This window comes from Diospyros lotus, chromosome 2 (assembly GCF_014633365.1).
Source record: "Diospyros lotus cultivar Yz01 chromosome 2, ASM1463336v1, whole genome shotgun sequence".
In the NCBI taxonomy this organism is placed as follows: domain Eukaryota; kingdom Viridiplantae; phylum Streptophyta; class Magnoliopsida; order Ericales; family Ebenaceae; genus Diospyros; species Diospyros lotus.
Window position 1 is genome coordinate 31,250,595 of NC_068339.1, and position 72,089 is coordinate 31,322,683.

Here is a 72,089-nt window from a genome sequence, read left to right on the forward strand (position 1 = left end):
AAAGCTAAAGAACACTTTGCACACAAGATATATAGTGGTTCGGCACCCGCCTACTCCACTACCTTCAAGCTTACCCACTTGAAGAATTTGCAATCCCAATAACTTTTACTAGTGATCACCACAACAAGCGTTTTACCATGGTTCACCCCAAAACCTTACAAAGTGAGTTTTTACGGGCTCAACTCAAACCTAGCACCAAGTGAGTTTTAGGCTCAACTCAAACCTTACACCAAGTGAGTTTTAAGGCTAAACTCGAACCTTCGACACAATGAGTTTTAGGCTCAACTCAAACCTTTACAACATAATGAGTTTTAGGCTAAATTCAAACCTTTACAACATTTACAAGATAATAAACGTTTTATCTTTTACAACCCAATGAGTAATAAATGCCTTACCAAATGGTTGTACAAACCTCTTAACTTGAGGTGAGGAAAGCTGGAGGATGATACTCGTTGTTTGCACTTGCTTCTTCTTTTTCACATCACATTGCACATATAGGAATTGATGAATGGATCCTCTTTGAAAGCTTGTCAAACGGATTTAGATCACATGTGCTTGTGTGTGTGTCTTTAGTGTGTGTTCACTTGTTGTCTCTCAATCTATCTCTATCCATCTCTTCTTGTCTTCAAATACCTGCTGTTTATACCAAGATATAGAAATCTGGCCGTTTATAGCCGTTAGAGACAAGACAGGAAAGTAGGTTTTGAAACATACATAAGAGGTTTCGAAACATCACATAAATGCACTAAGGTTTCGAAACATAAACAACAGGTTTCGAAACATACAAGCTTCCAGCTAGATAAAGCACTTAGAGACAACAGATAGTGGGAGACAAAGCCTTATGCCCACTTTGAGTATTTAATAAGCACTCACATTCAAATTCAAATTTGAATCTCTTAAGCATGGAGAATGCATTAAAAAAATACTTTGAGAAGCATTTAGATAAATACAAAAATGCAGAACAAATGCATCTCGATTTTCAAATGAATCTGCTGACAGAATGTCAGAGGTTTCGAAACATGACATGATAGGTTTCGAAACATACCTCTCTAGAAATGAGGTTTCGAAACATGATATATATAGGTTTCGAAATATACCTCTCTGGAAATGAGGTTTCGAAACATGATATGGAGGTTTCGAAACATAGTTCAAAACCTGAATTGAAAACACATACAATGCAGAGATGTTTCGAAATAGCATACACTGAAAACATTGAAAACCTTTTCAAAGGGGTTTCAAAAAATGCATGGAAACATGACAGAGTTTCAGAAACATTTGCTTGAAAGCACAATCCACAGCATGCATACATCACAACATGTCCTCATTTTATTTTATTTTATTTATATTTTATCTCCATTTACTTTAATACATAAATGTAAATAACGAAGTACCCCCTATTTGGATTCAATAAAAATATCTAGAAAATCAAAATCCAAAACACTAAGAAAGTAGATTTTGGGTTTTAGTACAAACTTACGATTTTGCGATTTAACCACCTCTAAAATATATACTTTCTATTTAATGAAAAAATCATTAAAAATCGTTTTAGAACTAATGAATGTTAGATATCAAAATACCGGGAGTTAGTTTTCTAAAAAGAAAACATTATCTTATACCTCTCCTTATAAGGTGCTAACCTTCCAGACTTAGTCAAAAACAGGGTTTTCATTTTCACAAAGTAATACATGATATTGAAATTGATATATATTGAAAACCACATACTTGACTCATGACTTAGGGATTAAACCAATATATGTTTTTCATCATTAAAACTATTGTACAAAAAGTACAACAACAATTGCCCTTTTTCACAAGAATACAAAAAGGGATATATTCTTTTATTCATTTTGAAAATGATACAGTGTATGACAAAACTTTAAAAAGAGAATACAATTCGTCCCAAAATTGGGAGGTACTCCCCGAGATGTACCGCCCCTGACATTCTACTTGTTGCCTCTCTTAGCAACGTCTGTAACATGCATGTTTTAGGTCCCAACACTTCATGACTCTGTAAGGTCTTTTTGATTGATGTTAAAAAAATGCAATATTTGTTATGTTTTTATTACCTCCTAATCCATTTGATCGACTTAAAATCTCCAAAATTGCTTGTTGCAGCCCAAAAGAAGGAAAAGAGATGAAAGAATGACTCATACTCTCCAAAAGCATGATTGAAAGAGGAATAAAAAGTCAAGAAATAAAGGTGTCCTAATGAAAGTCAAAGCCATTCGAATGAGTCTTCAAAGGTATTCAAATATGAAGCAAAACAGAAGAGAGCTACTCAAACATTCGAATAAATTATTCAGACATTCGAATATGCAAGATATCGGGTATGTATTCAGATGAGCTTGGCCTAATTCGAATAAGAAGTAACAAAAATCAAGATCTCCAGATAAGATTGTGCATATTCGAATGAAATCCAAGTCATTCGAATGAGCCGAGCATGAGAAGAAATTCGGATGAACACATCGTTTGGAAGCAGTGAAGACATATTCGAATGAAATCCAAGTCATTCGAATGAGCCGAGCATGAGAAGAAATTCGGATGAACACATCGTTTGGAAGCAGTGAAGACATATTCGAATAAAAGCCAAGTCATTCGAATGAGCCGAGCATGAGAAGAAATTCGGATGAACACATCGTTTGGAAGCAGTGAAGACATATTCGAATAAAAGCCAAGTCATTCGAATGAAGTTGAAGAAGAAAGGAAATCTATTCGAATGAAGGCTGAGTAATTTGAATAAGAAGCAACCCAAGGAATTCCATATTCGAATGCTCTCCAAGTCATCCGAATGCAATGAAGAAGTCAAGAGAAAAATTAGAAATTCATTCGAATAAAAGTACTGTTGCATTCGAATGACCGAGAAAATCGCCGTGTAAGGAACAGTAAAGCATGAAATTCATTCGAATAGGACTAAAATTCATTCGAATGAGCCAATAAGCCAAAAGAAACTCAGCAAGCATTCGAATGTCTCTGCTAGTCATTCGAATGAGCAGCCGAACAAAAATTCTAACATGCGCAAATACACGCGGTGGCTCTAAGGTAAATTCAACCAACTTTTTGAACAACTTTTCAACAAATGGTCCCCACTTCCATGCGCCATAAGCTTAAAAAGGGACCAACATTCTTTGGAATCAGAGGTTGGCGAGTGCAGAAGATACTAAGAAAAACAATACAAGAAAGAAGAAGATCATTTTGAAAGCGGAGATTTTTCCTTTCCTTTTGTCTGTTTCTCCTATTTTTGTTCTTGTCTGTATTTCTTTCTTTGCGAATAGCACTTCAGTTACACTAGTTGTTCTTGCTAATTCTGAGCTCTGTATTACAAGTCCATTTTAATTTCTGCTTCAAGTTGTAGTTCGTTTCAGTAATCAATACAGCAGTAGTTTACCAAGTTCTTATCTGTTGTCTCAGTTTATTTCCTTTACGAATCGTGTATTCATCTGTAGAGATTAGTTTTAGTCGTGCACTTCCTATGAAGATGTGTGGCTAATTCGATTCTTGGGTTAAGGCAAAGATGGTGCCCAAAGCCACTGATGAATCAATATAACAGAACTCCATATGTCAAAGTAACAAAAGCAAAAGCAGTTTGGGAAATATTATTAACGAAAACCTCAGGCTTGGATTGGTTCATACGCCTAACTTAGAGTCTCCATGCCATGTATGGGGGCTGCTTGACCTGGAAACGTTCTCATACCCAAGCCCCGAGCAATTATTTTGTCAAAACATTATTTATACACTGATTTATGATAGCTTCTTACCATAGAGTCTCCATGTCATGTATGGAGGTTGCTTGAACAAAGAGTTATCATCATCTCAGTAGTACATTTAATGGTTGAAAACCCAAGCTATTTGAGCTGCTAGTTACATCACAAAAAGCTATATGGTGAATCAGTTGGGTTTGGCACCAGATTTGTCTTGACCCAAGATCTCTCCATTTCCAGATTACAATTATATCACATTTAGTTTGACCTCATTTCATTATTCCGTTAATCAAAAGAACTGGTGTGGTTATCTCCTTCCATGAGTAATCTCCCTGTGAGTCGACCCGGTCTTGCCCGGAAAAATTACATATAAATTTTCTGCTACAATCACACTCGTGCACTGGCGAGTCTAAACGCCTCATCCTATCTGTCAACATAATTAGTTGCTAAATCAGCTGAATTAGTGAAAGAAAAATACAAAAAGTGACAAATGCAGGGTGAGTGATGCAGCAAATTTTGGCGCCGTTGCCGGGGAGATTAAGGTAAGCCAAATAATCATCCCTAGTCCTTTTTCTTTTTACTTCTGTTCTTTAATTTCTCTTCTCTGTCTGTTTGGTTTGGTGTATGAGACTTAGATCCGGTAGAGTGGTTGAATAAGTGTTACATTCAGAAAGTACTCCATCTGATTTTGAGTTTTCATTGCCACACTCATTTATGGCTCAACCAAACAACATGTCTGAACATGGGAGTGACCATGGCGATCCTGATCCTGTTGATCAGGAATTGATTAGACCTCTTAGAGAGTACCTTCACCCTCCAAGACAGACAACACCCTCGTGTATCATCCTTCCCATAAATCACCATAGGTTCAATTTCAAACCTGGCACAATCCAATTGTTGCCCACATTCCATGGTATGGATTCTGAAAATCCATACACTCATATGAAGGAATTCGAGGAAGTGTGTAGCACTTGCATGGATCATACAGTAAATGAGGATGTTGTAAGGTTAAAACTTTTCCCATTCTCACTAAAAGATAAGGCAAAAATGTGGTTAGGCACTCTCCTACCTAGATCTATAGGAACTTGGAGAGAAATGCAAGCAACTTTTTTGAAAAAATATTTTCCTGCCAACAGAACCGCTACTCTTCAAAGACAAATCATGAACTTCGCCTGTAAATCAAGTGAAAATTTTGCCCAAGCATGGGAAAGATTCAAAGATCTTCTCCACACTTGTCCGCACCATGCCTTTGAGCAATGGCGAGTGGTCAGTTTCTTTTATGACTCACTCACGCCCCAATTAAAAATGTTGGTTTCTACAATGTGTAATGGAGAATTCTATGAGAAAACTCCAGAAGAAGCGTTTCACTTCTTTGACACATTGGCTGAAAATACAAGAAATTGGGAAGCTGGCCCAACATCTTCATTTGATCTAAGGGAAAATCCACAACCGAGAGGTAGATACTAGTTGAGTGAGAATGATGATCTAAATGCAAGACTAACTGCCTTAACAAAAAAGGTTGAAAATCTGGAGCCCAAAAAGGTACAATCTGTTAAACAAGTGGAAGTGAAATGTGTTGTGTGTGAAACAATGGATCATGCAACTGAAGAATGCCCTACTCTACCTGCTTTCAAGGAGGTATTGTATGGGCAGACTAACAACAATAATTCACACAATTTTGAGGGAAGACAGAATCAAAATCAAAGTGGAACCTATTACGAGAACAATCAAAACTACAACTCCTACCATCCCAATAATAGGAATCACCCCAATTTTTCATGGAGACATGATGCTGGGAGTCATTCTCAAAACTCCTTCCCTGCACATCAACAATCCTTCCAACAGAATCAAGGTTCTTCATCCAATACCTACCAACCTCCTCATAGGAGATCTTTTGAAGACACCTTGCATCAGTTCATTCAAAATCAAACGGGCATCAACAATCAGGTTGCCCAGCTTACAAAGAATCAAGAGCAAACAAATAGAGCCGTGGAGGATATGAGAAGCCAAATAACAAAGTTGACCCAAACACTAAGTGTAAGAGAACCTGGAAGATTCCCTTCACAAACCAACCCTAACCCAGTTAGGCAAACAAATCAGGTGGAATCTTCTAGTGGTGAAAGTAATGCACATGAACAAGTCCAATCTGTAACTATCCTAAGAAGTGGAAAGGTGATTGAAAAACCAAATGATCTTAGGATAAGCCAAACTATTGTTGAGAAAGAGAAAGCAGAAGGACAGGAGCCAACCTTAGAAAAAAATGAAAACAATGAAGAAAAAAACAAGCAAAAACAAAAAGAAGATGGAAAAGGTAAGAACATTGAAAGAGAAATTCAATATCATCCTAAACCTCCTTTTCCTCAAAGACTGAGTGTTACAAAAAAAGAACAACAAAATGCTGACATATATGAGGTGTTTAAACAAGTAAGGATTAATATTCCACTCTTGGATGCGATCAAACAAACACCCTCATATGCAAAATTCCTAAAAGATCTTTGCACTGTAAAGAGAAAAGTGAACGTGCATGGAAAAGCATTTCTGACTGAGCAAGTGAGCTCCATTTTGCAATTTAAGACTCCTCCCAAATACAAGGACCCAGGCTGTCCAACCATCTCATGCATAATAGGAAGCCAGAAGGTTGACCAGGCACTCTTAGATTTAGGAGCAAGTGTCAACCTATTGCCTTATAGTGTCTATCAACAGTTGGGTTTGGGAGAACTTAAGCCTACCAGAGTCACTCTGCAGCTGGCAGACAGATCAGTCAAAGTTCCTAGGGGTATTGTGGAAGATGTCTTAGTTCAGGTGGATAAATTCTACTTCCCAGTAGACTTCATAGTTCTAGACACTCAACCCCATCATGGTCCACAACCACCAGTTCCAGTCATCTTGGGAAGACCATTCCTAGCAACTTCCAATGCAATGATTAACTGTAGGAATGGAGTTTTGAAACTGTCATTTGGAAACATGAATGTGGAGATGAATATCTTCAGAATTTCCAAACAACAAAGCACTGAAAGTGAGATAGAAGAGGTGGATTTAATTCAAACTCTGTCTGAGGAGTATTTTGAGAAAGAATTTGTCACTCAAACTGTGAAAGGAGATAATCGTTTGGAAGATATCAAAAAGGAAAGTGAGATGCCTTTGACTCAATGGATTCCTAAGCTAGAACCTGTAGAACCTTTGCATAAACCATCAACCTCTGTGAGTTATCCACTCATTCCTGAAAAGAAGCCACTGCCGAATGAGTTGAAGTATGCTTTTCTAGGAGAAGGAGAGACATACCCAGTAGTCATTTCTTCCAGCCTAACTACCCAACAAGAAGTGCAGTTGATGGAAGTACTGAGAGCACACAAGAAGGCTTTAGGATGGACCATATCAGACTTACATGGAATTAGCCCTCTAATTTGCACCCATAGGATCTTCTTAGAAGAAAATTCAAAACCAGTGAGGCAAATGCAGAGAAGGCTAAATCCCAATATGAAAGAAGTGGTTCGAAAAGAGGTGCTCAAATTGCTGGATGCAGGTATTATTTATCCAATATCTGATTCAAAATGGGTTAGTCCAACTCAGGTCGTTCCTAAACGGTCCGGAGTTACTGTGGTGAAAAATGAGAAGAATGAGTTAGTCCCAATCCGCCTCCAAACAGGTTGGCGTGTGTGCATAGACTATAGAAAACTCAACTCCATGACTAGAAAGGACCATTTTCCCCTCCCGTTTCTAGATCAAACACTTGAAAGGATAGCAGGTCAAGCATTCTACTGCTTTTTGGATGGATATTCAGGATATAACCAGATTGATGTAGCACTAGAAGATCAAGAGAAAACAACCTTCACCTGCCCTTTTGGGACATTTGCATATAAACGTATGCCATTTGGGTTGTGTAATGCTCCTGCCACCTTTCAAAGGTGTATGATGAGTATCTTCAGTGAAATGGCTGAACATATTGTGGAGGTGTTTATGGATGACTTCTCTGTTTATGGAAGTAGTTTTGACTTGTGTTTAAAGAATCTGGAGAAGGTTTTGATTCGTTGTGAGGAGACTCATCTTGTGCTCAATTGGGAAAAATGCCACTTTATGGTTAACCAAGGCATTGTCCTAGGACACATAGTCTCATCTAGGGGTCTAGAAGTAGACAAGGCCAAAGTTGAAGCCATTCAGAAGCTTCCAGCCCCTAGAAATGTCAAGGACATTAGATCTTTTCTTGGTCACGCTGGCTTTTACAGGAGATTTATTGCCTCATTTAGCACAATAGCAAGACCTTTGTGTTGTCTATTGTCTCAGGACGTTCCATTCGAGTGGACCCCAAATTGTCAAAGTGCCTTTGAGAAGCTGAAACATGCACTTATCACTGCACCCATCATACAACCTCCTGACTGGACTTTACCTTTTGAGCTAATGTGTGATGCGAGTGATTATGTCGTAGGGGCCGTGTTAGGACAAAGCAAAGAGAAGAAGCCCCATGTCATTTACTATGCTAGCAGAACCTTAAATGAAGCCCAGAGAAATTACACTACCACGGAAAAAGAATTGTTGGCTGTGGTGTTTGCATTGGATAAATTTAGATCATACCTGATAGATTCAAAGGTGATTGTGTACACAGATCACACTGCTTTGAAATATCTGCTCACTAAGCAAAACACCAAGCCACGCCTCATTAGGTGGATTCTGCTCCTCCAAGAGTTCCACATAGAAATTAAGGATAAAAAGGGAGTAGAAAATGTTGTAGCTGACCATTTGTCTAGAATCCCAGGTCAGGATCTTACTGAGGGTTCCATTCCTAATAACTTTCCTGATGAACATCTTCTTCATGTGAGTACATTGACTTCTGCCCCTTGGTACGCTGACATAGCTAATTATTTAGCTGTAGGTACAGTTCCCAGTCATTGGACTAAGCCAGATAGACAAAAGTTTTTCAGGAAGGTCAGAACATTTTTCTGGGATGAACCATATCTGTTTAAATATTGTGCTGATCAAATTGTGAGAAGATGCATTCCAGAACATGAGCAACATAGTGTTATGAACTTCTGTCACACCCTTGCTTGTGGAGGTCATTTCTCTACCCGGAAAACCATAGCAAAAATCCTACAAAGTGGATTTTACTGGCCTACCATGTTTAGAGAAGTACACCAGTTTTGCTTGTCATGTGATAGATGCCAGAGGTTAGGAAGTCTGACAAAAAAGAGTATGATGCCTTTGCAGCCCATTCTGGTTCTTGAAATTTTTTATTGTTGGGGAATAGATTTTATGGGCCCTTTTGTTAACTCGCTTGGTCATGAATACATCCTTCTTGCTATAGACTATGTTTCCAAGTGGGTTGAGGCAATTCTAACAAGGACAAATGATCACAGGATAGTGGTAAAATTTTTCAAAGAAAACATTTTCAGTAGGTTTGGAATGCCTCGTGCCATCATCAGTGATGGGGGTTCTCATTTCTGTAATAAGCCAGTGGCAGAACTAATGAAAAAATATGGGGTAGTTCATAAAGTCTCAACCCCATACCACCCTCAGACAAATGGCCAGGCAGAATTGGCAAATAGGGAGATCAAGCGCATTTTAGAAAAAACTGTCAATACCAACCGAAAGGATTGGTCTTTGAGGTTGATTGATGCTCTTTGGGCCTATAGGACTGCACATAAAACCATATTGGGCATGTCTCCCTATCGACTGGTTTATGGAAAACCATGTCATCTGCCAGTAGAGGTTGAGCACAAAGCTTACTGGGCCATCAGGAAGATGAATGAAAGTTTAGAAGAGGTGGAACTCAACAGAAAGTTGCAACTGAATGAGCTTGAGGAACTTAGAAACGAGGCATTTGAGAATGCCAAGTTTTCTAAGATGCACATGAAGAAATTACATGACCAGCATATTAACAGGAAAATTCTTTGTATAGGTCAACATGTGTTACTTTACGATTCAAGGCTCCATCTGTTTCTTGGAAAACTCAAGTCAAGGTGGACAGGGCCCTTCAAAATTCGTTCCATCTCAGCTCATGGTGTATGTGATATTGAAAATCTTCAATCTGGTCAAATTCTCAAAGTGAATGGACAACGCCTGAAACCATACTATGAATTTTTGAATAAACAGGAAGAGAGCATGGATCTTACAGATCCACCCATTGGGTAGTGGTCAGTAATAATAAAAAATATATATATATATATAATAATTTAATTAGTGTTCTGCTTTCATAAACTGTTATCACCCTTTATTTTGATTTAAAGTACTGAAGCAAGCTCATGGATCCACCCATGCAATGAAGGCTACCAGCAACATCCAAGTAAGCAATTGGACCTTTGTGTTCAAAGTCATTTCTGAAGATCTCCAGGTATTCCTTATATCCTCGTTTTTAAGAATTGTTCAAAGCAAGTTGGGTGGGATAAAGGTATGCCTGAACTGTTGTGTTGATCCTTGCTCATTTAATGACATTCTGTGTGGGTTTGAATTTTGTGTTTAGGTGTTTGGAAATGTAAAAAAAAAAAAATTTCTTTGCTGTTATTCGAATTCTCTATTCGGATGGAGCTTAGTCATTCGAATGAGTTGTAAACCATTCGAATGACCGGTGAGCTGTTAAAAGAAAGCAAGAAAGCATTCGAATAGCCTCTGTTGTATTCTAATATGTTCAAAATTCATTCGAATGAAAGTACTGTTGCATTCGAATGACCGGCCAAATTCCTTCACAAATGAAATTACTGTTTAAAATTCATTCGAATGAATTTCTCCATACTCAAAATTCATTCGAATGAATCTGCTATTTCTTAAAAAAATTGAAGCCAGCATTCGAATATCCTCAAGTTCATTCGAATAACCTACCCTTCATCCGAATCCATTTCTAACATCCGAATATAGTTTCAATTAGTTAATTTGCATAAAATAAAAAAAATAAAAAAATAAAAAAATAAAAAAAAAAATAAAAAAAAAATAATAATAATAATAATAAAGAGGTGTGTTCAAGGTTATTCGAATGAAGATTTTTGCATTCGAATGATCATTCTGTTCAATGCCCTCTTTGAGAGTGTGCTGCCAGATTCATTCGAATGACACTCATAGTCATTCGAATGAACAAGAAATCCATTCGAATGAAAGTACTGTTGCATTCGAATGAGTGGCTCAAATCCTTCGATAAGCCAAGTCACTGTTTAAAATTCATTCGAATGAATTTTTTCCACATTCGAATGAGGCGTCTGGCCCTTTAAAAGCTTTCAGCGAACATTCGCATTCTCTCTCTCTCATTCGAATCCTCTTCTACCCATTGTTCTAAGACCCGAGCTATCATTCGAATTGCTTAACCTCCATTCGAATCTTCCTCTATCATTCGTATAACCCCAGTATCATTCGAATGATGCTCCTGTTAACCGCATAACCGTCCCTGAAATCCGAATCGACGCCCCCCCCCCTTTAAAGATCAAAACCCCTCCTTAAGCGGTGCGATTATTCATTCATCCACCCTAACCCTTCCTATATATCTTGTTACCTTGTTCTAACCACCCTCATTCATCATCCATTTCATCCGCCCGAAAATCAATCCGGTTTCGTACAAGGAAGAACAGTCCGCTCGCATTCGAATAGGGGGCCGCTTCATTCGAATATTCTGGGAAGAGAACAGCCGAGAGGTAAGAGTTGTTCCCATTGTTTAAATTCGAATTTAATTGATTGGATGAAGGAGTTGTTGTGAAGAGGGGGTAAAGGAGTTCAGTGTGTCAAAGAGAGGATTGGTTGGGAAGTTGAAAGAAGAAGAAAAGAGAGGAACCTGTTTGTGCCTACCAACTGTTCGATAAAATCCCCGAACCAACTCCCTAGACCAAACACTCCTCAAATCAACATGTCTCCAAAGCAAAAACGCCCCAAGGTCGTAGGAGAAAGCTCTAGGGCCTCGAAGAGGCAGAAAGGAAAAGAACCCGCTACCATCCCAACCATTGATTTGAACCCTCCCTATTCCAATATCAGGTTCATTAGACCCGCGGCTGAAAAGAACTATGTTGAGGGGTATGCTAAGAGGCCAGTACTTTGTGAGAGGGGAATTATGCTTGAACGATTTGAAGAACCACCATGTGATTTGTTGTCATTGATTACTGCCAAAGGATAGCAAACTTGGGTTAAGTTTCAACACAAGGCCATAGTTCCCTTAGTCAAAGAATTTTACTCAAATATAACCAGTGACAAAGATGACTCGGGGAATAGGTGCTTGATCACTGAAGTGAGAAAGGTGAAAATAGAGTTGAAGCCCTCTGATATTGCTGAAACATTCCAAATCCCAAGAGAGGCATCACCAAGAGACATTGAGGAGGCAAGTGCAGACTTAGGAAAAGAAAACTTGGCTAGGTTGTTGACAGAGGCAGATGATGTTTTGTGGTTAGCTCCTACCCTCCCAAAGAAGAATTTGTCCCCTAAATGCATCATCTTACATAGGCTTCTTTGTTCTCATTTCATGCCCCACGCATTCACTGGCAGTGTCTCGGTTAAGCAAGCCACATTCATGGGAAAGATGATCCTGGGAGTACACATAGACTTGGCCAAGCACATTTTTGATACCATCGACTTAGTGGCCAAGCATGCACAAGGGAGCGGAGGACTACCCTTTGGAGGGTTGATTACCTATTTTGTACTAAGGCACGGGGTAAAAGAAAAGGCAACTTTTGAAGTCATCAAGCCAATGGAAAGGATCAGCCCAGCATCTACACGAAGGAGCAGTGGGCAGTTAAAGAGGCTTGAAGCAACAACACCTGAGAAGAGAGAGACATCAGGCAGGCAGGTTGAAGCACAAGAAGAACCAACTCAAGAACTGCCACTACATGAAGATCAGGAAGAGAGACAAGAGGAGGGTCATACTATCAGAGGCTTATATGAGATAGTCAAGGAAATGCACGATAGGCAAGTAAAACATGAAGCCCTAGTGGAGCAATCACTGAAGAAGATCCAAGAGAGACAGGAGGCCATTTATGAAGATCTACATTGGAGGCAGAGAGTCATCTATTCAGGAATAATGACCATGAATGAACGTTACACTGCGATGGACAAGAGAGTAGGTCAGCTTCTGAGCACACCCATAGAAGAGCTTCCACAAAAGTCTTCAAAGGACAAGTTGGCCGATGCTGAGACTTGCATACAGAAGACCATTGACATGTGGCGAGAGGAAGAGGGTGCACCTTCTACATCAGGGGCACAGCCGCAACCAGAGCATGCAGCACCTTCTCACCCTACCATTCCATCTTCTACCTCTATTCCTCCTGCTGATCCTTCATCAAAGACCCCCTCTGGAAACTCCACTGAGGAGAACTCTACTTCTGACGATGCCACGGATGGCACTGAGTAGTCATAGGATTTGATGCTTCATATTTAATTTCTGTACCTATGAACTACAAAGTTTAATCACATTTTCATTTGTCAATAAAAATGACTTTGCTTACTCTATGCTTCAAATTATTGTGCTCGATGCTTTAGATTCACAACTGGTTACTTGAATGATAATCTTTTATTTGAGAACAGAACTGTATGAGCTTTAGAACCAGGACCAGGACTACTTAGGGTGCTTTATTTCTGTTCATTTGTTTGGATGGCATACAAAACATGTGAAATGATCAGCAAATTGCCCAAATTCTCAAATTAAGTGGAGATTTGTTACCAAAGTAAGTGTTAGAGCTTCATAACATTTTATTCTGAGTGAAATAACACCTATTCATGCAATAAAATATTTTGTTGATTCTCTTGTCTTTCAATAGCTTCAAAACAACATTTTGCCTTGAATGTCTTTAATGATCGCGGCTAATTTTAACTGACTCTAAGCTTGAAACCAGTTGAATGAATAACGCTGATTTATGGAACATCATAGAGGGATCATTTTCCTACTACTTGAGCCAATCAACCTATTGTTTTGATCAGTTTCCACTTATAGCCCATTAAAACTCTTCATGACCAGTTGCATCATTTCCTCTGTCCAGGTCATAGCCTTGACATTTTTTTTATCCATTGATTAGGTCTCGGGAATTACTCAGTAGTTTACCAAGTTCTAAAAAAAAAAAAAGAAAAATCTTCAGTTCTTAGTAGAAAATTCCCGAGACCTAATAACTCTTTTGATTTCCATAATCCCCTTTGCTATACCACATTACCATATGGCCCCATTTCTTCCCAGAAAGATCCCTCTTTGTTTTATCAATCATGCAATTTCAGGATATAATTTCAAGAGTAAGGAGACTTGGTTAATTTTAAATGCTATTCATTGAGATGCTATTCTAATCATGAAGCTATGTCAGGTCCTTTCCTTCCTTAATAGCATTTTTGATGATTGATGATACCTCTTCAAACTTGATTTACATCCACTCCAAATTGAGGTACATCCTTGAGAGCAACTTTGAGTGAACATTTTATTGAAGAGAAACATATCCAGTGAAACTTGCAATCAAAGCTTAGAGAATTGAATGCAATATGCTGATTGATTTAACTTAATATGCCTGAGACAAAAGTTCAAATAATAAACATTCCTTTGATTGTCCGAAGTCCCTATGCTACTGACCATACATTTTTGCTTCACATACGAGATTTGCACTATCAATGAATTTGTGAATGTTGAAGCATTCGTGCATTTAATTTGATTGCTAAGGGACTAGCAATGTTTAAGTTGGGGGGTGTGATTGATGTTAAAAAAATGCAATATTTGTTATGTTTTTATTACCTCCTAATCCATTTGATCGACTTAAAATCTCCAGAATTGCTTGTTGCAGCCCAAAAGAAGGAAAAGAGATGAAAGAATGACTCATACTCTCCAAAAGCATGATTGAAAGAGGAATAAAAAGTCAAGAAATAAAGGTGTCCTAATGAAAGTCAAAGCCATTCGAATGAGTCTTCAAAGGTATTCAAATATGAAGCAAAACAGAAGAGAGCTACTCAAACATTCGAATAAATTATTCAGACATTCGAATATGCAAGATATCGGGTATGTATTCAGATGAGCTTGGCCTAATTCGAATAAGAAGTAACAAAAATCAAGATCTCCAGATAAGATTGTGCATATTCGAATGAAATCCAAGTCATTCAAATGAGCCGAGCATGAGAAGAAATTCGGATGAACACATCGTTTGGAAGCAGTGAAGACATATTCGAATGAAATCCAAGTCATTCGAATGAGCCGAGCATGAGAAGAAATTCGGATGAACACATCGTTTGGAAGCAGTGAAGACATATTCGAATAAAAGCCAAGTCATTCGAATGAGCCGAGCATGAGAAGAAATTCGGATGAACACATCGTTTGGAAGCAGTGAAGACATATTCGAATAAAAGCCAAGTCATTCGAATGAAGTTGAAGAAGAAAGGAAATCTATTCGAATGAAGGCTGAGTAATTCCAATAAGAAGCAACCCAAGGAATTCCATATTCGAATGCTCTCCAAGTCATCCGAATGCAATGAAGAAGTCAAGAGAAAAATTAGAAATTCATTCGAATAAAAGTACTGTTGCATTCGAATGACCGAGAAAATCGCCGTGTAAGGAACAGTAAAGCATGAAATTCATTCGAATAGGACTAAAATTCATTCGAATGAGCCGATCAGCCAAAAGAAACTCAGCAAGCATTCGAATGTCTCTGCTAGTCATTCGAATGAGCAGCCGAACAAAAATTCTAACATGCGCAAATACACGCGGTGGCTCTAAGGTAAATTCAACCAACTTTTTGAACAATTTTTCAACAAATGGTCCCCACTTCCATGCGCCATAAGCTTAAAAAGGGACCAACATTCTTTGGAATCAGAGGTTGGCGAGTGCAGAAGATACTAAGAAAAACAATACAAGAAAGAAGAAGATCATTTTGAAAGCGGAGATTTTTCCTTTCCTTTTGTCTGTTTCTCCTATTTTTGTTCTTGTCTGTATTTCTTTCTTTGCGAATAGCACTTCAGTTACACTAGTTGTTCTTGCTAATTTTGAGCTCTGTATTACAAGTCCATTTTAATTTCTGCTTCAAGTTGTAGTTTGTTTCAGTAATCAATACAGCAGTAGTTTACCAAGTTCTTATCTGTTGTCTCAGTTTATTTCCTTTACGAATCGTGTATTCATCTGTAGAGATTAGTTTTAGTCGTGCACTTCCTATGAAGATGTGTGGCTAATTCGATTCTTGGGTTAAGGCAAAGATGGTGCCCAAAGCCACTGATGAATCAATATAACAGAACTCCATATGTCAAAGTAACAAAAGCAAAAGCAGTTTGGGAAATATTATTAACGAAAACCTCAGGCTTGGATTGGTTCATACGCCTAACTTAGAGTCTCTATGCCATGTATGGGGGCTGCTTGACCTGGAAACGTTCTCATACCCAAGCCCCGAGCAATTATTTTGTCAAAACATTATTTATACACTGATTTATGATAGCTTCTTACCATAGAGTCTCCATGTCATGTATGGAGGTTGCTTGAACAAAGAGTTATCATCATCTCAGTAGTACATTTAATGGTTGAAAACCCAAGCTATTTGAGCTGCTAGTTACATCACAGAAAGCTATATGGTGAATCAGTTGGGTTTGGCACCAGATTTGTCTTGACCCAAGATCTCTCCATTTCCAGATTACAATTATATCACATTTAGTTTGACCTCATTTCATTATTCCGTTAATCAAAAGAACTGGTGTGGTTATCTCCTTCCATGAGTAATCTCCCTGTGAGTCGACCCGGTCTTGCCCGAAAAAATTACATATAAATTTTCTGCTACAATCACACTCGTGCACTGGCGAGTCTAAACGCCTCATCCTATCTGTCAACATAATTAGTTGCTAAATCAGCTGAATTAGTGAAAGAAAAATACAAAAAGTGACAAATGCAGGGTGAGTGATGCAGCACTTTTGCGGCTCGATCAAAACTTATCTTCTTTCTTTCTTAATGTGCCTGCGATAATCATTTTTCAAAGCACTAAGTCTTGCCCTTGGAATGCTTGAAGGTGAACTTCCTCATTGCAAAGATCGCCTCCTTAGTGGGATTTAGTGAACGAGACCCTTGATGATTTCAGTGGGAATGGCGAAGGAGCAATCCTGAGGCACCAACAAATTGCTCTTGTTTCTTCAAAGAAGATCTGATTGGGTGTCCCAATAGCCTACTCTTCCACGGGTGGCTCCGAGTAACTTCTCTTTTCAGCTTGGACTTGCCTCTTTCTTTTCTCACTAAGAGAATTACATATCTTTATCTGTGCAACACATTTATTGTCTTGGGCAAACATGTTTGCGAGGAAGGGAATTGGTGAGCAAGTAGGGATGCTTCTCACGAGATGCTTGAGAATTATGATAAGGATGGCGAAGAGATCACCATATTCCATCTTGCGATGCTAACACACTGTCCCCTTAAAACCTGTTGTGAACTTCCTCTCCACATTTTTGCTTACCAAGATTGCACGGGTTCATTCCCGAGTGGTTCGACTATTCTTTTCTTGGGATCGTCTGACACTTCATCCTTCCTTAGGCGGTCCTTACTTCAATCACTTTTATCACCATAGCCATACCGAAGTGGTTGCTCTCTATGCACTTGCGTTTGCCCAAATCATTAGTTAGACTGTGGCCTTGGCTTGCCAAATTCAGACTAATCTGATTTCCTTCGCCTGGTCAATTGCTCAATTTGATTTCACTTTTCTCATGGCATGCCTTAGATATCTCTTATCTATTTCTCATTGCTTGGACTCAAGGCGATCAGAGGGTTGAGAACGCTCGAAGTCTCCATTTGCTCAAAGCGTCTGTTGGCCCGAACAATCAAATTTATTTGGAAGATCGTCAGCCAAGAATGAGCTTTTAAGGTTTACCCGTAAGTTGGGAGCTTCTGTAGTAACGTTCTTGGAGTGATTAAAATATTGTATCTGGTAAAGAAGCTCTTCTTGAAACTGCCTTCGTGACTTCTGTCAAGAACCATGGTTATGCTACAATCTGCGATGGCACCGACAATCTGATTTGGAGCTTGACAAGTAGCAGTATGGTTGCTAAAGCAAATAGTCATGAACGACTGAGACTTAACACCGATTGATGCAGTGGTACTATAATGTTTCATCGCCTCTTCATGTCTTCCATCCTGAAAGGCTTCGTTTCCTTTATCCTTGCGGTGTAAAAGTTCGCGACTTATTACAGCAAATAGAATCGATGACTCCTCATTACTACTTCCGTACTTTGCCTTAGGGGATCTCAATAGCTTTTGCTTCTTCAAAAAATCTTGAACCACCTTAGGCCTTCCCAACTAGAGGTAGGGCTTGGATATCCAACGCCACCACCGCAGCCCTATGGTGGATTTATCGTATTTGGGTCCATAATCAACTTTGTTGTTATCACCAACTGCCATAGAGGAATTCTCTTTGGCCTAAACGAGGGTCCACTCGTAGAGACGAATTACCTCTTCTATCTCTAAAAGGTGAGACAATCTCCTCCCTATAAAGGTTCTATACCGGGCTGCCCATGCTGTCTAGCAACCGACAATTATATGTCGCGGACCTTAAGTCGACTCCCTATTCCTTCTTAGAGTCGTATCTTTGACATGTCCTTCTTTAACTGATGATTTTTCATGCCTTCTTGAGCTTCTCGAGTATCTCGTCCTTAGTTGCATACTCATAGGGGAACACTCAAATGACTCTAACTCGGGGTTCTTAAAGACCCTCAATGTGCCTAATCAGCGATCACTAGAGAACCTTGTCCTGGAACCGCTAAAGGTTTCTGGAGGCCCACATGCGATCTCTGACAGCTTCATACTAGGGAGCCCAATCAGTGAGCAAGTCCCCCAGCCCTTCGGACGGGGTGTGTTGGCTCTTCTTGTATTACCTAACTGATATCTGACGCTTGGCAGACTTGGCTATCTTCCTCGTAGATTTTAGCTTCTTATCTGTTTCCCACAGATGGCGCCAATTATAGTGGCCAGGAAAAAAACCATGACAATAGAATTTGTAGAGAGGGAAAGTTGGAGCCGAGGTAGAGCGAGGTTGACAGTTGGCAGGAGTCTACTTGGGGAGACAGGCATTGGGTAGCTTTGGATCTTGATGTACTGACAGGGGTCGTAGGCGAACCTCTAAAGGCACATTCGGTATCGCTCGAGATTGGTCTCTTGTGTGCTCAGGACATATCTGCGCTCGAAGACACAAGTTAGAAGGCACGCGGGGATTCGTCACCCGCGTATGCCTTCCGATGCTTAAGTCAGTATGGATAGGATAATAGTGCAATAGATAAGGAAATGATGATATCATTAAGTATAGAACAATTATACCTTTCCCAACAAGAGATGGTTGATCTTGGTACTGTTACATGGAACAGGGTGTTGGGGATAGACATGCACGTCAATACCAGCAGGACGGGCTTAAGAGGAATCCTTCTCGGAGTGCCAGACAGCCTAGGGGGTTCTTTGGGAGAAATTGAGCCTCACGGTGGGCTGCCAAATCAGGGTCTCGACCCCTAAGAGATCTTCCTGGGCATAGCCCCGAGCTTGGCGAGAGGTGCCTTTTGGATTCGCTTAGTTCTATACATGGGTATACGGCAAGGTAAGGTGCTCTCCATAAGGAAGTTTAATGGGAAGCTAGGGGAGACAAAACAATACAAAAGGAGGGCCCACTGGGCACTAGGAGACTATAAGAGCCTTAGACCATTCTAATAACAAACCACACCCTTAAGCCATCCCTCTGGTCTTCCCATTGGCACGCACACATTCATATACATATATATGCCTTGCACACAGAAAGTCCATGAGAGCATACATGCCATACGTATATAAATATATGACATAAGGGTTGGGCCCACAATACACTTGGGAGACATACTTTGCTATTTATAAGGCTTAGAATATTATAGACTATAGGTTGCTCATAACTCTCTGGCTACCACACCTACACAGACTCTATATATATATAAATTTATATATGCTAGTTATAGGTTGCTAGAAGAAGAACCAGCTAGTTGGAAGGGCTGAATCGAAGCTCGGAGGAAGGAACCTCTTAGGGTCGAGCTACTCTCCGAGAGGCTTTTGTAACGACCCGCTCCCACTTACGGGCGCCACCGGTAAATAATCGACCGGATTACTCACCCGATGAACCACGACTGAAGGGTTGGACTATGTTTCAACAGGAAATGCCCTAGGTGGGAACTAGGCTTCGTCCTTCCCTTCGCTCCACTCAGGAATCGATCCCAACTCAAATAAGAAAAACTCAACGGACCGAGACCTGAAACCCGAGTGAGCTTCACCTCTCTTCAACTTGCCTCATAGCAAGCCAGAGGTGACCCAGGCACAAAGCTAGCATAACAAACACTTCGCTGATTATTGGGGATTTATATATGAGAACGTACCTCGCTGATCTTTACTCAGTCCGAAACTCAGCTTCTCCAACTAAGCCATATACAACGAACAATCTCACAATCATTCATCACACTAAGATGATTTCAATAATTAAATACATTTAACACTCAACAACACATACATTTACTCGCGAGGGTATACATACATAACACTACATGGCTATGTACAAGAGATAAATAAAATACACAACTCGGGCAACACCACTAGTTGCCACAATAGACTCCCGGTGCCTTCCCTGCTTGCATCTGGAATTGCATCATCTACAACATGAGATAAAACCTCATGAGTCATAAAGACTCAGTAAGGGTGTAATGCATGTAAATATTAATATAACCATGTTTATGTATGCCAATGCATGCAAATGAGGCTAGGCCATCTCATCCTCACAACCCTCCAAGGTTTGAGGCATTAACCTATCAGCCCTCACAACACTAGTCCTCCTTATGGCCACAAGTCCACTAGCTCTCGCATCACGCAAGTGTTAACCACTACATGCAAATGCAACATAAAAACATTATCAAACACATTTACCAACTTGCAAGGCCACCTCCACATAGGGCCATCCCTTACCTAGCTCGAAGTCTCATCTCTACCTCGACACGAATTCCAGCTTGAATCTCGAGTTCCTCTAGGATCACGGCCTTCCCGGTTGAACCTAGAGGCAAACACCCAAAAACCAACCATACATCAGACATTAACCGATATCTTTGCTTTTGCTTACATTGCAAAATCACTCATCAACACTATCTCCAAACAACACCAACCAGGGCATAAACCAGCCGTCAATAATTTCCAAACAACCCCGACCCAAGGGTTTAATCCAACAAATAATTATTCTACTTTAACTCGCTTAATACAAATAATTTGGGAAGGAAATATTAATTTACCTTGACCCATCTGGAGAGAAAAGCAGCCAAACGCCCATACCGGCCTTGCTTTCTATACCGCCCTCTTGGGCCCAAATCTCCATTTTGAGCTTCCAGCACACTCCTTGAGCCCCAAAATAATTTCTAGAAATTTCTCCAATTTTTCTGGATTTTTCGGCTATTTTTTCCAATTTCCCAGGATTTCTTTTATTTACTTTTATTTTATTTTTTATTTTTTTTCTTTTATTTTTTTTTATTCTTCTCCTTCCACTGTTCTTCTTCCTCCTTCATTTCCCGCGCACGCTCCTTCTTCCTTGTGCTCTTCTTCTTCGCGCGGCTGCTGCCAGCCACCGCCGCCTTTAGCGTCGCCTCCAACGGCCACGCAAACACTGGCCGGCCACCGCCACCAAGGCTGGCTTCACCGCGAGCCACCATTGCAGCCGGCCTCACAATGTGCAGCCGAACTCGCAAAACCAGCAACCATGGCCGACCTGCGCGCAGCAGCAGCTCCCCCCCACCCTGCACGCCGCCTTGCTCCGCCGTTGCCACCTGCCAGCTCGCCTCCGCTGGCCGCCGTGACCGCCACCTCGAGCAGCAACCTCGTCGGCCTCCCGTGCGTACCGCAGTCGCTGCAACTTCTTCACGTTCGCCATGGCTGACGGTTGAAGCTCCTGGCCGTGCCGCTGCCTCAGCCTTCCTCAGCGAGCACATCGCCAGCCACCACCGCGGTTGCTGTTGTTGCTTTTGAAGGATCATCTCGAGGATACATAGCATGCAACGGAAGCGTTTTTAAATAAAAACTTTCCTCGTATTGATTAGAATCTAGGAAACTTACTTTTCCTTCGGATTATCGGACGGAATGAAGCGATAGGAGGAGGATGGGCGGGAGCTTCTTCTCGTGGTGGAGATGACGGCTATCCTGCAATACTTCGGCTCCTTCGCATCAGAACTTGAACGTTCTCTTGATCTTCCAGAGGTATGACTCAAACTCGTGGCCTCTCTTTTGGTGAAGAAGAGTAAAAAAAACCCTTAGATGAAAAACAACCAAGGAGAGAATATATATAGGGCGAACCCTAGGGTTAAAACCCTAGTGGGCCAAACCCTAGTGGGCCAAGTTCATTTAATTAATTTTCTAATTGGGTTAGCCCAATTAATTAATTAAAAAAACTAATGAACTATTATTTTATTCTAGCCCAATTAATTATGGACCATTCTGAATAAAATAATTCTCTCTCAATGTAATTCACCCAACAAGCCAAATGTATTAAATAATACATGAGTTATATTGAGCTACCCCGGGGACCAAAAGACAAATTATTCACGGCTACTAAAATGACCAAAATATCCCTGCTACCTAGTAGCTATATTTTATCATTCTAAGTGTTTCAACTATCACCATATGGTAACACTGACCCCACGAATAATTTTGCATATCCAATGTCTTTGACCTACTAGTGTAATGACGAAAATACCCCTCTGCGTAACACCCATCATTTAGAAAGGAATAATGTACTAACACCTCCCTAAATGATTTCTACCATCCTTAGATCACTAGTCCAATAATCCGTGACTACTCGAATGTACTTGCTTATCACTGGGAGCTACCTAGAAGCACACACTCTTAAGTCACGTTCCCAGGGCCCTGGATTATTTGATTATTCTTGGACAATCACAAGGGGGTGAATCACAGAAACTATCTTGTATTAGTCTGTCTTAGCTAATTAGAAACCATACTCTCAACTCAAAAGGTTATTGATCTTTGATAGACCTCACCTACAGTGAATCTAAGAATATAGCTCTAGGTTCACTAGACCACCAACTCATACTCAAGTATTAGAGTACTCGTCCACGTAGTAGCAATGATAGAATAGCTCCATGATAATTAGTTTTTTGTCATTAGCTTCTATCACAGGTCCACTCTACGCATTCCAAATGCGCTTGTACAATTAGAGTAAACGGACTATTTACTGGCTAAGGCAAGCCATCCTCCATTAGGATCTATTGCACAATGATCTTATCATGATAGAATGCCCAGTTCTATCAAAAGATCAAGAGTAATATTTTCTTGCTTATTAAGTACCCATGATTCATGCCTAACTGTGAAGAACGACCCATCACATGAATCACTTACTTAATAGCATGGACACTTTTCCAACAATTAAATGCAAATAATATATGTGCCATAAACTGACTAAAAGAAACATCATTACCATAAATTAAACAAAACGTGTCTTTAGGGCATACATTTCCAACAGCTTTCTCGTGTCGGCCATGCTTCATTCAGCCATTGCAACAGCAGCTCGAGGCTGCCTCTTCCATGGCAGAACTCGACCATCTCCTCTCTCAAGCTCTCTCTCTCTCCCTTTTCATGCTCTCTCTCTCTCAATCTCATCTCTCTCTCCGTCGTGATCTCGGGCTGCTCTCTCTCCCTCGCGAATTCACTTCTCTCTCTCTATTTTAATTTCAAATTTTGAAATTGCAACAAGCTCGCGACTCTTTTATATATACCCACGCTTTTATATATATATATATATACATATATATAAATTACACATTAATCCCACTAATTCTCCAATATTCCATTTCAAAATCTCTTTAATTCCATTTAGGAATTTATTATTTGCACTTGGACCCTCCAAGCTTTAAAATAAATACCATCAAGCCTCACCTAAACTTGATTTCTCAAAATTAATTACCGACACTTACTCGAGAATATCAATTTTTGTCCCTGCGCTTGCGTGGGACCTCTATTCGACCCAAAAGCGCTTCAGGGTTGCCTTACTCGCAAAATCGGACCATCCTTAGGGTCCCCTCAGCTTCCCGAAAGTCCCCTGCAACCATTCGAAACTGGCACCCATTCGGGTTTATACCAAAATTATTCCAAAAATTATTTCCGGTCGGGTTGCTTCCAGCGTCATTAACCTTATCTCGAGACGTTCATCAATCTCTTGCCCTCTTCCCTAGACATCCCAGTCCCGAGGCACTCCCTGCCGCCAATTCAGAAATGTATTAATTAATTTCTCGAGATTGACTTTTGGGCTTCCCAAACCACTCGTGGTCCTGACAAAATAATCAAAAATTATTTATTCTCAATACCATGTAATACCGGGTATTACAGTTTTCTCGAGAGAAAGCTCTCGGGAAGAGGTCACTCGGAGAAACCTTACCGAGAGCAGAAACAGAGAGCTCTCAGCGAGATGTCTCTCCGAAGGACCTCGCCAAGACCAGCTTACCGGCCACGATGCCTTGCAGAGGCGAATTCATGGAGACCCGAACCTTTCCAAGAGGACACTGCCGAATGAGGGAGTTGCAGTGGCGAGCTGTTGCGCTACTAACAAGATGCAGCTCTCTCAGAGAGAGCTGTCATGGCCGCCGAATGATGGCCCTGCTTTATCGAGTGAAAGCTGCAACTTCGGAGGGCTTCCCGCGAGGGGACATCGAGAGAAAGAGTCATCTTCGAGCCTTTTGAGAGGTGCTGCCGAGAGGAGAAAATCCTCTCGGAGAGAGAAAAATAGAGAGCGTGAGCTAGAGAGAGAAAGAGACGATGAACAGTCCCATTCTTCTTTGTCTTCTTCTCCATTATATAGCCTTCAACTTATCTCTTATTACATTTTCACCCCTCCCTAAGTTTGGCCTAATTATGGTTTTTCCCCTTAGCTTTTATATTGCTCATTTGCTCTCCGATTTAAATAATTTATTCGCCATTCAACTGCGATTTTTCTAGGATTGAAGACCCGGGCTTGGGACCACTTTTGGGATTCACTCACCTAGGCCAAATGACCAAAATACCCTTAGACGACTAATGATCGAAATAGCCCTAGGCTCCCAAAATAACCAAAACACCCTTAGGTGGACACTCGGGAATTCTACGACACAACAATACTATTGTGAGTTAATTTGATTGATGTTTATTTCATGTGATTATGTGATATAACTATTATTGCTTTGACAACCTGATCGCCTATTAAATGATTTTATGAACATAGATGAAGCAGATCAAGTAATTCTATGTTAAGTTTTGCATATCACATAACTTAGATTGGATATTGAAATGGACCAAGTATGAATATTCATCTTTGTGATAACTTGAATTTGCTTGAATTAGTGAATTTCACAAAACTTATTATGTCATTAATTAACTGATTTTATATGGACCAAGTGTAGAATTAGTGATTAGCGATAGTTTTATTATACCCGGACCAAAGGATAATAAATAAGTTAAAAAATTCTACCGTCACATGTAAGTAACATCCATCTAATTAACTTCCCCATATCTGGCCACTGTCGAATCTAGTGGTCGTTGATGGCTGCCAAGGAAGAGGGAAGGGGAGATGGCGAGGAGAGATTCAAAGTTTTCACTCGCCACCTGTAATGAGAGATTTTCAATTTGTCAAAATTTTAGCGAGGCAAAATAGCTTGGCGAGCTTCGTTGGAGTTTGGCTCTTTATTCCATGCTTTGGCAAACAAAATAGCTACATGTTGGAGATGCCTGACAAAGCCACCCGACACGAGGGGCTAAGCGATCTGCCGAAGTTGTGGAATGTAAAAATATATCGGTAGGGGAGCGTTTTACTTAAAGGGAAACACCTGCGCGAGCAGCAGTAGATGAAGTGGAAGCGAGAATGTTGGCTTGAGTAACGCAAACATTGATGAGAATCCAATGCTCTGAAAACCTAAGTGTTCCTTCGCAAGGTTTGTCTACATCACCGACTATGAATCCTCCATGACTGCCATGGTTGTCATCGCTGCTAGCTGGAGAATCACTGTGAGGAGATGACCCATACCGCAAAGCCACTCTAGAGAGGGAGTCTTGGGTTTAGAACTGCATTGTTGGGGTCATAGGGACCCAATCTGAGTTTCTGCAGCCCAGAGTCGACCCAACAGAGTTGGGGGCCTTTGGCGAAAGAATTTGTTGAAGCCTTCAAGTATTAATTTTTTTTATAAAAAAATAAATAATACACTTTTTTATACAACTATTTTATTATTTTATTAAATAAAAAAATTAAAATTCAATCAATTACAAAAAATAATAATCTCTTAATGATAATAAATTTTTAACTAAAAATTAGGTTTTATGGGATATTGGGATTTGGGAACACCGCACCAATGGTTAAAAATTGGAAAATGGTGAAGGGAAGTTAAAAAAAATTATAATATTTTATATTTAAATTTTTTAATAAAATATTAATTATTAAAAAATAAAAAAATATATACATAAATATTACAAAATTTTAAAATTTGGAGCCTTGTAATTTTACGGGCCTAATCCCATAACATACGTGATTTAAGGGTTGGGTCGACCCTACTGCAGCCCCAACACCAATAAGGCTAGTTCATGCTAGGAGAGAGACAGGGTAACGGTTAAAAAAGAACGAGAGGCATAGAACAAAGCCAAGATCTCATTAGGATGAACACAAAATTTAGCCTCGAGAAAGACAAATTAACATAAAAAAAATCCTAGATCCATCATCATCTCCCTTTGTGATTCTAGCTGCCATCATCACCGAAATCAAACCAATTGCATTCGTCCCTGCCGCTTGCTTCTTTATCAATTAAATTTCTAATTTTTTATGGAGGTTAATGGTCTTACTGCCTCTCTCCCTCCCTTCCATCCATCCTTATGATTTGTTTTACAATATATTTTTTAATATGAAAAATTCTTAAGAATCAAACAAGTTGATAGATAATTTATAAAATAGAGATTAAAAAATTAAAATACCCTCATCCATATTACATTGTACATTTTTTTAATGTAGTGTAAATGATAACATTTTAATCTTTTAATTACCTAAAAATATACATATCTAATTGAGATGTGATATGATTGTATCGCAATGTCTAAGAACACGATCTAATAGATCATTCTCATTCTATAAATATGTCTGCCAATCTATCTGGCTGTAAGCATTCTCTTTTAATATTTAATTAAATTTTATGTGTAAATCATTTTGTTTGGATAGGGCTCCGACGTCTAGAACATTCATATTCTTAGTTAGCTTAGAGGACCACGGACATGTCGGACGTCATGCGCCTCGTGGCTTCTCGAAATTGGAAATTGGGAAGCTTTGAATTTAGAACCACGTGGGAACCTCTTCTTCAGCTACGTAGACAAGTGCGGGACGTACGTGGTGTTTCTTCAATCGTCAATATCCGCGTGTGTGTGTGTGTAACTATATATATATATATATATATCATGGTTTCTGAGCGCTGGCAAACTGCAACAGGAGGAAATAGTAACCAAACCGCCATGGCCGCCCAATTTTCAGCAGAAGTAGAAGCCACTAATATTAATGGCATGAACACCGCGGAAGCTTCCGATGAGCAGAAACTGCAAGTGGACAGCCTCTCGGTAACCCTGGAGAGGCTGCCCCATCTCGCCCACTACCTCAGAAACCAAAACCTCAAAACCTACCCCAATCCGCTGGACCTAAACCAGTTCTTCTGCCCCTCCGACGGCTTCTACCTCACCCACACCGACGTCGTCCTCAGCCAGGCCTCCTTCGACCTCTCCGTCCCTAAATTCAATTCCGCCGCTGCTTACCCCCGTGCAGGACCACGGAAGCACATCTTCTTCGACCCATCTCACGTGCGTGCGGCCATAGTCACGTGCGGAGGACTGTGCCCGGGCATCAACACGGTGATCAGGGAGCTGGTGGTGGGGCTGTGGGAGCTGTACGGCGTGCGGGAGATATTTGGGGTGAAAGCCGGGTACGGAGGCTTCTACTCGGCTGACCCCCCAGTACCCCTTCACCCTAAGCTCGTCCACAATTGGCACAGGAGAGGCGGCTCCGTCCTTCAGACCTCCAGAGGTGGCTTCCATCTTTCCAAGATCGTCGATTCCATCCAAGATCACGCCTTTAATCAGGTTCTACGTACTGCGCTTTTAAACGAACTCTGTGTAGAAGACACGTAGAGATCGAGTTGTTTTTCTTCGTCCCTCCCTCTACAATAGTATATTTCATCACACACACATATCCCGTGTGATTGAGATTGTATGTACCATACGTAGGTTTACATCATAGGCGGAGATGGCACCATGCGTGGAGCCGTGAAGATATTTGAGGAGATACGCCGGAGAAAGCTGGAGGTTGCAGTGGTTGGGATTCCAAAGACGGTGGACAACGACATGGGCATCATAGACAGATCGTTCGGTTTTCAGACGGCAGTGGAAATGGCGCAGCAGGCCATCAGCGCCGCTCACGTGGAGGCTGAGAGTGCGGTGAATGGCATTGGTCTGGTCAAGCTAATGGGTCGCAGCACGGGCCACATTGCCCTGCACGCAACCTTGAGCAGTAGGGATGTGGATTGTTGCCTGATTCCCGAGACCGAATTCTACTTGCAAGGAAAAGGAGGACTCTTTGAATTTCTCCAGCAGCGGCTGGAAGAGAACGGCCATGCGGTGGTAGTGGTTGCCGAGGGGGCCGGACAGAATATGATACCCAGAGTCAGACCCACAGCCACAAGCCATAATGATGATGATGATCCCGCCCAGAACGAGCAGAAAGAAGACAAGGATGAATCGGGTAACCCGGTGTTCTTGGATGTGGGAGGGTGGCTGAAGTCGGAGCTGAACAAGTGGTGGAAGAGGGATCACCCCAACGAACTGTTCACGGTGAAAAACATTGATCCAACGTATATGATTCGGGCTGTGCCGGCAAACGCCACAGATAATTTGTACTGTACTATTCTGGCGCACTCAGCAATTCATGGCGTAATGGCCGGGTATACTGGTTTTGTTACAGGACCCGTTAATGGCAGCTACGTGTATATTCCACTGCAAGTGGTAGCAGAGGCTAGAAATCCTGTCAACACCAGGGACCATAAGTGGGCATGGGTCAGATCCGTCACAAACCAGCCTGATTTTCTTGATTAGGACCTCATCCTAGTTAATCTCTCTCTCTCTCTCTCTCTCTCTCTCTGAAGCCTAAAGATAATATGTTTTCTTCCTTGTGGTTACTTTGTGGCTTTTTGTAGATATGAATATCTTGTACCTAATGGTAGTGATTGGCTTTGGCGCTTAGGTTTAAAAGCTTTTTTTTTTTTTTTGCTTCGGTTTAATTGTTACTCATAGTAGGTGTTCCTAGAATACCCACCAACCCCCCACTCTCCATCATGTAGCTTCAATCAATAAAATGGTAGTTGTTTATATTAACATTTGAAGCAGTGTTTAACATGCATTTTCGCCTTAAACAACCATATGTTATATATAGGACTTATTTACTGCTGGAACAAGGATGCAAATATATATATACGCGTGTGTGTGTGTGTGTGGAGGGCCCATAACATACCAGAGAGGGTTTTGCAAAACAAAGCCCAAGGCAGCAGAGGCAGTAACATCTGCCACTGGAACTTCTTCATTCCCACTGTATCAGTCTTAAACCTAATTACTTTTTTGAGGAGCTCAATCAACTTCGTGTCTATCCATGGAACGAAAATGTATGCATATGCCTGCCAGCCAGCCAGCCAGCCAGCCAGAGGATAAGATGAAATAGTCGATGCGGATTCTCCAAAGTACATCCTCCAAAATGATTGCATCATAGTCGCAAGACCCGTCATAATTTATCCCAATGCCCGCTTGAGGAACTAACTAATATGAACATTCAATGAGCAGCAGAGGTAGGGCTAAAATGGAATAAACTCTTCTCAAACTGCGGTTTCACATCATAATAAGATTAGTGCTTCTTATAAGAATGTCCAAAAAGCAGGGAGCAAACTGCTTCAGTTTATGCCTGCTCCAGCCCTTTCACTGTTTAGAACTTGAGAATTTAAGCAACAATTCACAAACCAGAGCCAGAGCGGGGGCTTCTATATACGTTTGGAACATAACCACTTCCACATAGAACGTTGGATAAACCAACTTTGTTTGCATGCACAGAGACAACAACATATAACAAGAATCAACAACAAAAACCTATTCATTCTTTCGTTTTTATCTTTCCCAACTAACTGCAGTAACAAACAACAGAAACAGATATGATATCCACACTATAAACTTCACATACTCCAAGATGGTTCTATTTCCAAGGACAAAAAGATGAGGTCGGTATCCCTCTATGCAGCATCTAACTGGACGGCTTTCCTACTGATCCTTCACAAAATGAGCACAATAGCTACAGAAGGAACAAGTCAAGCCCACCTGTAACTGGAGCATAATACTTCACGCAGTTCCAAAACTCAGTCTTTCACTTGAGAGTTAAACACAAAACTTGGGAATGCAGTGGTGATGTCTCTGCCAACAGAAATGTCATGGATTTAGTACTAGGACATGATATTCAAAGCAGCCTGATAAGCAATTAAACTAACAAATAATTAGCTATGAAATCCAAGTGCCACAACAGTCTACCATGGTTGATGAAATATGAACCCATGGAGGTCTTGACAGACTACTTCATGATGCATAATATCAAGATACAACTTACAGAAAAAGCTGCTACTGTCAGTAGTGTAATGGTTGCCAGCCAACGCACCCAACTCCAATGGACATTCAAGATGGGACATTTTAAGAAGAGTAGGTTTAAACTAGCAAGGGATAGATAGCTGCATCTGACACTGATCCCATCTGCCAAAACGACTAAAGATAATTTGTGCTCTTAACTCTAAAACTACTGACAAACCAAAAAGAGAAGTGCTCCTTTCACTTGCAAAGCTAAACCAGTTTGAAAGGGTTATGTCCTGATAAAGCTAGTACAGTGCGGTGGATAAACTACCCATTGACTTAGAAAAAAGCTATGATCAGTATAATCCACCAGATAACTGGGGAGATTTCTCCAGTGTGCAACTAAAGCCACAAAATAGTCAAGCAGATGCAAAATGAGTTGAATGCAAATGCATGGTTTTGATAGTATTTGTCATTGGTACTATCTTTTTTCATGAATACATTCAACAAAACTACAGTGATCTCAGGTACTCGTACTGAAAAAGAAGCAGAGTGAAACAAGCTGCAACTTACTTGAGGTAGTGAAGAGTCATGTTCTTCAAAATAGAAGGATGTTTCTGAACCAGGCTCCACCATTCTTCTTTGTCTATCTTGCCATCATGTTTAGTATCAGCTTCCTCAAATGTCTGAAATATTATGGTTTCATAAAAAATAGCACCAAAATTGTAATAAAAGGTGCTTGAATATCAAGTACATTACCAAATAACCAATTTATTAGACTATCCACAAGGAGCAGTCTAATACATAGAAAGAGTTTTCTTTAACTATTAAAAACAATTGTCTTAATATAATTTATTATAATTTTCCCATAAGGACATCATCAGCAAGATTTCACAGGAATTCTGTGGTTTTCAGTATTGTAACAGATCACGCTTCTTAATATCTTGCCTTCAATAAATTTTATTATAATTATCCATAAAGACATCATCAGCAATATCTCATAGAAATTCTGTGGTTTTCAGTAGTGAAACCAAGTAATCAAAACACAAAAACAAGCACAAGAAAATTAATTAAGCATAAGAGATCAAGCTTCTCAATGTCTTGGCCAAAATGTCTATTTTTCATTTCAGTGTGAAGTGACTTCAAACAGATCCACAAATTATATCAACTTAAATACTACCAAGAAGAAGCCTAGATACCTTAATGGTGGAATGGTAACATGAGCAACAGTGAAGGAAATTTCATCTAGAAAAAAGAAAATTGAAGAGACAAATGACAGAAGTCAAATAGCAGTTGAATGAAAACTAATATATACTCAAAACATGCAACCACCCTAGCATTTTGATTCTGAAGCAATCCATGCCTTAACATTAAGGTTAAAGTATTGGGTACAGAAAATGTCGTAAGTAAAGTGAATAAAATATTCTCAAGAGGTAAACAGAAAAAAAGGAAATCCAGTACCACGTATTAAGTTATGGTAGCTAGGTCACCACAACCACTAAACTGAAAGTTTTTGCACTGATATTAACCACAAATATCAAAGTGTTAATCAGATCAAGTTGTACCTTATCTATAATACTATCTATGACATTCTCTGAAAGGACCATGCCAGATTCAGCCAGTGTAGCCACAACCATTTGCTTTACCTACACATAATAAAATTTGTGGTCAAAAATAGCAAAAAGGTATGAAATATCCAGTACCAGAAGGCTATGAAATCATTATCATGTAAACTACCCAATGTAAAAAGAAAATATCTGGATTAGTTATTAAACTAGGCCCAACAAACGTTTTGTATTAGAAATAATGAAACTGCAGGCATCAAGTAGAAATAGAAAAACCAAAGGCTTACAGATACATAGGTAGCATAAGAGAATGTCTCAACCAAAGTTCAGCCCTCAAAGGCTGACAAAATTACATGTAATCCACCTCCAAATTCAAAAAAATATAGCCAGGTTAACACTAGCTATATGTTTAACCCAATAACAACAATAATCACCTAACAAACAAAAAAATTAAATAACAACAATAATCACAAGCCTTAACCAAGTAGGTAGGTTTGGCTACAAGAATTCTAAGATGCCAACCATCTTTATCCATTGCTATAACCTTTACAAGGTCATTATCTCCTAATGTTACATTAAAGGGTTCTTTGGTTTTCCTCTCCCTTTATGCTAAAACTTTTTCTCCATTTCATCCACTCACCTCATAGGTTCTTCCATCAGTCTCCTTCTGTCCAAACCATGTTAATTGTGATTCCCACATTTTATCTTTAACAGGCGCCATTCTAACCTTATTATGAAGATCTTGTTTCTTATTTTGTCTGTTCTTGTATGGCCCCACATCCAATGTAACATTCTCATCTCAATAGAATTCTAAAAGTCTCATTTTCCATAGTTCACAAGCATTGCAGCATAGCTAATCATAGTCCAGGCTGTACCCTAATTTTCACTTCCTTCACCCTCTTTGTTCATTCATTTTTTACCTTGTTTAGTACTTGAAGCTAGGGGGAAAAAGTAAAGGAGATTGAGGAGAGAGTAACATAAATGTTTACTTCTGGTGCTCCAGAATTTTTTCCATCCTTTTCTAATATGAAACTAGCATTTTGTAAGAACATATACATTTACTTGCAACAACAACAATATACCAAAACCTTTATACCACTATGTGGGGCTATATATTTGTTTCCATAGCCAAAAATTGTTGCTCCTCTTTCTCTCTCTTTTTTCCTCTTGCCCTAAATCCAGACACACAATCACAATGATGAAGCTCAAATGCAGTAAATAATGCAAATATTTTCCAGCCTTCCATGCTTAATTATATCAGTCAGGATAGCAGTTTAGCAATTTGCATGAGAAAGACGTTAAAAAAATTATCCATTTGATTCAACCAACAAAAAGAAGATTTTTTTTTTTTTGTTGGGGGGGTTGGTGGACTACCTGCTCTCTCTCTATGAAACCTTGCTGCTTCAGGTCATAAAGTCGAAATGAAACTACAAAAGATAAAAAGTTAGCTTTAATACTATATATCCATATCAACATTAATATGCAATTACTAGAGAAACTGAGGTCAAGACTAATGAACAAAGCTTGAAAGAAATTCAAAGGGATCAACCAAATATTGAGCACATAAACTTTCTTTAGTTCTAGTAATTTTATCAGAATACATCTGGCCTATTCAGTATTTTCACAAATCCGTATGCAATCCCAAAGAGATTGCAGCACTTGACCCCCAAAATAATCTACCAAATTAATAATCTCTCCAGCCTCAACTTGTAGGAGGCATGTAAGAAAGTGGACAAGAAATTTAATTGGGAGAATACATAATAAAAGAAGGTTGAGATGCTTACAGTCAATCTTATCCTCGATTGTTGCATTCGGGTGAAATACAGAAAGAGCTCGTGCAAACTCTTCAAAGTCTAGATTTCCATTGTTCTTTGTATCGAATAAGTTGAAGACCTACAGAAATTTAGAACTACTAGGCATTAAAAGAATGGAAGCTTTCTTAGCATGTGTACCAAACGATTTCAGTGAATTAGAACAGAGGGAATAATAACTTTCAAGAAAGAAAAAAAAAAATAAAATCACAAGGAAATTAAAGAGGCAATTTTAGTCAAAATCCAGTCTTCCAACCACAAGTGACAGGTTGTATATTGACATTATGGCTCCTAAAAATGGATTTATTTTCTGTTGGGGGAATTAAACAAGCATCTAAGATGCAAAAATAGAATCACTTTCAAAATACCCAAGACTCAAAGTAAAAATCAAAATTATTGAACTCATAGGAACCATATGATAAATAGGAAGAAATACCTTGTTACAACATGGAAACGAAGTGAATAAACGAACAAACATTCGACTACAGGTTAGGCTTAAGAAGAAGTACCCGATTTGCAAACAAGCTCTCCTTTTTGTCTGTCTTAACTATTGCCAGTTGAAACTCCTCCTGCAACATCATAATTAGCAAACAAAAAATAAGAACGTCATGTAAGGTAGATCTAAATTAAAAATTAAGAGAATGTCGAATTTAATGCTGGGAGAACTCTTGCGCCGATATTGAAAGGAAAGCAAACAGAAAATTCACCCCTGAGGCATAATGTTATGACGATAAATAGTTAGTAGAATATTGCCTACCTTGTTGATAAGCCCATCATTGGTAACAGCATTACTGATTTTCTTAAATAACTCATACAGTGCTTCAATTTCGCTCACACTAACTGCATTTCAACAAAATAAAAGAATACTTCACTTGCATTCCATATGTACCATTTATGCAGGAAAAGCACATAAATTACACTATACTTCTTTTCAGAATCCTATAGAGATTCACAAACATTCAACTGACTGAAAACCTATTACAGCTGGCTTCAACAGAATGTTGAGTCAAATTTATTAAACTTGCATTAACTGTTAGATATATGCACAGCATGGTGGTCAACTTTTATATCTCAGGAAAAGTGTTCTTCCTCAGTGAAATTCCAGGAGACACGCAAGTAATCATGCCAATTATCACAAAAATAGTGAATATTATGCACCTTATGGGCTTATCATTTTATTTCTATGGTAAAATACAGTCAACATGTGATGTTACATATGGCCTTATTATCTCCCATAAGTCCACTGAATCACAACAATACTTTTTCCAATGAAGAGAATACTTAACGGTAGCATTTTGCAACTCACTACACTAGAAAAAGTGTATGGACTAATAAGCTGGGTCTTTTCCCCAGTTATATAAAACTTGGTCGGGAGGCATATCTTAGAGGTGCAGAAAGCTGGGTGTAGCACATATGTGCTTTATATGCTGCATTTGGTGGGACAGAAGTACAACATATTTGAAGATGCAAACCAAGAGGTACCAAGGATTAAAAATATCCTTCCTCATGCTACTCATTTTAGGAACACAAGGACGATTATTACTCATCCTTTCACTTCTTGATTTCATAGGAATGCTATTTGGCTTCAGAGCATAGTTTGGTCTATCCTTCTATATAACCTGTATCAGGGGCAGTGGCCTTCAGATACTCGTTTCCTACTAAGTACTTATTGCGAAAAGAGGAAAACAGAAGGGGTAAACACAAGTTAATAAATTGTAAGATTAATGACTTCCTTTCTTTGGAGCAAAGGAAACTAAAAGAAAGATCAAGTGGATCCCTGGAAGCAAATACTCATCGTATCTGCAAAAAGAAGACCCTGATGTTCAATTGGGGACAACTGAAGAAGTTCAAATTCATTCCTGGACACTAACATAAACTTTAAGAGATATAAAATACTATAATTTGGCTTAAATGAAACAAATCAACATGAAGTTAATGATAAAAGAACACAATACCGCCAACAAAGAAAATGGAAAACATATGACGATGCCAATGCCATCAACAAAAATAAATGGTTCTAGAAAGTTTTGAAAGATATGTAACATACACACTGTCACCCTTGCGAGAGCTTCCGGATTTTTAAATCCTGTCGGCTGCTTGTATGCATCAGACTGACAGCAATTCAAAATTACAGAAAGTATATGCTTCACTCCGTCTATGCACTGCACCATGATGTTCTCTGGATATCAGAACACCCATACCTGTATACCAAAGTTCAACATTTGACTTAATAGGACCTTCACATGATGATGAAACAAGAGGAACATTCAAACTTTTTGCCTTCTGATACAAACAGTTCAGGTGCCCAGTTATAAAGAAAATCTAAAGTGTGGGTATAAAAGGGGGGAGAAGAAGACAGGATAAAGATGCAAAGAAAGTAATTTATAGTTCACTGTCAAAAAAAGAAATGAAAGTCAACTTAAAACAAAAAATATTAAAGAGACTTTGTGACAGGGCAACATACATGTGTAATATGCTCGCACCCTCACCCTGCAAAAACTTTGTTAAGTATGATATCACCACAGTCAGTGTCTCTAAATTGTAAATGCATTAAGTCTGTACGTGTATTAGATGATTTAGAATATGTAGATTTGAGATCAAAATTTATAGACAAGGAAGATTGTCTCCTGAAGTTATTTCCAAGAAGTTGGGAGAAAAAATTACAGAAAAGGCAGAGAAACTAAAAGCTTTTACGGCCCTAGTGAAAATAAAATCCTCATTGTGAAGGATTTTATATGATTGCTTGCAGGTTTTTATTTTGAATCCATACATATAAGGTTATCAAATCCATTCAATTGTCTTATTAAAACCAAAAATTTAATTGAACTTGAAGTATAATCCTTTAATAATTCATGTGAAATGTGATTTCAAATTGACAAATACAAATCCAAATCCAACATTAAGATTCCGCAAAAACAAAAATAAAAGGGAGGCAAAAATTAAAGCAAACAGATTCAACATTGTATCCTACACTCATAAAGGCCTAGTTGTTGCTTATTCTTATATCAGTTTCTAGGATCCTTAAAATGTCAAACTGCTTAATCCACCAATATTCAGTATAAGGTCATCAACTTGTTTGCAACTAACAAAAATAGTCAGTAAAAGTCACATTAAGAAGTTCCTGGATAATTGTAGCACCACTGACACTTCAAGTGTCCACCCCCACCCCCCGGGGGCGTGCGAACAAAAGTAAAAATGTTATGTGAAAAAGAGATCCAAATGTCAAACACAATTACATTGGAGGTTCAAATAGTAGGAAATTCTGATGGTAATCTGCAGCTTTAGCTTTAAAAATTATGCACGTAAATAATTCTATAAGACCCCAAGAACATGTGAAACCAAATGTCATTTGTTTCCCCATATGCATGAGAAGAGAAAAAATTAATTATTTAGCATCAAAAGCATTGGCGACTTGAAACCTACACCATCTTGAAATAGTGTGTAGAGTACTTCAATTACCAGATTTTAATGCCTGTCTTCCTTGGCATCAAAACAAATGCTTCCTAAAGCCTTTTAGGCTGGATTTGGCTCCTCTGAGCCATTGAATTAGTAGTTTAGTGAGATGCATGCATGTCACAGGATCAGAAGATATTGTCAGAACAAAACAATAAGGATGGACAAGACAAGGAAAAACGAGGCAAGCAAAGTAAACAGGATCAGTGGAAGTAAGTATTCCCTTGCTTAACATCTTTGGCGGACAGAGTATAAATTTTTATTAAGTCACACACAAGATTGGCTGTATACTGACGATTCTAATAACTGAATTTAACAAAGAAAATTAACACTCTCACTATAAGACAAGCCACATATCATGCTTTACTTTTTGGAGTATATTCTCATATCCCAGAAAGTGCATACATGGACAAAATTTCCATCAGAAAATAGCAGACCGGAATCCATCTTTACACATGAATTTAGAACATTTGTCAAACCCTACATTTCAACTTCACCAAAATCTTACAAGCATCCATCCCTTGCAGATGTAGGCATCTAGATTCTTTTTCAGTTCCATCTTCTTTGAAGAAAACAGATTTTGGATATTATATAACGTGGTAACACATACTTTTATTATAGTTTCATTGCAATATCATGAGTGCGAATTCTTGATGTCACTTTCTAGAATTCAGTAGAGAGAGTTGGCCTAATGGTTCCTGGTAGTTCTGATGACGTGACTCCATAAAGAGTTGTAAATTTCACGTCCAATCATTACACTTCAACCAACTTGGAATCTTCCATGGGCTATGTGAAATCATCTCCCTTTCTAATAGAGAGCCTACCCTTTGATGGCTACTTAAAACTGTGTCAAAATTTTGTGCGTGAATCTTTTGTGGGGTAAGTGAAATGAAATCAATCACCTATTAAAAAAGAACTTTTCATTAATTTACCATTTTTTATACAAAAAAATGGCAAAACACCAATGTTTTCAAAATTATTACTAGAATAGCACCTTCTCAGCTACCCAAGATGCCATGCCAGAGCAGGGGCCAGCATGACTGGTTTGTCAACATAGAATTGCATGTAACACAGGCAGTTCTTGTTGAACCCTTAGACAAAAAAAAGAAAAAAAACTGTCCAAGTGGTGGTATCATTAAGGGAGATTAAGAGCCGCTTTTATCACAAGCGACTATAACTTGTAGCTGTTTCGGGTACAACCAGCCCTAATTAAGAACAGAACTTTATCTCTTACTTCTTCATTTGGAATGTTCTCAAGAAACAGCCACCAAAAGAGGGAATAAAAGCAGTGAGTGGGAGAAAAAAAATTTCAAACATGTGTTGCTTTGCTGTGCCACTAAGCAATTGAGTTGATCTAATTAATAAATTGGATTTCTGCACCTGAAATTGAAGTTGCTGCCATAGCTGGACTCAAATTTTATTGGAGTACTCCCAGTAGAAAAATAGTATTCTGATTTATATACATAGAACTTTCTCAATAATTAATTGCCACAGACAGAGTTCAGCTGGAAGTGGTTTTTGATGTTTATTTTCTCTTGGTTTTAGCTATAAATCAGATCAATTCTCAATTGCTTAGTGGCGAGGCAAAGCAACACTTTGCAATTTTTTCTCTCCCAATCACTGCATTTATTCCTTCTTTTGGTGGTTGTTTCATGAGAGCTTTCCAAATGAAGAAGAAAGTGATGAGTTTTTCTTCTTCATTAGAGCTGCCTGCATCAGAAACAGCTAGAACTTATAGCCGCTTGTGATAAATCTCCCTTCATGATACCACCATTTGGGTAATTTTTGTCTAAGGGTTCAACAAGAACCGCCTGTGGCACAGGCGGTTCTGTGTTGACAAACTGGCCGCACTGGCACCTGCTGAGGTGTGGCTTCCCAAGTGACCGAGAAAGTGGTATTCTAGTAATTATTTTGGAAATGTGGTAGTTTGACTGTTATAAAAATGGCAAATTAGAGAAAAATTTATTAAAAACTTACCCTTGGACAGCTACTTGAAAAGGTGATGAAATTTCAGGGCAAAACAAGTGTATGTCTCTAATGGATAACATACTCTTCAAAGGCTATGTGAAATCTGTGCAAGTTTCTTGTTGGTCCCTATGTGCTACATGCGTTCATAACTTTCCCAAATCAAATAATGCAGGCATTTAAAGCAGCACTAATAAACCTGTACGAGGTTAAAAGAACATAAACAGAATCCCCTCTCTATGCCTCGTAACAAAAGGTATGTGAGCTGTAACTGGAAAAGGTGGATGCTATAGCATTCAATTTAGAAGTTCATCAATGCAGTAAAGATTCTCATTTTCTTTTTTGTTTAAAATCTTTCAGACATGAATTAGAGCAGCAATAAAAGCGATCAGCATTTTTAAACATACAGTGTTAGAAATGAGTTTCAAATTTATAACATCCAATCCATTCAATGATAACTAGATACCGGATGGCATAGATGAAATAAAACCATATACATCTAGCATCCTGCAAATTCAGAAATACATACCTATATAAGGCAAGAACCCATCCATCCGCCCTAACACGCAAAAAGTGAGAGAAAGAGGGACCGGCGTTTAACAGACATACATACATTCATACATAATAAAGAAGTGATCATGCGTGCGCTTGCGAAATGCCATAATTCGATCGAAAACCCCAATACCCGATTCAATAGCACTCCGATAGTAGGATTGAAGGGGCAGGGATCGAGAAGAAAGCAAAAACTGGGAACAGACTTTTACATGAATCCGAATTCACAATGATTCAACTAAATCGGACATAGCCAAGGAAAAAATTAGGGTTTAGCGCCAACGAAACAAGCCTAAAAAAGTCTAGAAAGAAAAAGAAAAATGGAAGGGAGAGAGAGAACTGTAGATACGGATATAACAATTAATAAAGTAATAAAACACTTGAAAGCGAAAGGGGTAAAAAATAATGAGAAAAGAGGGCGAGGGGACAAACCATTTAGAAAAAGCCGGGTGGGGTTGAGAGACAGAGAAAGAACGAAGACTCCTGCTGCTGCAACATTTCCTTCTTCTTTCTTTCTTCGGCTAATTCTTCTTCATATGCATTCGTCTCTCGGGTATGGTAACGAGCGAGGGCTTGGAGTTGGAGCAGGCAAAATGATTGTATCGGTGAAGAAGAAGAAGAAGAAGAACAACAACAACAACAAGAGAGAACACATAAGACAGACAGACAGAGAGAGTGAGAGAAAAAGGGCGAATTTTATAAAAGGGAAGCAAAGTTGTGGTGGCGTTGCAAGAAGAAAACAAGGGGCACCGTAAGCTTTTTCTGCTGGCAAAAATGTCCGTGCATTCGTTTCTGCTGGCTGCTGAGTTGTTTGCCTCTTGTAATCGCAGAAACGGAACAAAAACATTCAACCGCTTTGCACAATGCACGCCACCGTACACCGCTGGAGTTGCCATTCTGAGGTCACCTGGGATTGAAAACGTGTACTTCTCAAATCCAAAGTCACGCTTCTCATGCACCATGCCATGTGATGTGACGACGACGACGATGACGATGCTCTCTGAGCTGTCTCTTGCCTTTTGGGGTTGCTTCAGCACTAGATTAGATTTTCTCTCCTCTCCCGCCGCTTTGCTTCCTCCTTCCTAACCCCAAATATCCATTATTTATTTTACCTCAAGTTACCATTCCCTTCCCTTCCCCAAAGTAAAGTAATGGTTAAATAAATACATTTCACTTTTAAATAATTCTCGTTTATTTATTACTCTTTATTTCCAATTCTCTTAATACTCTCACTCTTATTATTAGTTACAACGTTTCACTAATCTAATCAATACAATTGTTTTTTAGTTTCAAAATATAATAATAATTTAATAAATGTACTTTATTTAAAAACAAAATATGTTTATATTATTGTACCTTAATTATACTCTTAGAATAATGATTATTAGCATTACCTTATCAGACATATATTTATATATATCAATTATCATATATCCTAATTGCATTTGGTTTTCAAGAACATAAAACGTGAGAAATTTGAAAACAGCATACATGCCGACGTCGTCGCCCACGAATGTAACTTCTCATATCATTAGTAAAAAAAAAAGGTTAATTATCAAAATAACGAAAGAGAATTTATTCAGAATTATAAGAGCATCATTTCCTCCATTAAATATTCAGCTAAAATATAACATGACAAATTTGATGCGTAGGAGTTGAATGATAAGGTAACAAAAATTATCTCTTTGTTAGACTTTTTTTTTTTTTTTTTATATGCGTGGTAAGTAGGGGTGTGCATTCGGTTTAACCGAACCGAACTACCACTCAATATATAACTGAACTGATCGAAGACACTAACCAAAATTATCGAACCGATTAGAACCGATTTCCAGTTTGGGCTAACCGAACTGAAAAATCTACCCAACGACTGAACCGAACCGAACTAGATTTAAGCATAAATCGAACTAACCAAGTTTGACACTGAACTAACCGAACTGAAAACACACCCAAAAGTCCAAAACCAAACCAAACAAGGTGGGATTTTACATGACACCAATTACAGCTTAGCATACATCTAGTACCACCCAATCAGGGTCATGGTATATCCATGAGATGCATATAAATACAGTAATTAACAGACACAAGTTGAAATTCCCTATAAGCTAAAACCAAGATGATAAAATTACTCTGGCAAAATTTTTTGCAAATATAATTTCAACCAATGCTATTATGAGAATATCTAGAACCACAAATACAGGGAAATTAGTATACGCAGTAGACAAGAACCAGACCAAACCTATATTTATGGTAAAATGAAGAAGGCTCACAAGCCCCTAACTCAACAATCTTGCTGCTCAACCAAAAGAATCTGAATTGTGCAGTGCGTGCATTCATAGAGAGAGTATCTAGCCTAATAAACAAGGTCGATCACATAGTAAGTTTGATCCAGCTGTAAGTCATCCACAAATCACATTACTGACATTATAGATGAACAAAGAACAACAAACAACTCCAACTCATATTGGTAGCCAGAAATATTTGACCATCCAAATATTTAACATTATACATAATCCAAACCCTTAAAAAAGGAAACAAACAAATTGTGTATAACTTAGAGAAATATTCTCTACTCATGCTAATACCATCCAACTATGGCAACAACTACAAAAATGTTTCAGTTAAACTACGGCACCCATTACTCTTAACCATGGAATGACAACAAATCAGTTAAATGTTTCAGAATAAGCAACAACTACAAAATCAAAAATAGCACAGCACCGAAACAAACCTTATCTCTAGCTTTTCCAACCAAATCCAGTATCTAAGCTTGAATCAAAATAAGAAACAACTTCAAACAACAATTTAAGAATAATATCAGTTAAATGTTTCAGCAAAAAAACACGTGAAGTCCAAGAAAAACATATAACAATGCCTCAAATTATTAACACCAATTTTGGTGTGTAAGATGAGAAAAATGGCACAGCAATCAGCAAGCATTGAAACAAAAAACATATACTGGTGCTAGAAGAATACAACTTTTACATGCCATAAACACTGAAACAAAAAACATATACTGAAACAAAAAACACAAAATAAAATATATACTTACAAATGCACGAGATCTTCAAAATAAAAAATCTAAGTTTCCATATTGGATGCTGAGCTGCTGCTGTTTATGATAACCTTTGACAATTCTAAAATCAATATGCAAAATGAATTAGTTAATATCAAAATAAAATGTATTGAACAAACTCTTGAGTAAATTTAAAAAAGAATAAAAGTGAGTTTTACCTTCTTCAAGTTGTTTAACATGCTCCAAATCTTCTTTAACACTTATTGGGGCGGTAGATGATCGAAGCCAATTTTGCTTGTAAATTAAGCTTTCAACGACTTTAGGAGATAAAGAGCTCCTAAATGGATTAAGTACTCGACCCCCAGTGTTAAATGCAGACTCAGATGCAACAGTAGAAACTGGAATTGCCAATACATCTCGAGCCATCGAAGACAGAATAGGAAACCTATGACAATTTGCTTTCCACCATTTCAAAATGTTGAATTCTTTAGTTGGAGGCTCACACACTTCACTGAAATACTTATCCAATTCTGAAAGCACAATTGTAGGTCCACTACCACGGCCACACTTATGTTTTTTAAAGCGAGAAAAAAATGGATTTTCAGAGTCGTCCTTGTCATCCAACACAACAGTTGGAGTAGACACTTCAGATGGCTCTCTAGCATCACCTCAAGGTCCCAATTTTTTCTTATATTCCTCATATAAAGCATGTAGGGAATTTTTCAATAACAAAACTACACTAACTCTTTTCTCACCCTGATACATCTCTTTTAGTATATATTCCATATATTCTAACTTGTACCTCGGATCAAGCACCGTAGTAATATAAATTAACTGATTTGTTTTGTGCGGATCCTCCCAATATTTATCAAATTTTTCTTTCATTTTTATTGCCATTTCCACCATTTCAAAATCATCACTCTCCAACCACCCCAATAAGAGGCAATGCATCTTACCAAGCTCATGAAAAAAAGTGTTGGATGTGACATTTGATGAACCCGATACTAGCAAAGTTAGTTCATAAAAATGTTTCAACACTTTGAAAAAAAGTCTGACCTTATTCCAATCCTTTGGCTTCGGTCTCCCATCTATAGTAATAACTTGGTTCAAATTAGTATTCCAATTACTTGTACTAAGATCAAGTTTGAAATAAGGATCTTTTTCATCAAATCTCTCAAAAGCCCTCTCAAACTTTTGAGCGGTCTCTAACATCAAGTAGGTGGAGTTCCATCTAGTTGCAACGTCTAACGATAACAAGCCCTTACATTCAATTTTTTCCATTTTAGCATATTGTTTGAATTTTCTCAATCTTGTTGGGTATTGTCTAACATATCACACTGCATCCTTAACTCTTGTTACCGATTCATTTAGGTCGTTAAACCCATTTGTACGACTAAATTTTTAATGTGAGCCACACACCACATATGCAAATATTGCCCATTCATAATGCTAGTATCCCATTTTTCCATTTTTTTCTTGAAATTAGCCACAACAACATGAACTAGCATTATCCATTGTCAAAGTAAAAACTCTATTAAGTTTCCATCCCATGAGACATTTCTCAATTGCCATAGCAATGGCATCACCTTTATGACTAGATATTGGACAAAAGTTTAAGATTTTTTTCTTCAAAATTCAAGTATTGTCAATATAGTGCCCTGTCAAACACATATAATTCATCCTTTGAATTGAAGTCCAAGTGTCAATAGTTAAGCAAACTCTTTGACAAATTTTTTTTAACTCATTCATCATGTTCAACCTCTCTTCATTGAATAACTCAAAACAATCACGAGCCATAGTCCAACGTGAAGAAAACTGAAATTTTGGACAAATAACATTCACGAAGTATCTAAACCCCTCACGATCAACAAACTTGAAAGATAGCTCATCTACCATCAACATACGACCTAAAGCCTTTCTTGCAACCGCTTGATCAAATTTCCAATTAACCACTGCAACAATATTATCACCACCCTTTCTCTCATCCCCTGTTGCAGTTGATTGAAAATGTAATTCCATTTGACTAGATTCTACAACATGAGGGTGTTTCTTACAATTTTCCATATGATTCCTTAAAGCTGTAGTCCCATTTTTTTTGGGGATCACAGTGGAACTCCTTAGAACAATAGTTGCATCTCCCTTTAATCTCACCCTCTAAATTTGTAAACTTGGTAAAATAATCTCAAACCTCTGATCTAGCTCTTATTGGTTTTCTCTTTGCCTTCCCAAGTGATGTTGTACCTCTATCATTTTCTAGTTAGCTATCTTGGGTTGGTGCTATTGGTGCAGGCCTTGAACTATCATCTACACTAGTAGGGATATTTGTGGTGTAAGTCATGTCTTATTCTCTTGCCATCTAAAATTAGATTGATACAATTGACAATTGTAATTTTAATTTAAATGTATTTAAAGACTAAAGAGTAAAGATTAAAGAGTAATTTTAATTTAATTTAAATATTTTTAAAGATTCAAGACTATAGTTGGAAAGGGCATCTATGTACATAACTTAGGAAACCCAACACATGAAAGCAATGATCAATTACAAAAATCTCATATAGGAATATGACTTTACGTACATTGCAAGAAGAGGACGTTGAGGCTGCCATTTCAAATGAAGTTCCAGTGTAATAACACTTATACTCCATGTTACATTATAATAATATTATCAAAATTAGTCTCTTTCAAATAATAGTAATGTTGTCATTACTATTATTTGAATGGCCTTGGAAGAATAACCTTAGTGGGGTTTAAATAATACCACCACTAGCATCCATAGAAACCTATGTTCATAAGTAGTTTACTGTTTCGTGCAACTGTGCAAGGATATTCTGATGTTATAAATTGATGATGCTATTAATTAAAATACTACTGTTAATTAAATGTATTATACTATTAATAACTTAATTAAATAGTGTTGTTAATTAAATGTATTCTATTATTAATAACTTAATTAAATAGTGTTGTTAATTAAATGTATTCTGTTAGGTTATATATAGAGAGAGAGAGCCAAAAAAGAAAACATAAAGTAGAGGAGAAAACCCTAGTTTCTAATTCTAGTAAGTTCTTTTCTTTCAATTAAATATATTCTAGTTCTAGTGAGTTCTTTCAATTTTACATAGATTAACATAAATCATGCATATCAGTTGATTATAAATAAAGTCAGAAGCTAAACCTTAGTTTGGAACCAAATAACAAATTAGGAATGTAGTCTTTTCTCATCAATAATGAACCTCAAGACAATACAACATAAAGAAATAAACATTTAATTCTACCCAACCCAACCCAACCAAACCAAACATTAAAATTCCACAACTATAACATATTTTAATTAATCGGTCGGTCAGCAACTCAGCATAAGTGGCTGAGCCACTGTGGCTCACAATAGTGTACACGATTCACACGAAACCAAAATAAATCAAAACCAAAACCACAAAACCAAAATAAATCAAAAAATACCTAGGAGTGGACGGAAGATGGAAGGCTGAAAGCGGACAGACAGTGACGATTGACGCTAATATCTGCAAAACCAACAACTAAGTTAAAAATCGGAGAGCAAAGAGAGAGAGAGAAGGAGAGGGAGAGCAAGATGTGATGAGAGTCATGAGACTCACCTGTCACCTATGTGGCTATGTCGACGTCTAACAGCAAAGGGCAAGGTGGCGGATGGATGAGGCGACAAAGGAATAGAGGGCGACGTAAGGCAAAGGCGACGAAGAAACCGATGGTAATGAATAGCTGCAACGACGACAGTAAGGGTTTGGTTCGGAAGGGAAGGGGGTTAGGGTTTTTGATTTTGCTCTCTCTCTCTCTGAACTCGGGAAGCCTCTCGAATGGTAAAGTGGCGCACGAAGTGAACTGGAGTCGGGTTGGGGTTTACGGCTTCTAAGTGCAAAATGACGTCATTTTAAGAAATACAAAATGACGTCGTTTTAAATATCGGTCGGTTCGGTTTATTCAGATAATCGGTCAAGCTAACCAAACTGCAAAATTGAACCGCGAATAAACCAACATTCTAATCGAACCCCAACCAGCTAAGCTAAATAATCGAACCGAACCGGCCGGTTCGGTTAAACCAAAAATTTGTACACCCCTAATGGTAAGGTGGATAATTTATATTATCTTAATGTCCAATTCATTTACATATCAACTTATCTTGTCAATTTTTAAGGACAACATCTAAGGGGAATAAACTAATATTTGAAGGAATTCATGTATGGTGCTACGAATAAAATTAAAAATTTTATATGTATTAAATATATATAAAAAATAATAATAAATACACACATCGTATACAGTTTGGCTATTTAAATAACACATTATTTCATTATATAAAATATAATAAATAAATACCTTATGTTCGATGTCAAGTTGTATACAAAAATTGTTTTTATATTTAGACTGAATCCACCTCAAGTCGTGGTGGTCCTAGTCCATCCACACTTAGCGTGCAATTCAGTATCACTTCATGCACTTCTTTCGGTGCTAGCTTGAGAATTTCGTACCACCAACACTCGTGTGTCTCTTACACGTGACAATCATACACTTATAATTTTCTTGAGATAGAAGCAGAAAAGGATAAAAGAAGCAGAAGAGCAAAAGCCAAGCAGTGAATTCTACAATTTCAAATCCTTTTCCATATCCAAATTGCTTCAATCGGTTGCCTCCTCCTAACCCTCCAATTTTGCGTCACATAGAGCTCACTAACGCAGGTTGAGACGACACCAGGAGTCTACTCCCATCCACTGCTAGTCCACTACAAAGGCAGTCGACTTCCAGACATGAGATAGTCGACTTTTAGTGCTCTAGCATGCTAACAATTAACGCATTGTCGTCATTAATACTTAATGACATATCTAAGACACAATGAGTACATAGTGTCGATACTAGACACAACACTATATGACTTTTTAAGTTCACTGTCTATTAGCAAACAGATAACACCAAAACTTGTTTGGCTCCGGTCAACACTTAGACCCATCACAAGAATCTCACAATATCCCGATGATTATCTGAGAGTTCTTGAAAAATGCCTAGCAGCGATTCAAGATAATATAAAAGACAGTGAAGCCTATGATTCTGTCAAATGGGGATTCTTTCGTGGTGTGTTGGAAGGTCTTAGATTTCCCTATAATTTTATTGGCTAGATTATGGAGTGCATTTCATCCTATTCCTTCTGTTGTTGTACTTTTTGTATAATAGTTTTAATGATGAAAAACATATATTGGTTTAATCCCTAAGTCATGAGTCAAGTATGTGGTTTTCAATATATATCAATTTCAATATCATGTACCACTTTGTGAAAATGAAAACCCTGTTTTGACTAAGTCTGGAAGGTTAGCACCTTATAAGAAGACATATAAGAAATAGTTTTCTTTTTAGAAAACTATCTCCCTGTAATTTGATATCTAACATTCATTAGTGCTAAAACGATTTTTAATGAAATTTTCATTAAATAGAAAGTATATATTTTGGTGGTGGTATTATTGTAAAAACTTGAGTTTGTACTAAAACCCAAAATCTACTTTTTTATTTATTTGGATTTTGATTTTCTAAGTATTTTTATTGAATCCAAATAGGGGGTACTTCGTTATTTACATTTATGTATTAAAGTAAATGACATTTACTTAAACTAAAAAAATGTAAATAAGTTGTGATGTATATATGCTGTGGATTGTGCTTTCATGCAAATGTTTCTGAATATCTGTCATGTTCCTATGCATGTTTCGAAACCCCTTTGAAAAGGTTTTCAATATTTTTTGTGTATGCTATTTCGAAACATCTCTGCATTACATGTGTTTTCAAATCAGGTTTTGGACTATGTTTCGAAACCTCCATATCATGTTTCGAAATCTCATTTCCAGAGAGGTATGTTTTGAAACCTATATGCATCATGTTTCGAAACCTCATTTCTAGAGAGGTATGTTTCGAAACCTATCATGTCATGTTTCGAAACCTTTGACATTCTGTCAGCAGATCATTTGAAAACTGATATGCATTTGTTTTGCAATTGTGTTTTATTCTCTATCAATTGTTTAATGCATTCTCCATGATAAGGAGATTCAAATTTGAATGTGAAAGTGGAGACCATTGTTTACTCTTAATGCCCATAAGATTCTTTAGAATCTGTCTCCCACTATCTGCTGTCTCTAAGTGCTTTGTCTAGCTGGAAGCTTGTATGTTTCGAAACCTGTTGTCTATGTTTCGAAACCTTGGTCTATTTATGTGATGTTTCGAAACACACTTTGCATGTTTCGAAACCTACTTTTCTATCTTGTCTCTAACGGCTATAAACGGTCAGATTTCTATCACTTGGTATAAATAGCAGGCATTTGAAGACAAGAAGAGATTGATTGAGAGACAACAAGCAAGAACAAGTGAGCACACACTAGAGACACACACACAAGCACAAATGATCTAAATCCATTCTTTTGACAAAGCTTTCAAAGAAGATCCATTCATCCATTCATAGATGTGCATTATGATGTGAAAAAGGAGAAGCAAGTGTAAACAATGAGTCTCATCTCTCCAGCTCTCCTGACCTCAAGTTAAGAGGTTTGTACAACCATGTGGTAAGGCATTTATTACTCTTTGGGTTGTAAAAGATAAAACGTTTATTATCTTGTAAATGTTGTAAAGGTTTGAGTTTAGCCTAAAACTCATTGTGGTGTAAAGGTTTGAGTTGAGCCTAAAACTCATTGTGTCAAAGGTTTGAGTTTAGCCTTAAAACTCACTTAATGTAAGGTTTGAGTTGAGCCTAAAACTCACTTGGTGCTAGGTTTGAGTTGAGCCCGTAAAAACTCACATTGTAAGGTTTTGGGGTGAACCGTGGTAAAACCCTTGTTGTGGTTGATCACTAGTTAAAGTGATTGGGATTGCAAATCCTTCAAGTGGGTAAGCTTGAAGGTAGTAGAGTAGGCGGGTGCCGAACCATTATATATCTTGTGTGCAATTGTTCTTTAGCTTTTGCTTATCATTATTGCCTATTGCACATGTTTTCATAAGTTTAGTTATCAAAGGCTAAAATAGTTTTCTTGAGTATAAGTTTATACACATTCATAGAAAACCTATCTTTGATATACAAACATCTTTGGTATACTCTTAAATATATAAATCATCTTTTCCAAAGATCATTATTTTGAAATACTAGGTAAAGGATTTCGAATCAAGCAAAACAGTGAAGTAGATTTCGAAACATACATTTCATATTTCGAAACTTGTAAAACAGTGAGGTATATTTCGAAACATATATAGTAGGTTTCGAAACCTACTTAACAGAAAGTCTTATTTCGAAACATAAGTTCTATATTTCGAAACCTAGTGTTTTGCCATCCATCAAAGTTTTTAAAGTATCAAAAATTTATATAAATCCCAATTCACCCCCCCCTCTTGGGATATATTTGCCATCATTAGGAACCAACACCTTCTCCCGTCTCGTTAATGGCGAGTTGTGTGGCTTCTTCAAGGGCAAAAGAGGTTTGAGATAAGGAGACCCTCTTTCTCTATTTCTTTTTTGTCCTATGTCTTGAATATTTTTCCAGGTCTCTCAAGCTGGTTATAGAAAATTCTAAATTTAATTATCAACCCAAATGTGCCAGTTTAAAGATAACTCATTTGGCCTTTGTTGATGACTTGATGTTAATGGCGAGGGGGGACGTTACTTCAGTCAAAATTATTATTGACTATCTGGACAAGTTCACTTCCACCTTGGGGCTTAATATTGATGAGCTCAAGTCATTTATGTTCTCAGCAGGTATTTCAAGTGATGATCTTGTGGAGATTCAAAGGGTGATGAGGTTCTTACCAGGATATATGCCATTTCGTTATCTAGGCATCCCATTGGCTGCAAAGAAACTTAAAATTATGCATTTTTCCCCTTTTACAAAACAGATTGTTGATTATATTAAAGCCTAGAAATGTGTTCCTATGTCATATGCTGGTAGAGTAGAATTAATAAAATCTGTTTTGCAGGGTGTAGAGTGTTTATGGCTAACTATGTTGCCCATTCCAGCTGGTGTTATTGATAAGATTTATAGGCTCTATCGTGGCTTCCTCTGGAATTCCCATCATCCGTTAATGGCTTAGAAAGAGGTATGTCATGCTAAAAATGAAGGTGGTCTTAGGTTTAAAGACCTTAAAAGCTGGAATATGGCTTGAGCCTGCTTCGACCCTATCAAGCCATACCTTGAATTAGACAGGCGCACAGGACCTCGAGCCAGACTCAATCCTCCTTTAAGCTGTGCTCGGGACGCAGACTAACATGGTCAGTTTGCCCTGTGTAGACCTCGGGCACAGCCCCGTCATTGCTCTAGGCGCCTCAAGCCTGCCTTAGCCCTATCAAGCCACGCCTTGTATTAGACAAGCGCACAGTACCTTGAGCCAGACTCGGTCCCCTTTTAAGCCATGCTCGGGACCCAGACTGACATGGTTAGTCCGCTCAAGCCACGTCTTATATCAAAGTGACAAGAAAGGCCAGGAGATGACGTTATCACCAAAAGGAGCGTCCAAGATGTAACAAAAAACAAGGTACCCAGAAGACACCTACATTTCATTACGAAACTTACATCTGATTACAAGCTTCATATCTATAATTAATGATTTTACGTTACACTTGCCTATCACGATATAACTACTATAAGACACAAACATCTAAAAACATACCCAAAGTAAAGCAAGGCCAAGCAGCAGTCACTGCAAGACGAGCTCCTTCTATAATCATTAGTAACTGCTTTCCCCACGGGGCATTGGGAAAGGCTGAAACTCTTTTGTACCGCATGACATCCTGTCCCCAAAGGGGTCGAATTCTGCTAGCGCGGCAGCTGCTCCTGAAGCAAATCTAAGACAACCTAGCACTTGGGTGATGTCGAGATTTCCCACTTTCAACCTTGGAGCTGTTAAACAACCCCCCCATGTAACACACTCCCTCTCCTAGAGTTGCCCGAGAAGAGGTGCTACTGGAACAATACTGTACTATAAAATAAACCTGGCTCATACTATATAAACTGAAACTCTGATACCATAAGAATATCTCAAATGTGGAAAATAAATATCTGGTATATTATTACTGAAAATAAAACTCCAAGAAATAAATCTCTAATGAGAGGAAAAACCCTCACTAAAATAGAAAATAAATCTAACTACTATTTGACTCTCCCAGACATCTTTGGTCTTGAATAGCTCCACGTACACACACACTATAATCCACTGCTGCTAGGCCCCACCTCTGGTACTCCCCCGGTAATACCTGGAATGGTGAAGAGTACAAGGTGAGCTACAAAGCTCAGCAAGTATAAAGCTGGAAAGAAATACTGAAGCTGAATCGAAGAATATCGATACTGAAATAACTGAAATACTTGCTGAACTGATACTGGAATTAAATACTTGATTTAATTGATACTGATAAATAAATCTGATATAACTGGTTGCATTCATAAACATGTAATGCACATAAACTAAAATAAAATGCAGGTATGCAACTTTGGCCCAAGGCCCACATAAACTGATAACACATACCTGACTAATCTGAACCTGCAAATAGAAAAAAAACTGTAAGCATATACTGTGGGTAAAATATACCCCTAACTCCCTGGTCGACCACAGGCGAGCAAACTGGTGGGATCCCCGCGGATAAAGCCGCCTGGCGCGCAACATGCAATGCTATGCACATCAAGATGCTGGCACACAATATGTAGTGCTCCATATAAACTCATGTTGAATGTTCATACAAGGATGTATGCACATAACTCACAAATAAATGCTGATCATGACATTTTAAATACTAGTCATGAAATAACTATTGCCAAACTGATACTTGATGTATTTTAAAAATACATAATTTTATAAATTATGTTGAAACATAATTTATTTTAATTTATACTAATATTATTTTCAATAAAGGGAAGAGATACACTGTTTTTATTGAAAATAAAAGAATTTTAACTTGCTGGAATTTAGTTTTGAAGTTCTGCTGAGGGGTATCCGAAAATACGGAATTCTGGACAGATTTGATACTCTTTCGTATCTTGGCCATAACTCTCTCGCCTAAACTCCGATTGAGCTGATTCAAATTTCTATGGAAATACAAGAGGAAGACCTAAAACTTTTATGCTTTGTGTTTTCCAAGATTCTGGCTCCATAAAGGTCAAAATTGGCCCACAAGAGAACAAAAACGTTCTGAAAAAAGTGAAATAAACTCGAAATCGTGAAAGGAATCGCCAGAAATCGAAACTGATACTAATAGAGTATCCGGATGCTGGAATTTATTTATTTTTTTATTCTAAACATCACCATTCGAAGAAATCTTGGGAAAAACAAGTCCCAATGAAGCAAGAATCATTATTATAGCAAATAAACAGATCAAAACTTGAAGAATCGATGATTCAACTCAATTGAGAAATCTGGTTTTCTGCCACTGTATGCATATATATATAAATATACATTTTGTTTTCTTTGCTTTCTCATTAAAAGGAATCGAAACAATAGTTTTCTATTAATCCAAGATCACATAAGAACTGATTTACAATACAAAAACGTGATCAAAACTGGAACTTAAATATGAAATTTCTTGGAATGCTATAAAGCATGAACTGTGCATATATATGTATATATATATATCTATACTGAATGAAGAAAGCTTGAGAATGGAATGGAAGAACTTGCCTCTAGATGCTCTGATTTAATTGATAAAAATTGGAGAAAAGAACTTCTTGATTGCTGCTAGATCTCCTAAGCGCTGCTCACGGCCAAGATTTGAAGAAGAATTTCTTTTTGGCCAATTACATGCTATGCATATATATATATATACTAATAACAATAAAACCTAATGGGCTAAAATAGGTTTAATTAATCCTAGGCCCACTAGACTTTATTTAAAACCTTCTCCTGACCTATTTAGGAGATTATTATTTAAATTATCTTATATTTGGATTTAATTAAATCCCATATATATATCACTTAATTAAATAATTAAGCAATAATATAAAATAACTAATGCTAAAAAGCCAAACAAGCCCTTACTCTTAATTCTCTTTAAAAATAAAGGAATTAATTCTATTTATCACTATTTTTCAATTAAAAATCTCTATTGCCAAATTAAATTAATTAATTGGCAAATATGTATTAAACTAAAAATTAACTAATTGCATTAATTAATCACTGAAATAAATTGCTAATCTAGGACGGGTCGTTACACCCCACCTCCAGCCTGATAATGTCGACATCAAAGATCCAAGCACTCGGACGTTGGAGCACTGTACGTCTACCAAAGGCAAACTCCAAGAAAGCCACATCACCCATTTTAGACACAACATGTCTCACCCATCCTAGTACTGCTCTAATCCTAACACACTTAACCTCCAACCTCTAGGCTCCTGCCGTACCACTCGGGAAGTCGCCATTCACAAGGTCGCCAGTAGAAAACACCATTCCTAGATGAAAAACCCCCACTGCGAGTCACTAACCCTATTTCCCTAGTCTCTCAGAACCAGGACACAAACGAATGCAGACAGCATGAATAGGAACCAAGGGCTTTCCCCCCCCCCATTTTTATAGGCATAATTGCCCGACGGTCAGAAGATCTTCACCGTCTCTTAGAAATTAAATATGGTTAGTGTAATACCCTATTACATAGTATTGAAAATAAATAATTTTTGATTATTTTGAAAAGATCTCGGGTGGTCCGGGAAGCCCAGGAGTCGGTTTCAAGAAATTAATTAATGAAATTTGCTGAGTTGACGGCAAGGAATTCCCCGGGACTTGGATGTCTAGGGAAGAGGGCAAGAGATTGATGAGCATCTCGAGGCGAGATTTATGACGCTAGAAGTAGTCCGATTGGGAATAATTTTCGAAATAAATTCTATATAAGCCCGAGTGGGTGCTAGTACCGAATGGTCATAGGGGACTTCCGAGAAGCTAAGGGGACCCTAGGGGTGGTCGGGTTTGGCGAATGAGGCAACCCTAACGTGTTTTCGGGTGGAATGAAGGTCCCGTGCAGGCATATGGATGAAATCGGCATTCCCGAGTAGAGGTCGATTATTAATTTTGGAGAATTAAGGTCTTTGGTGGCTTGAGGGTAATTAAATTAAAACCTTGGAGGGTCCAAGTGCAATTAATAATTCTTCAAATGCAATTACCCAAATTTGCTAAGTGAAATTATGATAAATAAAGAGGTCAAATGTGTAAATTGTGTATATATATATATATATACATATACACGTGAGCTTGGAGAGCAAGCTTGCTATAGTGGCCAATTAATTTCAAAAATTTGTTTCTTCATTTTGAAAGCTCGAGCAGAGCATTTGAAGGAGAAGGAAAGAAACAAAGAACGAGATTGAAAATGAGAGAGAGCTCGTGGGAGGTTGAGATCGCGAGAGATCGAGAGAGAGAGAGTGAGAGTGATGAGGGATCGAGCGAGAGGGGCTGATAGGCCATGACAGCGACTGCCATGTCCGATGATGGAAGATGAAGGCAACAACGGTGGACCAGTGGTGGCGCTCGACGGAGCTCGGGGAGGCGGCTGTCGGTGTTGCAGCGAGTTGAGGCGACGATGTTAACGGCCGGAGGTGCTGGAGTAGCTGGTTGCAGCGGCCATGGCGGTTGTAATGCTGTTGTGCGTGAGGGCGCTAGAGGCTCGCGGCAAGAGGCGGCCGATGGCAGCGGTGCTGGAGGCAACCAGCGGTGGTGAGGCTGCCCATAGCGGCGGTCGGCGGAGGCCTGGCAGCGAGTGCCAGTAGCGTGCGCAGGCAGCGCTCGGCGAAGAAGAAGGAGGAATAGGAGTCGTGCGCAGGAGAAGAGAAGGAAGGAGAAGAAAGAAAAGAAAAAGAAAATATGGAAAATCTGGAAAAAATAGGAAAAATTTCAAAAAAATTGGGGAAAGTTTTGGAAATTAAATTGGAGCTTGAGAAGCATGTCGAAAGCTCGAAAATGGGATTTAGGTGCAAGTGGCAGCTCGGGAGGCAACATCAGTGTGGGCGTTTTTCGAATTTCTCTCCAGATTAGCTAAGGTAAATTTATTAAATTTCTTTTCAAGCATTAACATGTTATTGGGATGTTGTGGAGATGATATAACGTGAAGTGTTGGTTGGTTTAAACCCTCGGTTGGGGTTGTTTGGAAGTTTATTGATGAGTGGTTTTGCAATGTGTGGCAAAATTATAGACTCTAGATTAATGCATGATGTGAATGGGTTTATGTGGCATCTAGGTTTGACCGGGAAGGCGATGATCCTAGAAGAGCTTGAGGTTCAGGCTGGAGTTCGTACTGAGGTAGAGATGAAGCTTCGAGCCAGGTAAGGGATGGCCCCATGTGGAGGTGGCCTTGCAAGTTGGTCAATATGTTTGATAATATTTTTATAAAGCATTTGCATGTAGTGGTTATCTTGCGTGATGTGAGATCTAGTGGACCTATGGCCATATGGAGGACTAGTGTTGTGGAGGCTGATAGGTTGATGCCTCAAACCTTGGTGGGTTGTGAGGATAAATGGGCCTAGCCTCATTTGCATGCATTGGGCATACATAAACATGGTTATATTCATATTTACATACATTGCACCCTTACTAAGTCTTTATTACTCATGAGATTTTACCTCATGTTGTAGATGATGCAAAACCAAATGCAAGCAGGGATGGTGCCGGGAGACTATTGTGGCAACTAGCATCGTTGCCCGAGATGTGTGGATGTGTATTATCCTGTATTTTCTTGTATGTATTCATGTGCTTGAATGTAAGCGTTACTGATTGCTGCATCGCTCAGCCTGCATTTATCACTTTTTTTATTTTTCTTTTACTAACTCAGCTTATTTAGCAGCTATTTATATTCACAGAAAGGGTGAGGCATTTAAACTCACCAGTGCAAGAGTGTGGTTATAGCAGAAAATTTATATGTAATTTTTTCGGGTAAGACCGGGTCGACTCACAGGGAGATTACCCATGGAAGGAGATAACCACACCAGTTCTTTTGATTAGTGAGATAATAAGATGAGATCAAACTAAATGTTATATGACTGTAATCTGGATATGGAGAGGTCTTGGGTTAAGACAAATCTGGTGCCAAACCCAACTGATTTACCATATAGCTTTTTGTGATGTAACTAGTAGCTCAAATAGCTTGGATCTTAACCATTAAATATACTACTGAGATGATGATAACTCTTTGTTCAAGCAACCTCCATACATGGCAGAGAGACTCTATGTTAAGCAGCTATCATAAATTAGTGTATAAATAATACTTTGACAAAATAATTGCTCGGGTTTGGGTATGAGAACATTTTCAGGACAAGCAATTCCCATATGTGGTATGGAAACTCTAAGTTAGGCATACGAACCAATCCAAGCCTGAGGTTTTCTTTAAGAACATTTCTCAAACTATTTTTGCTTTTGTTACTTGAATATCTGAGGTTCTGCTATATCGATTCATCAGTGGCTTTGGGCACCGTCCTTGCCTAAACCCAAGGATTGAATTAGCCACACATCTTCATGGGAAGTGCACGACTAAAACTAATCTCAACTGATGATTACAAGACTTACAAGGAAATTAAATGGGAACATGCAATAAGAACTAGATAAACTACTGTTGTATTGATTACTGAAGTGAACTACAACTTGGAACAGAAAATAAATGGACTTCTAATATATCTGGAGCAAAAGCTCAGAACTAGGAACGAAGAACGATAATTGAAGTGCTACCAGTTTAAAATACAGACAAGAACTAAAACAAAAGAAATAGACAGAATGAAAAGACTTGCAACTTTCCAATGATCCTCGTCTTTTTGTGTTTTTCTGAGTATCCTCTACTCTCCACACCACTGATTCCAAAGAATGTTGGTTCCTTTTTAAGCTTATCGTGCATGGAAGAGGGGACCACTTGATGAAAAGTTGTTCAAAAAGTTGGTTGAATTTACCTTAGAGCCATCGTGTTTATTTGCGCATGTCAGAGCTTTTTCCTAATCTTCATTCGAATGTGCGAGCAGGGGTATTCGAATGCACACTTGATTTTCCTTAGCCGCTTGGGTCATTTGAATGAATCCTAATCCCATTCGAATGAATTTCACACTTTACTGTTTCTTGCATGGTGATTTCTTCTGTCATTTGAATGTAACAGTACTTTTATTTGAATGAATTTCTAATTTTCCTCTTGACTTCTTCATAACATTCAAATGACTTGGGAAGTATTCGAATGCTATTATTTTCATCCAAATGCTTTTGGGAGAATACGAATCTTGAGTTCTTTAAGTTGCTTCTTATTCGAATTACTCAGTCTTCATTCGAATAGGTTTTCTTTCTGCTTCAATTACATTTGAATGACTTGGTCTTCATTTGTATATATCTTCATTGTTTTCATACGATATGTTCATCCGAATATCTTCTCATTCTCAGTTCATTCGAATGACTTGGCCTTTATTCGAATATACACAATTTTATCTGGAGTTCTTGATTTTGCTGCTTCTTATCCGAATTGGGCCAAGCTTATCCAAATACATTCCCAATAGTTTGCATATTCGAATGTTTGAATGAGTTATTCGAATGGTTAACTAGCTTCCATCTGAATTGCTCCATATTTGAATATCTTCTGAAGACTCATTCGAATTACTCAGCTTTCATTCGAATGGTTTTGACTCTATCAGAACACCTTCATTTCTTGACTTCTTCTTCCTCTTTTGATTATGCCTTTGAAGAGTTAAATCATCATTTTATCTATTTTCCTTCTTTTGGGCTGCAACAAGCAATTTTGGATATTTTAAGCCGATTAAATGGATTAGGAGGTAATAAAAATATATCAATTTTTTGGCATTTTTGAGCATCAATCACTGATCACTAGAGGTATCTAGTTGTTGTAATCATAATAGTGTGGTAGATGATTGTGAGTCTGCGTGTTGTATATGTGGCTTGAGTTGTTGAAGCCATGTTTGGACCGAGTAAAGATCAGCGAGGTGTTTGTTATGCTAGCTTTGTGCCTGGGTCACCTTTGGCTTGCTATAAGGCGAGCTGAAGAGAAGTGAAGCTCACTCGGGTTTCGGGTCTCGGTCCGCTGTGTTTTCTTATTTGAGTTGGGACCGATTCCTAAGTGGAGTGAAGGGAATGACGAAGCTTAGTTCCCACCTAGGGCATTTCCTGTTGAAACATAGTCTAACCCTTCAGTTGTGGTTCATCGGGTAAGTAATTCGGTCAGTTATTTACCGGTGGCGCCTGTAAATGGGAGCGGGTCATTACAGTTTGGTATCAGAACATGGCTAGCTATATGAGTGGGGAAGTCTAACGTGCTGGAATGTTATGTATGGTCGATTAAGTGATTGATGTGAGCGATTGCCAGAGTTATGAGTCAGGGATGGTCTGGCATAATTTGGATGTAAGTCGGAACGTCCTAACTGCTGAGTTGGGGTCAAGAACAATTGGTTTGTGGTCTCAAGATTTTGATGTGAGATTGATCCGATAACCTTGAAAGTTGGACATGTGGTCTAAGGACCCTAAGGGATGGGGTCAAGGCGTTGAGGCCTGTGATGGCTTTGCGGGTATGCTTGGATATTCCTTCTCTAGCAATGAGAAAATACCCTGGGTTGAGATGATATGTCCGTAAGGGGTATACAAGTCAAGTAAGAGGAACTGGAAACCCAAGTGTGGGTGTAGGTGTTAAGAAGCCCTGAATATTAGAATTCGGGTGTATGGTATAGTGTATTAAAAGATAAGGACTCCTTGAGATTGAAGTGTTGAGGCTCGTGTGGGGACACAAAGCCGAAGCATGACTAGTCCGGGAGGGGATTAGTGGAGCGTCCCTATGTTAGGGATTTGTCGAGCATGTTCGAGGGAATAGAGTTGTCCCTTAGAAGTGGTGCAGTAAGGCTTGTGCGCTTGAGATAGAGTGAGTTAGCTCGGGGCTCAAGGAAATGAGTCATCAGCAGACTATGTGGCGAGCCCTAGTAAGGGGATAAGGTTAATTGGAGTGAGGCTCCATGGGGAGTGTGCATGTAATGCATTTGTATGTCATGGCCAGTGAAGACATGACGTAAGTAAAATCCGGAAGGACTCTAAGGGGAGTCAGGATGCTAGATGTATGTGATACGGTGTGATTTGTTATGATGATCCCGGAGAGGATGTGCCTAGTGTATGAGTGGACCTTAGTTGGGTTCATGATGAAATGGGATTTATCCTAGGAAAGGATAGGTGTGTGGCAAGTGGACCCTAACGGGTGTTTGTATGAGATGAAAATCCCAAGTAGGTCGAGCTGGAATCTAGGGGAATCTAGATTTGGGGTTAAGGAGTTGGGCATGCGTTGATATGCGTGTGAGAGCCATTGGGTTAGAAGTCCTAGTTGTAAAGGGCTAAAAGACTGTTCATGTGATTGATGGATGAGGGGCCAATCAAAACTCTCATTATGACGCTTGGGGTCTGGTGGGACACCTAAGGTCGGAAGATGAGAGGTGAATGGACCCTCGTGGTGATGCTTGGGGTCGGGATGACGCCTAAGGTTACGAGACCCTTGATGGGAGACACAGAGGTCACCTAATGAAGGGTATGAGCGGTGTGCGGGCCGAGGGTAGTGAAATGTGGCAACAGGACATCCGTGGGCTATGCGCGCACAAGAAATGCCAACTTGAGATGCCAAGTGGGCAAGGGCATGGTGAGTAATGTGGAGGCCCCAGAATTTTAATTCCAAGTCATGGGAGCCTGAGCGAGGCGTGCTGGAAGGCCAAGCTGGACATCATGACTGAATGCATATGTGGGTGGGCAAGGAGAGATGGGAGGTCTCGATTTACCTAGAGGGTAATGGTAGGTGCTCTATAGTTATGGGTGCTGGAGCTTGAGGTAGGCTCAACATGTCGGTTGTGGATTGAAAGATCATTGATAATCAAGCTTTGGGATGAGCTAGGTGGTGAAATGAATCATGATGGATTTGGATCGATTGCTATGGAAAGTTGGAGTTTTCAAATGTTGAGTGAGAGCCATGAGGTATGATCTTGTGGGGTAAGATCATGAGGCCTCAAGATGTGAAGTGGTTTGAGAGTCTCTTCAGTGGTAAGAGATGTAGAGTCCTGAGGAGCGAGGCTCATGGTATGAGCTTGAGGTTATCAAGGCAATGATAACCAAGTAAGATGGCTTTGGTAAGATGGTGGCGGAACCATCATAGCTCAAGAGGCTTTAAGTAGCTTTGATGCTATGGGTGTAAGGCTCGATGTAACGGATCTGATGCTATGAACCGTGTGGCAGAGGACTAATGAGTGGCTCGCGTTGAGGGCAAGTGGCCCATGGGCTTGAGCAATTTAGTGAACTACAGGTGACGGTCAGATGTCGAAGATTTGGAGCAGCACCTTAGGAAATTTGGACAGGTGAGACCGAGAGTCTCCTACAAGGGATAAGACATCTAGAGTAGTCCTATGGAGAAATCATGGAATGTGGTAATGATCCGGTAGATTAGTGGTCGAGTAGGAAGCTTGGTGAGGACAATGGTTGTGAGCGTGGTGGGGTAGCCATGCCGGGTTCGATATCAGAGGTGGGACCAAAAGGCTTAGAGTCACGCTACGCATGCGAAGCAAATCAATGATGGACCTGAGCCGTGCTGTTGGGAACTGTTGTTGGGCCAGTGTAGGGGAGCAACACGGTAGTGATGAATTGGTGTTGACTCTCCAAAGCACAGGGCAACACGATGGGGAACCAGTGTTGGGCCAATGTATGGGAGTGACACAGTAATGATGACCAGATGTTGGCTCGCCTAAAGCACATGGCAACACAGTGATTATGCAGATGGTCAGGGGTTGAAGATCTGTGAGATGCACGATAGGGGTGGCGAAAGCTGTGGTCAGTTTCACAACTCAACTGCGAGTAATAAGCGGTGTTGAGGTGGTTTAGCGAATGTTAAGGCATTATAGTGTCTTGAGATGTTTGAGAAAGAAACTCGGGGGAAAAGAAACGGCTCTAGCGTGGGAATAACGCTACGGTTGATCCCTACCGTTGACGGGTCTAATACTAAGGACCACTGGATATAGACAGTTAGTTCATAGGAGAGACTACAGCCCTCTATGTGGAGTAACTCGTCTGTGGTGGAGACGATTAGACGCCGAAGACTTAGGGTATGTTGTAGGTTATGCCTGGGACAGACCTAAAATTTCGTGAGGGTTGAAGTATCGTGGTGGTGACTTTTATTGTCATGGTAGCAGAAGATTTGTGAATTGAGTGGGTGATATCTTGTAGTGTGATATCAAGATGCGTAGCGATGCTCCTTGCTAAAGGAAGCTAATGTAGTTGTGGTTAAATTTGATCGAAATGGTTATGGTAAATTGAGATGATGGACCCAGTGTAATCTTGCGATAACGCATGAAGAGGGGTTGATTGGTGGAGTCAGTAGATGGCTCCAGAATGTTACGTAAGTGCCGTGGAGGGCGAAACTTACGAGATGGAAGCCAACCATGAGATGAGATTATTGAAGCGTGCAAAAGTTTCAAGTAAAGGGATCTCAAATCCTGTAATGTGAGTTGTGGTAGGTTGAATGCGTGGCTAAGGCACGGTTTGAAATCCATAAAGGCTTGCAATTGCATAGTCTAGTGTATTCCTGATGTGTCGATGCGAAAATCAGGAAGTATCCTCATGTAGCACTGGATGGATTTTCGGTTGATGACACAGGATCAGTTGCCAGGTGGTAGCACTTGATGGCAACGATAGGAGCGTGAGGCTTAAGGACTGTGATGTAAAGCCTTGATGATTGACCATGTACATAAAGGTTCAGCGGGTCCTGGTGGTTAGACCAGGTGGGTGTTGAGAAAGAGATCCAAGGGGATAAAAGATGGTTGGTCAGGGTAGAATTATGCCGCTTGAAGGAGTGTTATTCCGAAGTGAGGGCTATAGATGGTAGCGTTGAAATATGGCCTGGGTCGAACTTGAGATGTTCTTCCAAGAAAGGCTGAGCATGGGACAACAACACGGGATAAACTTCCTAAGGCGCTACAACTCTATCGAGATGGATCACCCAGGGAAAGCCAGCATGATGGCAAGTGCCTAAGTAGGAATGTGAGTCCTACGGCATCGAGTGGAAGTGTGGGTTCCACAGGAGTAGCATGGGTGATTTCCAGTGGGTGGAGCTTAAATTGAGGCAATAGTCGATGATTACAAGTGTAGTGCCTGGAGGAAGGTTGTGTTGGTTGTGAGCTGGGCGATCCGGTTAGAGTTAATCGAGTTGGTTAGATGGAAGATGAGAGCGAATTTAAGATGTCGCCAATGGGTGGCAAGAGCTCGAAGGAAGAGCTAGTGAGACGAGATTGGTTCCCAAAAATGGTGTTTAGGTGATGAAATCACCTAAAAGCTGAGAGTAATACAGCTAGAGGGATGCCTTGGAGTGTGGGCAGTTGATGAGATTTAACCTCGTGGTTAGGGGTTAATGGGTATGAAAGAAAACAGCTAGTGGAGTCGATTGGTGATCGGCTAGGGGTAGCCGATGGCGACCGAAGACGCCGACCGGTGATAGCGGCAACAGTAATGCAATAGCCGGCCAGGGTCGTGGGGCATTGTGAGAGTTGTTGGTCAATGGCGTAGGTGGCTCCGGAGTCGTGGTTGTGTCTGAATGTGGTGTCAAGCGATGGCAGGAGGTTGTCCTAGCCGATGATGGTGGCATTAGAGCCAATGTGGTTGCTCACCTAGTGATGTGAGCTAATTGAATCAAAAGGGTCCATGGAGAATCTGGGAGAAGCCAGAGATTTTTAGGGGATTAGTAAGCCATCCGAGAAATGGCAAGATGGAAGAGAAAAGCTAATCCAAGAAAAGGGTTGTATGGGTCAAGTTGACATGTAAGAGTGGAGATGCAACTACCGTGGAAGAAAATTCGTTGATGACCTGGTATGTTATTGTCGAGAAGGATAAGGGGAACCATTATGCATGGTTTAAATCAGGTGTCTATTGCGATTGAGAATGAACCTGATTGAAGTTGGCCGAAAAGTTTCGTGCCTCCAAAGTAAGAGACTGTAACGACCCGCTCCCACTTACGGGTGCCACCGGTAAATAATCGATCGGATTACTTACCCAACGAACCACAACTTAAGGGTTGGACTATGTTTCAACAGGAAACGCCCTAGGTGGGAACTAGGCTTCGTCCTTCCCTTCGCTCCACTCAGGAATCGGTCTCAACTCAAACAAGAAAAATTCAACGGACCGAGTGTAACGACCCGCTCCCACTTACGGGCGCCACCGGTAAATAATCGACCTGATTACTCACTCGACAAACCACAACTGAAGGGTTGGACTATGTTTCAACAGGAAATGCCCTAGGTGGGAACTAGGCTTCGTCCTTCCCTTCGCTCCACTAAGGAATCGGTCCCAACTCAAATAAGAAAAATCCAGCGGACCAAGACCCGAAACTCGAGTGAGCTTCACCTCTCTTCAGCTCACCCCATAGCAAGCCAAAGGTGACCCAGGCACAAAGCTAGCAGACAAACACTTCGATGAGTATTGGGGATTTATGAGAACATACCTTGCTGATCTTGACTCGGTCCGAAACTTGGCTTTACCGACTATGCCACATTCAACAAGCAATCTCACAACCATATATCACACTATGATGATTACAACAATTAAATACATTTAAGCTCAATAACACAGACATTTACTCACAAGGTTATACATACACCACGCCCCCTGGCTACATACAAGCAATATTAAAAATACATAACTCGGGCAACACAACTAATTGCCATAATGGCCTCCCGACGCCATCCCTACTTGCATCCAGACTTGCATCATCTACACATGAGGTAAAACCTCATGAGTCATAAAGACTCAGTAAGGGTGCAATGCATGTAAATATGAATATAATCATGTTTATGTATGCCAAATGCAAGCAAATGAGGCTAGACTCACACATCCTCACAACCCACTAAGGTTTGAGGTATCAACCTATCAGCCCCCACCACTAGTCCTCCTTATGGCCACAGGTCCACTAGAGCTTGCATCACACAAGATATAACCACTACATGCCAATGCAACATAAAAACATTATCAAACACATTTACTAACTTGCAAGGCCACCTCCACATGGGGCTATCCCTTACCTGGCTTGAAGCCTCATCTCTGCCTCGGCGAGAACGCCAACCCGAACTCCAAGCTCTTCTAGGATTACCTCCTTCCCAGTCGAACCTAGAGGCAGAGATGAGGCTTCAAGCCAGGTAAGGGATGGCCCCATGTGGAGGTGGCCTTGCAAGTTAGTAAATGTGTTTGATAATGTTTTTATGTTGCATTGGCATGTAGTGGTTATATCTTGTGTGATGCAAGCTCTAGTGGACCTGTGGCCATAAGGAGGACTAGTGGTGGGGGCTGATAGGTTGATGCCTCAAACCTTAGTGGGTTGTGAGGATGTGTGAGCCTAACCTCATTTGCATGCATTTGGCATACATAAACATGATTATATTCATATTTACATGCATTGCACCCTTACTGAGTCTTTATGACTCATGAGGTTTTACCTCATGTGTAGATGATGCAAGTCCGGATGCAAGCAAGGATGGCGCCGGGAGGCCTTTGTGGTAATTAGCTGTGTTGCCCGAGTTATGTATTTTTAATATTGCTTGTATGTAGCTAGGAGGCGTGGTGTATGTATAACCTTATGAGTAAATGTCTGTGTTATTGAGCTTAAATGTATTTAATTGTTGTAATCATCATAGTGTGATAGATGATTGTGAGATTGCTTGTTGAATGTGGCATAGTCGGTAAAGCCAAGTTTCGAACTGAGTCAAGATCAACAAGGTATGTTCTCATAAATCCCAATACTCAGCGAAGTGTTTGTATGCTAGCTTTGTGCCTGGGTCACCTTTGGCTTGCTATGGGGTGAGCTGAAGAGAGGTGAAGCTCACTCGGGTTTCAGGTCTTGGTCCGCTGGATTTTTCTTATTTGAGTTGGGACCAATTCCTGAGTGGAGCGAAGGGAAGGACGAAGCCTAGTTCCCACCTAGGGCGCTTCCTGTTGAAACATAGTCCAACCCTTCAGTTGTGGTTTGTCGGGTGAGTAATCCGGTCGATTATTTACCGATGGCGCCCGTAAATGTGAGCGGATCGTTACAGTTGGTATCAGAGCATGGCTAGCTGTATGAGTGGGGAAGGCTAGCGTGCTTAAGTGTTAAGTATGGTCGGTTAAGTGATTAATGTGAGTAACTGTCAAAGTTTTGGAATAGAGGATGTCTGGCATGATTTGAATGTAAGTCGAAATGTCTTAATTGCTGAGTTGGGGTCGAGAACAATTGAGTTGGAATTTTGAGATTTCAATGTAAGGTTGGTCCGATAACCTTGAAAGTTGGACATGTGGACCGAGGACCCTAAGGGATACGTCAAGTCATTGAGGCCTGCAATGGTATGTTTGGATATTCCTGTTCTAGGGATGAGAACTCCTTGAAATTGAAGTGTTGAGGTTCGTGTGAGGACACGAAGTCCAAGCATGGCTAATCCGAGAGGGGGTTAATGGAGCGTCCCTATGCTAGGGATTTGCCGAGCATGTTCGAGGGAATATAATTGTCTCTTAGATGTAGTGTAGTAAGGCATGTGCGCTTGAGATAAAATGAGCTAAAGTGGGTGTTAGCTCGAGGCTCAAGGAAAATATTCGATAGCAGGCGATGTGACAAGCTATTGGGAGTAAGGTTAATTGCAGCGAGGCTCTATCGGTTTAAAAGCCCAAAGAAAAAAAAAATAAAAGGGAAAAAGGAGTGTAGGAGCAGTAGGGGGGAGGCAGCCAGCAGCCTGCAGCAGCAGGCCGCAGGGCGGTCATGCGCGCCCAGCGCCTAGAGGGGCCCCGCGCGGGCCCCGGGCGTGCTAGCAGGCCTCGCTGACCAATTTTTTTAAAAATTTTGACATTTTGGGAAATTAAGGGCCATTTCTTAATTGATTTTGGGCCCCGGAGGAATTTTCAAAATAAATGGATTTTTCGAGCATTTTTGGAGAAATTGCCGAAATTTTGGAAAATCGAAAATTTGAGTTTTTCTTCCAAATTTGGTAATCAATCAATGGATTGATTTAAATGGTGATTTTATGGAGCCCGGTAAAAATTCTTGAATGGGAAAAGAATTAAAAATAATTGAGAAAGTGGCGATTGGGCGTCTGAATGAAATTTTCTTTATAGTCAATGCGGTGTGGCTAAAGCCTAATTCTGCTAGTGAATCCTGGGATTCAGCGAAGGGAAGGACGAGCCTAGTTCCCACCTAGGGCGTTTCATCTTGAAACATGGTCCACCCTTCGCCAAAGGCAAGACAAGTGGACAATTCGGGTGATTGTTCACGAGTAACACCCGTAAGTGGGAGCGGGGTGTTACACCGAGACCCGAAACCCGAGTGAGCTTAACCTCTCTTCAGCTCGCCCCATAACAAGCCAGAGATGACCCAGGCACAAGGCTAGCAGAACCATACTTCGCTGAGTATTGGGGATTTATGAGAACATACCTCGATGGTCTTTACTTGGTCCGAACTCGGCTTCAACGACTCAAGCCACATGTAAATCATGCAAACTCACTATCATCTAACTCACTGATGATTACAACAATTAGATACATTCAACTCTCATCAACACATACATTTACTCACAAGGTATACATACATAACACCACATGGTTACGTACAAGAGATAATAAAAATACACAACTCGGGCAACACAACTAGTTGCCACAACAGCCTCCCGACGCCTTCCCTGCTTGCATCCGAACTTGCATCATCTACACATGAGGTAAAACCTCATGAGTCATAAAGGCTCAGTAAGGGTGCAATGCATATAAATATGAATATAATCATGTTTATGTATGCCAAATGCATGCAAATGAGGCCAGGTCCACTCATCTTCACAACCCACTAAGGTTTGAGGCATCAACCTATCAGCCCCCACCACACTAGTCCTCCTTATGGCCACAGGTCCACTAGAGCTTGCATCACACAAGATATAACCACTACATGCCAATGCAACATAAAAACATTATAAGACACATTTACCAACTTGCAAGGCCACCTTCACATGGGGCCGTCCCTTACCTAGCTTGAAGCCTCATCTGGCACGGGCGAGAATTCCAGCCCGAACTCCAAGCTCTCCTAGGATCACCGTCTTCTCGGTTGAACCTAGATGCAAACACACACAAACCCAACTCCATTAACATCCGGCATTCAACCAATGCCTCAACTACACCGTATACCGCAAAACCACTCGACAACAACTCAACAGAAACCACCCATACCATGGTCATAATCCAACCATAACCTATTCCACGTTATCTCAAATAATGGAAATTAATTCAAAAAGAAATTTAATAAATTTACCTCAGTCAATTTGGAAACGAAAATCGGCCAATAGCCCATACCGGCATTGCCTCATTGACTGCTATCTCAAGCCCAAAATCCCATTCTCGAGCTTCTAGTATGCTCCACGAGCCTCGAAATAATTTTTAGAACTTTTTTGGAATTTTCGGGAATTTTCTCCTATTCTTTTCCATTTTTCCAGATTTTCCATTATTTTTTTTCTTTTTATTTTCTTTTTTTCTTTATTCTTCTCCTTCTTCTTCTCTCCCGCGTGCCCAGCTCCTGTTCCTTGTTCTTCTTCCTCACGCGCGCATGGCGTCTGCGCGCTCAGCTGTTGCCGGCCACCACCACTGGCCCCTTGCCATCTGCTTCTCGCCTCCCAGCCACTACTGGCCGCACCGCATCGGCTGCCCCCTACCACCACGCAAACGCCAGCCATCGACCAGCCTTGAACCGGCCTCATCACGAGCCTCAGCCGCTGCCATTGATGGCTTCTCCCGACGCTGCTAGACGCCACGACCACCACTGGCCGACCCTACTCCACCGTGCGCCATCGTGCCTTGCTGCTTCCTCTCCATCGCCGCCTAGCTTGCCTCCTTTGCATCGCCACCGCTGCTTCATCATCGGCCATGGCCGAGCGACCCCCACCTCTTAATCTCTTACGCATCGCTCTCTTCCATTCTCGTGATCTCTCTCTCAATCGCTCGATCTCTCTTGGCCGATCTCGATGCCTCGGCCCTGCTCTCTCTCATTGCCATTTCTCTTTTCTCGGCCAAGACTCAAATGAGAGGAGAAAATCAGATTTCTTAATGGCCAAGCACTGTAGCTCCCTTTTGCCCCAAGCCACATACGTATATTTATATATATACACCATGACACATTTGATCCTCTCTGTTTTTGAAATAACAGAGGCAAACTCCTAGGAAGCTTCAAGGAAGCTTCCTCTCACGGCACACACATATATACACATATATAAATTAATTAATTATATTATTTCCCCCCAATTTCACATTAATCCCACTTAAGGAATTTAATAATTACACTTAGGGATTTTCTAAAATTGCTCTTGGACCCTCCCAAGACTTTAAATTATACCACCAAGCTATACCAAATTTCGATTTATCAAAATTAATAACCGACCGCTACTCGAGAATACCGACCTCGTCCCTGCGCCTGCACGAGACCTTTATTCGACCCGAAAACACTTAAGGGTTGCCTTACTCAGAAAACTGAACCACCCCTAGGGTCCCCTTAGCTTCCAGGAGGACCCCTGCAACCATTCGAGACTGGCCCCCATTTGAACTTATACATAATTTCTTCCGAAACTAATTCCCAGTCAGACCGCTTCCAGCGTCACTATCCTCATCTCGAGACTCTCATCAATCTCTTGTCCTCTTCCCTGGACATCCAAGTCCCGAGGCACTTCCAGCTGCCAATTCGACAATTTCATTTATTAATTTCTCAAGATTGACCCCTGGGCTTCATGGACCACCTGAGGTCATTTCAAAATAATAAAAAATTATTTATTTTCAACACCATGTAATACCGGGTATTACAGAGACTCTATCGAGAAATGACAGAATTTGAAAGATCCCAATGAAATTGAAGCTGGGTGAGTGAATTGGCTAGAAGATTGCTACAAGAGTGGGGGTGTAACCATGTTAGCTTGTATGGTGAGGGACCAAAGGCACGAGTCATCCTATAGGTGAGATGCAATAAGTGATTCTGCAGAGGGTAATGAGTCGATCACTTGTGCCACGCATCGTGGGTGATAACGAGGGCCGATTAATGGTTTCGCAACTTTAAGCAAAATGGTAGGATCCCTGACTCGTGGTAGGGTTAAATAGCCAAGGTAAGGCCTAGCATGGGACATGATTGTGAAAGCTGGAATGATGTGAGGAATTGAAGAAGGGTTGCTCAGTGAAGTGTTCCCTGGTATGGGTATGAGACCCCTACTAGCGTACAATATTGGCCAGAAAAGAAGGTCTAAGTATCTCTGTGTGCTTATGCGAAAAGAACTCCTGGTTGGGAGAAGGTTGTGGCCCGAGCATGGTTAAGCTCGAGGCGAGAATGTGATGGAGTGTGCATCGCCAAACTCTAGGTGGACTCAGGTAGTGCACGTAGGCTTGAAATGTGTAATTATCTGGCATGGTGTTATGTCGATTACGCATAATCATATCGATAAATGAAGGACGACTGGTCAAGGTAGTAGGCCATATATTGAATGGTCAAAGTTAGCTGGGTGGGCCAAATGGTTGCTTCCCATGTAGTGCTAGCATGGTTAGTTGATCGGTAATGAAAGGTTGCCATGAGGATCAACTCAAACTATGCATGCGTGTTAGTAATGGTAGTATGCCATGGTAGAATGGGTGTCAAAGTGTCTTATGGGCACTAGAAGATTCATTACGGCTGATGATTAGTGCTAAGACGTTGCTGGGTGGACCAGCGTAAAATCGTAACCATGTTAGCGAGAGTTCGTTTCGATTGATGAGAAATGGGAAGTAAACTACAAAGCGATGCTTCGAGGCAGATAAAATCCATTAGGAGATGGATATCGTCGCAGTAAGTATGACTAGCGACCAGTGGTGCAATTTGGCTGGAGGCCAAGGTAGTATTCGATTGGTGAATGTCCTGGAGAGGCGAAGGACCAAATGCCTAAGTGAAGCCTTGAGGTGGGAATAACCCGAGGTAAAGGCTGAGAAATGGTTCGGCTACGAGATTCTCGAGTAGGGGATTCAGAGAATAGCCTGAGAATGTGATTGTCTTGGGTAGGAAAGTATGGTAAAGTGAATTTCGAGGACGAAATTCTTTAAGGGGGTGGAATGTAATACTCGGTATTACATGGTATTAAAAATAAATAATTTTTGATTATTTTGAAAGGATCTCGGGTGGTTCGGGAAGCCTAGGAGTCAGTTTTGAGAAATTAATTAATGAAATTTACTGAGTTGATGGCAAGGAATTCCCCGGGACTTGGATGTCCAGGGAAGAGGGAAAGAGATTGATGAGCGTCTCAAGGCGAGATTTATGACGCTAGAAGCAGTCCGATCGGGAATAATTTTTTTGGAATAAATTCTGTATAAGCTCGAGTGGGTGCTAGTACCGAATGGTGGTAGGGGACCTCTGGGAAGCTGAGGGGACCCTAGGGGTTGTCAGGTTTGGAAAATGAGGCAACCCTAACGTGTTTTCGAGTGGAATGAAGGTCCCATGCAAGCGTATGGATGAAATCGGCATTCCCGAGTAGAGGTCGGTTATTAATTTTGGAGAATTAAGGTCTTTGGTGGCTTGAGGGTAATTAAATTAAAATCTTGGAGGGTCCAAGTGCAATTAATAATTCTTCAAATGCAATTACCCAAATTTGCTAAGTGAAATTATGAGAAATAAAGAGGTCAAATGTGTAAATTGTGTATATATATATACATATACGCGTGAGCTTGGGGAGCAAGCTTGCTATAATGGCCAATTAATTTCAAAAATTTGTTTCTTCATTTTGAAAGCTGGGGCAGATCATTGGAGGGAGAAGGAAAGAAACAGAGAGCAAGATTGAAGGCTGAGATCGCTAGAGATCGAGAGAGAGCTATAGCCGAGAGAAAGCAATGCGAGAGGGGCTGATCGGCCATGGCAGCGACTGCCATGGCCGATGATGGAAGATGAAGGCAGCAGCGGTGGACCAGTGGTGGCGCTCGACGGAGCTCGGGGAGCGGCTGGCGGTGTTGCAGCTAGCTGAGTTGATGACGTCAACGGCTGGAGGCGCTGGAGCAGCCGGTTGCAGCGGCCATGGCGGTTGCAACGCTGCTGTGCGTGAAGGCGTGATAGAGCACATATTCTCATATTATTTAGCCCTCAAATTTAGTCTTTTTTGCACATTAGTTGTGTCCTTTTTATTCATCTTGGTTTTATTTTATAGAAATTGGGCTTCACACTATTTTACTTTATTTTTCCAGGTTTAGGGCTATGGGAGCATGATATGGGGCATGAAACGTCTTGATGGCAATGAGATATCTTGGAAATTGGAGATAGAGAAGTGAGGGCCATTTTTAGTAGATTTAACCTCCTGCACTTCCTTCAGTATTTTGGCCTAGATAAAGTTCCAGAATGAAGATGATGTCTTCAGAGATATTGTAGAGGACTTCTAGGGATTTCTTTAAAGGTATGGTTTGTCCAAATCCGAGTTCGTTTGGGCCTTCAAACAGCACTCCAAAGTCGGGACTAGGAAATTGGGTCAAATTAGGAAAGCTGCACAGATGCTGATTCCTTAAAAGGGCCATATCTTGGGCGTCCGATATCCAAATCAA

The 72,089-nt window shown here is 39.8% G+C and overlaps 2 protein-coding genes across 3 annotated transcripts; one reads left to right on the forward strand and one right to left on the reverse strand.

The window, feature by feature from the left end:
* Positions 1-27,015: 27,015 nt before the first annotated feature.
* On the forward strand, positions 27,016-28,832 carry LOC127795190 (ATP-dependent 6-phosphofructokinase 2). The gene is made up of 2 exons (XM_052326714.1): positions 27,016-27,702; positions 27,847-28,832. The coding sequence occupies exons 1-2, from the start codon at positions 27,031-27,033 to the stop codon at positions 28,708-28,710; spliced, it is 1,536 nt and encodes a 511-aa protein (XP_052182674.1). The 5' UTR covers positions 27,016-27,030; the 3' UTR covers positions 28,711-28,832.
* A 9-nt stretch (positions 28,833-28,841) lies between these two features.
* Positions 28,842-40,644, reverse strand: LOC127795191 (calcineurin B-like protein 3). 2 transcript variants are annotated; one of them, XM_052326716.1, is made up of 9 exons: positions 39,992-40,644; positions 35,637-35,790; positions 34,347-34,429; positions 34,099-34,158; positions 33,563-33,671; positions 33,153-33,205; positions 31,779-31,859; positions 30,787-30,899; positions 28,842-30,066 (listed from the first exon to the last, which is right to left on the reverse strand). In XM_052326716.1, exons 2-9 carry the CDS (start codon positions 35,758-35,760, stop codon positions 30,012-30,014), a joined length of 678 nt encoding a protein of 225 aa, XP_052182676.1. In that variant the 5' UTR covers positions 35,761-35,790; positions 39,992-40,644; the 3' UTR covers positions 28,842-30,011. The 2 variants fall into 2 exon arrangements, with proteins under 2 accessions (XP_052182676.1, XP_052182675.1); XM_052326715.1 differs by lacking the exon at positions 39,992-40,644 and adding an exon at positions 39,537-39,913.
* Positions 40,645-72,089: the final 31,445 nt, after the last annotated feature.

Coding starts and splice junctions, on each gene's coding strand:
- LOC127795190 (XM_052326714.1), top strand. CDS start 27,031: ATGGTTTCTGAGCGCTGGCAAACTGCAACAGGAGGAAATAGTAACCAA. Junction 27,703..27,846: donor AAGATCACGCCTTTAATCAG/GTTCTACGTACT, acceptor TACCATACGTAG/GTTTACATCATAGGCGGAGA.
- LOC127795191 (XM_052326716.1), bottom strand. CDS start 35,760: ATGGTGCAGTGCATAGACGGAGTGAAGCATATACTTTCTGTAATTTTG. Junction 33,206..33,562: donor AATCGAGGATAAGATTGACT/GTAAGCATCTCA, acceptor TATCTTTTGTAG/TTTCATTTCGACTTTATGAC. Junction 30,900..31,778: donor TAGATAGTATTATAGATAAG/GTACAACTTGAT, acceptor ATAATATTTCAG/ACATTTGAGGAAGCTGATAC.